We start from the raw sequence: 71,887 nt of genomic DNA on the forward strand, positions 1-71,887 counted from the left end.
GTTGTCGTGGTTGCAAACGCCCGGCACGCGTGTCCGGGGTGTGCCCCCCTCACGGACGGCGCTGCCGCCGGCACCTGGAGGGGGGAAACGGACGCGTGGGGTCTACACGGAGGGGATCTTGCTGTGGGTCTGCCCCGGATGTTGCTCCAAAGTGTTCCTATGGGCTGACCTAACACAACCGGGTGGGGAGGTCCACTGGTCAAAGCCCGTCCATGCAAAGTCAAAGGGGTAGATCCCGTGGTCAAACGCTACAGGGTTAGGCGGGACGGGGGCACTGGGGGTAGCAATGCCACCGGAGCGTCGCACCGGGCCCTCATACATGCGGGGTGGTGTGGTGGCATGTCCGAAGAGGCGGGACGCGTCTCCGGGGCGTGGCCCCCCTCACGGACGGCGATGACACGGTAGTAGACGTTCTGCGGTAACGATGCGGCGTCTATATTACTAAATACTCGGAGCGCGATAAAATCATGATTTTTTTTGCACGACGCGGGCACATGTGCTATAGGAACGATGGAATTTTTTCATAATTTTTGGTGATGGAGAAGTATCCGAAAAATTCCCACTACGCGGATTGCCCTTCGCGCGTCTATGGCTGTGGCCGGCGGCCTCCGGGGGCTAGCATGCCGCCAAGTCTTGCGCCGGCGGCCTCTCACAAGTCTGGAAGTGTTGTCGCGGTTGCAAACGCCCGGCACGCGTGTCCGGGTTGTGCCCCCCTCACGGACGGCGCTCCCGCCGGCACCTAGAGGGGGGAAACGGACGCGTGGGGTCTACACGGAGGGGATCTTGCTGTGTGTCTGCCCCGGATGTTGCTCCAAAGTGTTCCTATGGGCTGACCTAACACAACCGGGTGGGGAGGTCCACTGGTCAAAGCCCGTCCGTGCAAAGTCAAAGGGGTAGATCCCATGGTCAAACGCTACAGGGTTAGGCGGGACGGGGGCACTGGGGGTAGCAATGCCACCGGAGCGTCGCACCGGGCCCTCATACATGCGGGGTATTGTGGTGGCATGTCCGGCCGGACGCGTCTCCGGGGTGTGGCCCCCCTCACGGACGGCGATGACACGGTAGTAGACGTTCTGCGGTAACGATGCGGCGTCAATATTACTAAATACTCGGAGCGCGATAAAATCATGATTTTTTTTGCACGACGCGGGCACATGTGCTATAGGAACGATGGAATTTTTTCAAAATTTTTGGTGATGGAGAAGTATCCGAAAAATTCCCACTACGCGGATTGCCCTTCGCGCGTCTACGGCTGTGGCCGGCGGCCTCCGGGGGCTAGCATGCCGCCAAATCTTGCGCCGGCGGCCTCCCACAAGTCTGGAAGTGTTGTCGCGGTTGCAAACGCCCGGCACGCGTGTCCGGGGTGTGCCCCCCTCACGGACGGCGCTCCCGCCGGCACCTGGAGGGGGGAAACGGACGCATGGGGTCTACACGGAGGGGATCTTGCTGTGTGTCTTCCCCGGATGTTGCTCCAAAGTGTTCCTATGGGCTGACCTAACACAACCGGGTGGGGAGGTCCACTGGTCAAAGCCCGTCCATGCAAAGTCAAAGGGGTAGATCCCGTGGTCAAACGCTACAGGGTTAGGCGGGACGGGGGCACTGGGGGGTAGCAATGCCACCGGAGCATCGCACCGGGCCCTCATACATGCGGGGTGGTGTGGTGGCATGTCCGAAGAGGCGGGACGCGTCTCCAGGGCGTGGCCCCCCTCACGGACGGCGATGACACGGTAGTAGACGTTCTGCGGTAACGATGCGGCGTCTATATTACTAAATACTCGGAGCGCGATAAAATCATGATTTTTTTTGCACGACGCGGGCACATGTGCTATAGGAACGATGGAATTTTTTCATAATTTTTGGTGATGGAGAAGTATCCGAAAAATTCCCACTACGCGGATTGCCCTTCGCGCGTCTATGGCTGTGGCCGGCGGCCTCCGGGGGCTAGCATGCCGCCAAGTCTTGCGCCGGCGGCCTCTCACAAGTCTGGAAGTGTTGTCGCGGTTGCAAACGCCCGGCACGCGTGTCCGGGTTGTGCCCCCCTCACGGACGGCGCTCCCGCCGGCACCTGGAGGGGGGAAACGGACGCGTGGGGTCTACACGGAGGGGATCTTGCTGTGTGTCTACCCCGGATGTTGCTCCAAAGTGTTCCTATGGGCTGACCTAACACAACCGGGTGGGGAGGTCCACTGGTCAAAGCCGGTCCGTGCAAAGTCAAAGGGGTAGATCCCGTGGTCAAACGCTACAGGGTTAGGCGGGACGGGGGCACTGGGGGTACATATGCCACCAGAGCGTCTCACCGGGCCCTCATACATGCGGGGTATTGTGGTGGCATGTCCGGCCGGACGCGTCTCCGGGGCGTGGCCCCCCTCACGGACGGCGATGACACGATAGTAGACGTTCTGCGGTAACGATGCGGCGTCAATATTACTAAATACTCGGAGCGCGATAAAATCATGATTTTTTTTGCACGACGCGGGCACATGTGCTATAGGAACGATGGAATTTTTTCAAAATTTTTGGTGATGGAGAAGTATCCGAAAAATTCCCACCACGCGGATTGCCCTTCGCGCGTCTACGGCTGTGGCCGGCGGCCTCCGGGGGCTAGCATGCCGCCAAATCTTGCGCCGGCGGCCTCCCACAAGTCTGGAAGTGTTGTCGCGGTTGCAAACGCCCGGCACGCGTGTCCGGGGTGTGCCCCCCTCACGGACGGCGCTCCCGCCGGCACCTGGAGGGGGGAAACGGACGCATGGGGTCTACACGGAGGGGATCTTGCTGTGTGTCTTCCCCGGATGTTGCTCCAAAGTGTTCCTATGGGCTGACCTAACACAACCGGGTGGGGAGGTCCACTGGTCAAAGCCCGTCCATGCAAAGTCAAAGGGGTAGATCCCGTGGTCAAACGCTACAGGGTTAGGCGGGACGGGGGCACTGGGGGGTAGCAATGCCACCGGAGCGTCGCACCGGGCCCTCATACATGCGGGGTGGTGTGGTGGCATGTCCGAAGAGGCGGGACGCGTCTCCGGGGCGTGGCCCCCCTCACGGACGGCGATGACACGGTAGTAGACGTTCTGCGGTAACGATGCGGCGTCTATATTACTAAATACTCGGAGCGCGATAAAATCATGATTTTTTTTGCACGACGCGGGCACATGTGCTATAGGAACGATGGAATTTTTTCATAATTTTTGGTGATGGAGAAGTATCCGAAAAATTCCCACTACGCGGATTGCCCTTCGCGCGTCTATGGCTGTGGCCGGCGGCCTCCGGGGGCTAGCATGCCGCCAAGTCTTGCGCCGGCGGCCTCTCACAAGTCTGGAAGTGTTGTCGCGGTTGCAAACGCCCGGCACGCGTGTCCGGGTTGTGCCCCCCTCACGGACGGCGCTCCCGCCGGCACCTGGAGGGGGGAAACGGACGCGTGGGGTCTACACGGAGGGGATCTTGCTGTGTGTCTGCCCCGGATGTTGCTCCAAAGTGTTCCTATGGGCTGACCTAACACAACCGGGTGGGGAGGTCCACTGGTCAAAGCCGGTCCGTGCAAAGTCAAAGGGGTAGATCCCGTGGTCAAACGCTACAGGGTTAGGCAGGACGGGGGCACTGGGGGTACATATGCCACCAGAGCGTCTCACCGGGCCCTCATACATGCGGGGTATTGTGGTGGCATGTCCGGCCGGACGCGTCTCCGGGGCGTGGCCCCCCTCACGGACGGCGATGACACGGTAGTAGACGTTCTGCGGTAACGATGCGGCGTCAATATTACTAAATACTCGGAGCGCGATAAAATCATGATTTTTTTTGCACGACGCGGGCACATGTGCTATAGGAACGATGGAATTTTTTCAAAATTTTTGGTGTTGGAGAAGTATCCGAAAAATTCCCACTACGCGGATTGCCCTTCGCGCGTCTACGGCTGTGGCCGGCGGCCTCCGGGGGCTAGCATGCCGCCAAATCTTGCGCCGGCGGCCTCCCACAAGTCTGGAAGTGTTGTCGCGGTTGCAAACGCCCGGCACGCGTGTCCGGGGTGTGCCCCCCTCACGGACGGCGCTCCCGCCGGCACCTGGAGGGGGGAAACGGACGCATGGGGTCTACACGGAGGGGATCTTGCTGTGTGTCTTCCCCGGATGTTGCTCCAAAGTGTTCCTATGGGCTGACCTAACACAACCGGGTGGGGAGGTCCACTGGTCAAAGCCCGTCCATGCAAAGTCAAAGGGGTAGATCCCGTGGTCAAACGCTATAGGGTTAGGCGGGACGGGGGCACTGGGGGGGGTAGCAATGCCACCGGAGCGTCGCACCGGGCCCTCATACATGTGGGGTGGTGTGGTGGCATGTCCGAAGAGGCGGGACGCGTCTCCGGGGCGTGGCCCCCCTCACGGACGGCGATGACACGGTAGTAGACGTTCTGCGGTAACGATGCGGCGTCTATATTACTAAATACTCGGAGCGCGATAAAATCATGATTTTTTTTGCACGACGCGGGCACATGTGCTATAGGAACGATGGAATTTTTTCATAATTTTTGGTGATGGAGAAGTATCCAAAAAATTCCCACTACGCGGATTTCCCTTCGCGCGTCTATGGCTGTGGCCGGCGGCCTTCGGGGGCTAGCATGCCGCCAAGTCTTGCGCCGGCGGCCTCTCACAAGTCTGGAAGTGTTGTCGCGGTTGCAAACGCCCGGCACGCGTGTCCGGGGTGTGCCCCCCTCACGGACGGCGCTGTCGCCGGCACCAGGAGGGGGGAATCGGACGCGTGGGGTCTACACGGAGGGGATCTTGCTGTGGGTCTGCCCCGGATGTTGCTCCAAAGTGTTCCTATGGGCTAACCTAACACAACCGGGTGGGGAGGTCCACTGGTCAAAGCCCGTCCGTGCAAAGTCAAAGGGGTAGATCCCGTGGTCAAACGCTACAGCGTTAGGCGGGACGGGGGCACTGGGGGTAGCAATGCCACCAGAGCGTCGCACCGGGCCCTCATACATGCGGGGTGGTGTGGTGGCAAGTCCGAAGAGGCGGGACGCGTCTCCGGGGCGTGGCCCCTCTCACAGACGGCGATGACACGCTAGTAGACGTTCTGCGGTAACGATGCGGCGTCAATATTACTAAATACTCGGAGCACGATAAAATCGTGATTTTATTTGCACGACGCGGGCACATGTGCTATAGGAACGATGGAATTTTTTCAAAATTTTTGGTGATGGAGAAGTATCCGAAAAATTCCCACTACGCGGATTGCCCTTCGCGCGTCTACGGCTGTGGCCGGCGGCCTCCGGGGGCTAGCATGCCGCCAAATCTTGCGCCGGCGGCCTCCCACAAGTCTGGAAGTGTTGTCGCGGTTGCAAACGCCCGGCACGCGTGTCCGGGGTGTGCCCCCCTCACGGACGGCGCTCCCGCCGGCACCTGGAGGGGGGAAACGGACGCATGGGGTCTACACGGAGGGGATCTTGCTGTGTGTCTGCCCCGGATGTTGCTCCAAAGTGTTCCTATGGGCTGACCTAACACAACCGGGTGGGGAGGTCCACTGGTCAAAGCCCGTCCCTGCAAAGTCAAAGGGGTAGATCCCGTGGTCAAACGCTACAGGGTTAGGCGGGACGGGGGCACTGGGGGGTAGCAATGCAACCGGAGCGTCGCACCGGTCCCTCATACATGCGGGGTGGTGTGGTGGCATGTCCGAAGAGGCGGGACGCGTGTCCGGGGCGTGGCCCCCCTCACGGATGGCGATGACACGGTAGTAGACGTTCTGCGGTAACGATGCGGCGTCAATATTACTAAATACTCGGAGCGCGATAAAATCATGATTTTTTTTGCACGACGTGGGCACATGTGCTATAGGAAAGATGGTATTTTTTCATAATTTTTGGTGATGGAGAAGTATCCGAAAAATTCCCTCTACGCGGATTGCCCTTCGCGCGTCTACGGCTGTGGCCGGCGGCCTCCGGGGGCTAGCATGCCGCCAAATCATGCGCCGGCGGCCTCTCACAAGTCTGGAAGTGTTGTCGTGGTTGCAAACGCCCGGCACGCGTGTCCGGGGTGTGCCCCCCTCACGGACGGCGCTGCCGCCGGCACCTGGAGGGGGGAAACGGACGCGTGGGGTCTACACGGAGGGGATCTTGCTGTGGGTCTGCCCCGGATGTTGCTCCAAAGTGTTCCTATGGGCTGACCTAACACAACCGGGTGGGGAGGTCCACTGGTCAAAGCCCGTCCATGCAAAGTCAAAGGGGTAGATCCCGTGGTCAAACGCTACAGGGTTAGGCGGGACGGGGGCACTGGGGGGGTAGCAATGCCACCGGAGCGTCGCACCGGGCCCTCATACATGCGGGGTGGTGTGGTGGCATGTCCGAAGAGGCGGGACGCGTCTCCGGGGCGTGGCCCCCCTCACGGACGGCGATGACACGGTAGTAGACGTTCTGCGGTAACGATGCGGCGTCTATATTACTAAATACTCGGAGCGCGATAAAATCATGATTTTTTTTGCACGACGCGGGCACATGTGCTATAGGAACGATGGAATTTTTTCATAATTTTTGGTGATGGAGAAGTATCCGAAAAATTCCCACTACGCGGATTGCCCTTCGCGCGTCTATGGCTGTGGCCGGCGGCCTCCGGGGGCTAGCATGCCGCCAAGTCTTGCGCCGGCGGCCTCTCACAAGTCTGGAAGTGTTGTCGCGGTTGCAAACGCCCGGCACGCGTGTCCGGGTTGTGCCCCCCTCACGGACGGCGCTCCCGCCGGCACCTAGAGGGGGGAAACGGACGCGTGGGGTCTACACGGAGGGGATCTTGCTGTGTGTCTGCCCCGGATGTTGCTCCAAAGTGTTCCTATGGGCTGACCTAACACAACCGGGTGGGGAGGTCCACTGGTCAAAGCCCGTCCGTGCAAAGTCAAAGGGGTAGATCCCATGGTCAAACGCTACAGGGTTAGGCGGGACGGGGGCACTGGGGGGTAGCAATGCCACCGGAGCGTCGCACCGGGCCCTCATACATGCGGGGTATTGTGGTGGCATGTCCGGCCGGACGCGTCTCCGGGGCGTGGCCCCCCTCACGGACGGCGATGACACGGTAGTAGACGTTCTGCGGTAACGATGCGGCGTCAATATTACTAAATACTCGGAGCGCGATAAAATCATGATTTTTTTTGCACGACGCGGGCACATGTGCTATAGGAACGATGGAATTTTTTCAAAATTTTTGGTGATGGAGAAGTATCCGAAAAATTCCCACTACGCGGATTGCCCTTCGCGCGTCTACGGCTGTGGCCGGCGGCCTCCGGGGGCTAGCATGCCGCCAAATCTTGCGCCGGCGGCCTCCCACAAGTCTGGAAGTGTTGTCGCGGTTGCAAACGCCCGGCACGCGTGTCCGGGGTGTGCCCCCCTCACGGACGGCGCTCCCGCCGGCACCTGGAGGGGGGAAACGGACGCATGGGGTCTACACGGAGGGGATCTTGCTGTGTGTCTTCCCCGGATGTTGCTCCAAAGTGTTCCTATGGGCTGACCTAACACAACCGGGTGGGGAGGTCCACTGGTCAAAGCCCGTCCATGCAAAGTCAAAGGGGTAGATCCCGTGGTCAAACGCTACAGGGTTAGGCGGGACGGGGGCACTGGGGGGTAGCAATGCCACCGGAGCGTCGCACCGGGCCCTCATACATGCGGGGTGGTGTGGTGGCATGTCCGAAGAGGCGGGACGCGTCTCCGGGGCGTGGCCCCCCTCACGGACGGCGATGACACGGTAGTAGACGTTCTGCGGTAACGATGCGGCGTCTATATTACTAAATACTCGGAGCGCGATAAAATCATGATTTTTTTTGCACGACGCGGGCACATGTGCTATAGGAACGATGGAATTTTTTCATAATTTTTGGTGATGGAGAAGTATCCGAAAAATTCCCACTACGCGGATTGCCCTTCGCGCGTCTATGGCTGTGGCCGGCGGCCTCCGGGGGCTAGCATGCCGCCAAGTCTTGCGCCGGCGGCCTCTCACAAGTCTGGAAGTGTTGTCGCGGTTGCAAACGCCCGGCACGCGTGTCCGGGTTGTGCCCCCCTCACGGACGGCGCTCCCGCCGGCACCTGGAGGGGGGAAACGGACGCGTGGGGTCTACACGGAGGGGATCTTGCTGTGTGTCTACCCCGGATGTTGCTCCAAAGTGTTCCTATGGGCTGACCTAACACAACCGGGTGGGGAGGTCCACTGGTCAAAGCCGGTCCGTGCAAAGTCAAAGGGGTAGATCCCGTGGTCAAACGCTACAGGGTTAGGCGGGACGGGGGCACTGGGGGTACATATGCCACCAGAGCGTCTCACCGGGCCCTCATACATGCGGGGTATTGTGGTGGCATGTCCGGCCGGACGCGTCTCCGGGGCGTGGCCCCCCTCACGGACGGCGATGACACGGTAGTAGACGTTCTGCGGTAACGATGCGGCGTCAATATTACTAAATACTCGGAGCGCGATAAAATCATGATTTTTTTTGCACGACGCGGGCACATGTGCTATAGGAACGATGGAATTTTTTCAAAATTTTTGGTGATGGAGAAGTATCCGAAAAATTCCCACCACGCGGATTGCCCTTCGCGCGTCTACGGCTGTGGCCGGCGGCCTCCGGGGGCTAGCATGCCGCCAAATCTTGCGCCGGCGGCCTCCCACAAGTCTGGAAGTGTTGTCGCGGTTGCAAACGCCCGGCACGCGTGTCCGGGGTGTGCCTCCCTCACGGACGGCGCTCCCGCCGGCACCTGGAGGGGGGAAACGGACGCATGGGGTCTACACGGAGGGGATCTTGCTGTGTGTCTTCCCCGGATGTTGCTCCAAAGTGTTCCTATGGGCTGACCTAACACAACCGGGTGGGGAGGTCCACTGGTCAAAGCCCATCCATGCAAAGTCAAAGGGGTAGATCCCGTGGTCAAACGCTATAGGGTTAGGCGGGACGGGGGCACTGGGGGGGGGGGTAGCAATGCCACCGGAGCGTCGCACCGGGCCCTCATACATGTGGGGTGGTGTGGTGGCATGTCCGAAGAGGCGGGACGCGTCTCCGGGGCGTGGCCCCCCTCACGGACGGCGATGACACGGTAGTAGACGTTCTGCGGTAACGATGCGGCGTCTATATTACTAAATACTCGGAGCGCGATAAAATCATGATTTTTTTTGCACGACGCGGGCACATGTGCTATAGGAACGATGGAATTTTTTCATAATTTTTGGTGATGGAGAAGTATCCAAAAAATTCCCACTACGCGGATTTCCCTTCGCGCGTCTATGGCTGTGGCCGGCGGCCTTCGGGGGCTAGCATGCCGCCAAGTCTTGCGCCGGCGGCCTCTCACAAGTCTGGAAGTGTTGTCGCGGTTGCAAACGCCCGGCACGCGTGTCCGGGGTGTGCCCCCCTCACGGACGGCGCTGTCGCCGGCACCAGGAGGGGGGAATCGGACGCGTGGGGTCTACACGGAGGGGATCTTGCTGTGGGTCTGCCCCGGATGTTGCTCCAAAGTGTTCCTATGGGCTAACCTAACACAACCGGGTGGGGAGGTCCACTGGTCAAAGCCCGTCCGTGCAAAGTCAAAGGGGTAGATCCCGTGGTCAAACGCTACAGCGTTAGGCGGGACGGGGGCACTGGGGGTAGCAATGCCACCAGAGCGTCGCACCGGGCCCTCATACATGCGGGGTGGTGTGGTGGCATGTCCGAAGAGGCGGGACGCGTCTCCGGGGCGTGGCCCCTCTCACAGACGGCGATGACACGCTAGTAGACGTTCTGCGGTAACGATGCGGCGTCAATATTACTAAATACTCGGAGCACGATAAAATCGTGATTTTATTTGCACGACGCGGGCACATGTGCTATAGGAACGATGGAATTTTTTCAAAATTTTTGGTGATGGAGAAGTATCCGAAAAATTCCCACTACGCGGATTGCCCTTCGCGCGTCTACGGCTGTGGCCGGCGGCCTCCGGGGGCTAGCATGCCGCCAAATCTTGCGCCGGCGGCCTCCCACAAGTCTGGAAGTGTTGTCGCGGTTGCAAACGCCTGGCACGCGTGTCCGGGGTGTGCCCCCCTCACGGACGGCGCTCCCGCCGGCACCTGGAGGGGGGAAACGGACGCATGGGGTCTACACGGAGGGGATCTTGCTGTGTGTCTTCCCCGGATGTTGCTCCAAAGTGTTCCTATGGGCTGACCTAACACAACCGGGTGGGGAGGTCCACTGGTCAAAGCCCGTCCGTGCAAAGTCAAAGGGGTAGATCCCGTGGTGAAACGCTACAGGGTTAGGCGGGATGGGGGCACTGGGGGGTAGCAATGCCACCGGAGCGTCGCACCGGGCCCTCATACATGTGGGGTGGTGTGGTGGCATGTCCGAAGAGGCGGGACGCGTCTCTGGGGCGTGGCCCCCCTCACGGACGGCGATGACACGGTAGTAGACGTTCTGCGGTAACGATGCGGCGTCAATATTACTAAATACTCGGAGCGCGATAAAATCATGATTTTTTTTGCACGACGCGGGCACATGTGCTATAGGAACGATGGTATTTGTTCATAATTTTTGGTGATGGAGAAGTATCCGAAAAATTCCCACTACACGGATTGCCCTTCGCGCGTCTACGGCTGTGGCCGGCGGCCTCCGGGGGCTAGCATGCCGCCAAATCTTGCGCCGGCGGCCTCTCACAAGTCTGGAAGTGTTGTCGCGGTTGCAAACGCCCGGCACGCGTGTCCGGGGTGTGCCCCCCTCACGGACGGCGCTGCCGCCGGCACCTGGAGGGGGGAAACGGACGCGTGCGGTCTACACGGAGGGGATCTTGCTGTGTGTCTGCCCCAGATGTTGCTCCAAAGTGTTCCTATGGGCTGACCTAACACAACCGGGTGGGGAGGTCCACTGGTCAAAGCCCGTCCATGCAAAGTCAAAGGGGTAGATCCCGTGGTCAAACGCTACAGCGTTAGGCGGGACGGGGGCACTGGGGGTAGCAATGCCACCGGAGCGTCGCACCGGGCCCTCATACATGCAGGATGGTGTGGTGGCATGTCCGAAGAGGCGGGACGAGTCTCCGGGGCGTGGCCCCCCTCACGGACGGCGATGACACGGTAGTAGACGTTCTGCGGTAACGATGCGGCGTCAATGTTACTAAATACTCGGAGCGTGATAAAATCATGATTTTTTTGCACGACGCAGGCACATGTGCTATAGGAACGATGGTATTTTTTCATAATTTTTGGTGATGGAGAAGTATCCAAAAAAATTCCCACTACGCGGATTGCCCTTCGCGCGTCTACGACTCTGGCCGGCGGCCTCCGGGGGCTAGCATGCCGCCAAATCTTGCGCCGGCGGCCTCTCATAAGTCTGGAAGTGTTGTCGCGGTTGCAAACGCCCGGCACGCGTGTCCGGGGAGTGCCCCCCTCACGGACGGCGCTGCCGCCGGCACCTGGAGGGGGGAAACGGACGCGTGGGGTCTACACGGAGGGGATCTTGCTGTGTGTCTGCCCCGGATGTTGCTCCAAAGTGTTCCTATGGGCTGACCTAACACAACCAGGTGGGGAGGTCCACTGGTCAAAGCCCGTCCGTGCAAAGTCAAAGGGGTAGATCCCGTGGTCAAACGCTACAGGGTTAGGCAGGACGGGGGCACTAGGGGGGTAGCAATGCCACCGGAGCGTCGCATCGGGCCCTCATACATGCGGGGTGGTGTGGTGGCATGTCCGAAGAGGCGGGACGCGTCTCTGGGGCGTGGCCCCCCTCACGGACGGCGATGACACGGTAGTAGACGTTCTGCGGTAACGATGCGGCGTCAATATTACTAAATACTCGGAGCGCGATAAAATCATGATTTTTTTTGCACGACGCGGGCACATGTGCTATAGGAACGATGGTATTTGTTCATAATTTTTGGTGATGGAGAAGTATCCGAAAAATTCCCACTACACGGATTGCCCTTCGCGCGTCTACGGCTGTGGCCGGCGGCCTCCGGGGGCTAGCATGCCGCCAAATCTTGCGCCGGCGGCCTCTCACAAGTCTGGAAGTGTTGTCGCGGTTGCAAACGCCCGGCACGCGTGTCCGGGGTGTGCCCCCGTCACGAACGGCGCTGCCGCCGGCACCTGGAGGGGGGAAACGGACGCGTGGGGTCTACACGGAGGGGATCTTGCTGTGTGTCTGCCCCGGATGTTGCTCCAAAGTGTTCCTATGGGCTGACCTAACACAACCGGGTGGGGAGGTCCACTGGTCAAAGCCCGTCCGTGCAAAGTCAAAGGGGTAGATCCCGTGGTCAAACGCTACAGGGTTGGCGGGACGGGGGCACTGGGGGGGTAGCAATGCCACCGGAGCGTCGCACCGGGCCCTCATACATGCAGGATGGTGTGGTGGCATGTCCGAAGAGGCGGGACGAGTCTCCGGGGCGTGGCCCCCCTCACGGACGGCGATGACACGGTAGTAGACGTTCTGCGGTAACGATGCGGCGTCAATGTTACTAAATACTCGGAGCGTGATAAAATCATGATTTTTTTGCACGACGCGGGCACATGTGCTATAGGAACGATGGTATTTTTTCATAATTTTTGGTGATGGAGAAGTATCCAAAAAAATTCCCACTACGCGGATTGCCCTTCGCGCGTCTACGACTCTGGCCGGCGGCCTCCGGGGGCTAGCATGCCGCCAAATCTTGCGCCGGCGGCCTCTCATAAGTCTGGAAGTGTTGTCGCGGTTGCAAACGCCGGGCACGCGTGTCCGGGGTGTGCCCCCCTCATGGACGGCGCTGCAGTCGGCACCTGGAAGGGGGAAACGGACGCGTGGGGTCTACACGGAGGGGATCTTGCTGTGTGTCTGCCCCGGATGTTGCTCCAAAGTGTTCCTATGGGCTGACCTAACACAACCGGGTGGGGAGGTCCACTGGTCAAAGCCCGTCCGTGCAAAGTCAAAGGGGTAGATCCCGTGGTCAAACGCTACAGGGTTAGGCGGGACGATGGCACTGGGGGTAGCAATGCCACCGGAGCGTCGCACCGGGCCCTCATACATGCAGGATGGTGTGGTGGCATGTCCGAAGAGGCGGGACCAGTCTTCGGGGCGTGGCCCCCCTCACGGACGGCGATGACACGGTAGTAGACGTTCTGCGGTAACGATGCGGCGTCAATATTACTAAATACTCGGAGCGTGATAAAATCATGATTTTTTTGCATGACGCGGGCACATGTGCTATAGGAACGATGGTATTTTTTCATAATTTTTGGTGATGGAGAAGTATCCAAAAAAATTCCCACTACGCGGATTGCCCTTCGCGCGTCTACGGCTGTGGCCGGCGGCCTCCAGGGGCTAGCATGCCGCCAAATCTTGCGCCAGCGGCCTCTCACAAGTCTGGAAGTGTTGTCGCGGTTGCAAACGCCCGGCACGCGTGTCCGGGGTGTGCCCCCGTCACGAACGGCGCTGCCGCCGGCACCTGGAGGGGGGAAACGGACGCGTGGGGTCTACACGGAGGGGATCTTGCTGTGTGTCTGCCCCGGATGTTGCTCCAAAGTGTTCCTATGGGCTGACCTAACACAACCGGGTGGGGAGGTCCACTGGTCAAAGCCCGTCCGTGCAAAGTCAAAGGGGTAGATCCCGTGGTCAAACACTACAGGGTTGGCGGGACGGGGGCATTGGGGGGGGTAGCAATGCCACCGGAGCGTCGCACCGGGCCCTCATACATGTGGGGTGGTGTGGTGGCATGTCCGAAGAGGCGGGACGCGTCTCCGGGGCGTGGCCCCCCTCACGGACGGCAATGACAAGGTAACGTTCTGCGGTAACGATGCGGCGTCTATATTACTAAATACTCGGAGCGCGATAAAATCATGATTTTTTTTGCACGACGTGGGCACATGTGCTATAGGAACGATGGTATTTTTTCATAATTTTTGGTGATGGAGAAGTATCCGAAAAATTCCCTCTACGCGGATTGCCCTTCACGCGTCTACGGCTGTGGCCGGCGGCTTCCGGGGGCTAGCATGCCGCGAAATCTTGCGCCGGCGGCCTCTCACAAGTCTGGAAGTGTTGTCGCGGTTGCCAACGCCCGGCACGCGTGTCCGGGGTGTGCCCCCCTCACGGACGGCGCTGCCGCCGGCACCTGGAGGGGGGAAACGGACGCGTGGGGTCTACACGGAGGGGATCTTGCTGTGGGTCTGCCCCGGATGTTGCCCCAAAGTGTTCCTATGGGCTAACCTAACACAACTGGGTGGGGAGGTCCCTTGGTCAAAGACCGTCCGTGCAAAGTCAAAGGGGTAGATCCCGTGGTCAAACGCTACAGGGTTAGGCGGGACGGGGGCACTGGGGGGTACCAATGCCACCGGAGCGTCTCACCGGGCCCTCATACATGCGGGGTGGTGTGGTGGCATGTCCGAAGAGGCGGGACGCGTCTCCTGGGCGTGGCCCCCCTCACGGACGGCGATGACACGGTAGTAGACGTTCTGCGGTAACGATGCGGCGTCAATATTACTAAATACTCGGAGCGCGATAAAATCATGATTTTTTTTGCACGACGCGGGCACATGTGCTATAGGAACGATGGAATTTTTTCATAATTTTTGGTGATGGAGAAGTATCCGAAAAATTCCCACTACGCGGATTGCCCTTCGCGCGTCTACGGCTGTGGCCGGCAGCCTCCGGGGGCTAGCATGCCGCCAAATCTTGCGCCGGAGGCCTCCCACAAGTCTGGAAGTGTTGTCGCGGTTGCAAATGCCCGGCACGCGTGTCCGGGGTGTGCCCCCCTCACGGACGGCGCTCCCGCCGGCACCTGGAGGGGGGAAACGGACGCGTGGGGTCTACACGGAGGGGATCTTGCTGTGTGTCTGCCCCGGATGTTGCTCCAAAGTGTTCCTATGGGCTAACCTAACACGACCGGGTGGGGAGGTCCACTGGTCAAACCCCGTCCGTGCAAAGTCAAAGGGGTAGATCCCGTGGTCAAACGCTACAGGGTTAGGCGGGACGGGGGCACTTTGGGGGTAGCAATGCCACCGGAGCGTTGCACCGGGCCCTCATACATGCGGGGTATTGTGGTGGCATGTCCGAAGAGGCGGGACGCGTCTCCGGGGCGTGGCCCCCCTCATGGACGGCGATGACACGGTAGTAGACGTTCTGCGGTAACGATGCGGCGTCAATATTACTAAATACTCGGAGCGTGATAAAATCATGATTTTTTTGCACGACGCGGGCACATGTGCTATAGGAACGATGGTATTTTTTCATAATTTTTGGTGATGGAGAAGTATCCAAAAAAATTCCCACTACGCGGATTGCCCTTCGCGCGTCTACGGCTGTGGCCGGCGGCCTCCGGGGGCTAGCATGCCGCCAAATCTTGCGCCAGCGGCCTCTCACAAGTCTGGAAGTGTTGTCGCGGTTGCAAACGCCCGGCACGCGTGTCCGGGGTGTGCCCCCCTCACGAACGGCGCTGCCGCCGACACCTGGAGGGGGGAAACAGACGCGTGGGGTCTACACGGAGGGGATCTTGCTGTGTGTCTGCCCCGGATGTTGCTCCAAAGTGTTCCTATGGGCTGACCTAACACAACCGGGTGGGGAGGTCCACTGGTCAAAGCCCGTCCGTGCAAAGTCAAAGGGGTAGATCCCGTGGTCAAACGCTACAGGGTTAGGCGGGACGATGGCACTGGGGGTAGCAATGCCACCGGAGCGTCGCACCGGGCCCTCATACATGCAGGATGGTGTGGTGGCATGTCCGAAGAGGCGGGACTAGTCTTCGGGGCGTGGCCCCCCTCACGGACGGCGATGACACGGTAACGTTACTAAATACTCTGAGCGCGATAAAATCATGATTTTTTTTGCACGACGTGGGCACATGTGCTATAGTAACGATGGTATTTTTTCATAATTTTTGGTGATGGAGAAGTATCCGAAAAATTCCCACTACGCGGATTACCCTTCGCGCGTCTACGACTCTGGCCGGCGGCCTCCGGGGGCTAGCATGCCGCCAAATCTTGCGCCGGCGGCCTCTCATAAGTCTGGAAGTGTTGTCGCGGTTGCAAACGCCGGGCACGCGTGTCCGGGGTGTGCCCCCCTCATGGACGGCGCTGCAGTCGGCACCTGGAAGGGGGAAACGGACGCGTGGGGTCTACACGGAGGGGATCTTGCTGTGTGTCTGCCCCGGATGTTGCTCCAAAGTGTTCCTATGGGCTGACCTAACACAACCGGGTGGGGAGGTCCACTGGTCAAAGCCCGTCCGTGCAAAGTCAAAGGGGTAGATCCCGTGGTCAAACGCTACAGGGTTAGGCGGGACGATGGCACTGGGGGTAGCAATGCCACCGGAGCGTCGCACCGGGCCCTCATACATGCAGGATGGTGTGGTGGCATGTCCGAAGAGGCGGGACCAGTCTTCGGGGCGTGGCCCCCCTCACGGACGGCGATGACACGGTAGTAGACGTTCTGCGGTAACGATGCGGCGTCAATATTACTAAATACTCGGAGCGTGATAAAATCATGATTTTTTTGCATGACGCGGGCACATGTGCTATAGGAACGATGGTATTTTTTCATAATTTTTGGTGATGGAGAAGTATCCAAAAAAATTCCCACTACGCGGATTGCCCTTCGCGCGTCTACGGCTGTGGCCGGCGGCCTCCAGGGGCTAGCATGCCGCCAAATCTTGCGCCAGCGGCCTCTCACAAGTCTGGAAGTGTTGTCGCGGTTGCAAACGCCCGGCACGCGTGTCCGGGGTGTGCCCCCGTCACGAACGGCGCTGCCGCCGGCACCTGGAGGGGGGAAACGGACGCGTGGGGTCTACACGGAGGGGATCTTGCTGTGTGTCTGCCCCGGATGTTGCTCCAAAGTGTTCCTATGGGCTGACCTAACACAACCGGGTGGGGAGGTCCACTGGTCAAAGCCCGTCCGTGCAAAGTCAAAGGGGTAGATCCCGTGGTCAAACACTACAGGGTTGGCGGGACGGGGGCATTGGGGGGGGGTAGCAATGCCACCGGAGCGTCGCACCGGGCCCTCATACATGTGGGGTGGTGTGGTGGCATGTCCGAAGAGGCGGGACGCGTCTCCGGGGCGTGGCCCCCCTCACGGACGGCAATGACAAGGTAACGTTCTGCGGTAACGATGCGGCGTCTATATTACTAAATACTCGGAGCGCGATAAAATCATGATTTTTTTTGCACGACGTGGGCACATGTGCTATAGGAACGATGGTATTTTTTCATAATTTTTGGTGATGGAGAAGTATCCGAAAAATTCCCTCTACGCGGATTGCCCTTCACGCGTCTACGGCTGTGGCCGGCGGCTTCCGGGGGCTAGCATGCCGCGAAATCTTGCGCCGGCGGCCTCTCACAAGTCTGGAAGTGTTGTCGCGGTTGCCAACGCCCGGCACGCGTGTCCGGGGTGTGCCCCCCTCACGGACGGCGCTGCCGCCGGCACCTGGAGGGGGGAAACGGACGCGTGGGGTCTACACGGAGGGGATCTTGCTGTGGGTCTGCCCCGGATGTTGCCCCAAAGTGTTCCTATGGGCTAACCTAACACAACTGGGTGGGGAGGTCCCTTGGTCAAAGACCGTCCGTGCAAAGTCAAAGGGGTAGATCCCGTGGTCAAACGCTACAGGGTTAGGCGGGACGGGGGCACTGGGGGGTACCAATGCCACCGGAGCGTCTCACCGGGCCCTCATACATGCGGGGTGGTGTGGTGGCATGTCCGAAGAGGCGGGACGCGTCTCCTGGGCGTGGCCCCCCTCACGGACGGCGATGACACGGTAGTAGACGTTCTGCGGTAACGATGCGGCGTCAATATTACTAAATACTCGGAGCGCGATAAAATCATGATTTTTTTTGCACGACGCGGGCACATGTGCTATAGGAACGATGGAATTTTTTCATAATTTTTGGTGATGGAGAAGTATCCGAAAAATTCCCACTACGCGGATTGCCCTTCGCGCGTCTACGGCTGTGGCCGGCAGCCTCCGGGGGCTAGCATGCCGCCAAATCTTGCGCCGGAGGCCTCCCACAAGTCTGGAAGTGTTGTCGCGGTTGCAAATGCCCGGCACGCGTGTCCGGGGTGTGCCCCCCTCACGGACGGCGCTCCCGCCGGCACCTGGAGGGGGGAAACGGACGCGTGGGGTCTACACGGAGGGGATCTTGCTGTGTGTCTGCCCCGGATGTTGCTCCAAAGTGTTCCTATGGGCTAACCTAACACGACCGGGTGGGGAGGTCCACTGGTCAAACCCCGTCCGTGCAAAGTCAAAGGGGTAGATCCCGTGGTCAAACGCTACAGGGTTAGGCGGGACGGGGGCACTTTGGGGGTAGCAATGCCACCGGAGCGTTGCACCGGGCCCTCATACATGCGGGGTATTGTGGTGGCATGTCCGAAGAGGCGGGACGCGTCTCCGGGGCGTGGCCCCCCTCATGGACGGCGATGACACGGTAGTAGACGTTCTGCGGTAACGATGCGGCGTCAATATTACTAAATACTCGGAGCGTGATAAAATCATGATTTTTTTGCACGACGCGGGCACATGTGCTATAGGAACGATGGTATTTTTTCATAATTTTTGGTGATGGAGAAGTATCCAAAAAAATTCCCACTACGCGGATTGCCCTTCGCGCGTCTACGGCTGTGGCCGGCGGCCTCCGGGGGCTAGCATGCCGCCAAATCTTGCGCCAGCGGCCTCTCACAAGTCTGGAAGTGTTGTCGCGGTTGCAAACGCCCGGCACGCGTGTCCGGGGTGTGCCCCCCTCACGAACGGCGCTGCCGCCGACACCTGGAGGGGGGAAACAGACGCGTGGGGTCTACACGGAGGGGATCTTGCTGTGTGTCTGCCCCGGATGTTGCTCCAAAGTGTTCCTATGGGCTGACCTAACACAACCGGGTGGGGAGGTCCACTGGTCAAAGCCCGTCCGTGCAAAGTCAAAGGGGTAGATCCCGTGGTCAAACGCTACAGGGTTAGGCGGGACGATGGCACTGGGGGTAGCAATGCCACCGGAGCGTCGCACCGGGCCCTCATACATGCAGGATGGTGTGGTGGCATGTCCGAAGAGGCGGGACTAGTCTTCGGGGCGTGGCCCCCCTCACGGACGGCGATGACACGGTAACGTTACTAAATACTCTGAGCGCGATAAAATCATGATTTTTTTTGCACGACGTGGGCACATGTGCTATAGTAACGATGGTATTTTTTCATAATTTTTGGTGATGGAGAAGTATCCGAAAAATTCCCTCTACGCGGATTGCCCTTCACGCGTCTACGGCTGTGGCCGGCGGCCTTCGGGGGCTAGCATGCCGCCAAATCTTGCGCCGGCGGCCTCTCACAAGTCTGGAAGTGTTGTCGCGGTTGCAAACGCCCGGCACGCGTGTCCGGGGTGTGCCCCCCTCACGGACGGCGCTGCCGCCGGCACCTGGAGGGGGGAAACGGACGCGTGGGGTCTACACGGAGGGGATCTTGATGTGGGTCTGCCCCGGATGTTGCTCCAAAGTGTTCCTATGGGCTGACCTAACACAACCGGGTGGCGAGGTCCACTGGTTAAAGCCCGTCCGTGCAAAGTCAAAGGGGTAGATCCCGTGGTCAAACGCTACAGGGTTAGGCGGGACGGGGGCACTAGGGGGGTAGCAATGCCACCGGAGCGTCGCACCGGGCCCTCATACATGGGCGGTGGTGTGGTGGCATGTCCGAAGAGGCGGGACGCGTCTCTGGGGCGTGGCCCCCCTCACGGACGGCGATGACACGGTAGTAGACGTTCTGCGGTAACGATGCGGCATCAATATTACTAAATACTCGGAGCGCGACAAAATCATGATTTTTTTTGCACGACGCGGGCACATGTGCTATAGGAACGATGGAATGTTTTCATAATTTTTGGTGATGGAGAAGTATCCGAAAAATTCCCACTACGCGGATTGCCCTTCGCGCGTCTACGGCTGTGGCCGGCGGCCTCCGGGGGCTAGCATGCCGCCAAATCTTGCGCCGGCGGCCTCCCACAAGTCTGGAAGTGTTGTCGCGGTTGCAACCGCCCGGCACGCGTGTCCGGGGTGTGCCCGCCTCACGGACGGCGCTCCCGCCGGCACCTGGAGGGGGGAAACGGACGCGTGGGGTCTACACGGAGGGGATCTTGCTGTGTGTCTGCCCCGGATGTTGCTCCAAAGTGTTCCTATGGGCTGACCTAACACAACCGGGTGGGGAGGTACACTGGTCAAAGCCCGTCCATGCAAAGTCAAAGGGGTAGATCCCGTGGTCAAACGCTACAGGGTTAGGCGGGACGGGGGCACTGGGGGGGTAGCAATGCCACCGGAGCGTTGCACCGGGCCCTCATACATGCGGGATGGTGTGGTGGCATGTCCGAAGAGGCGGGACGCGTCTCCGGGGCGTGGCCCCCCTCACGGACGGCGATGACACGGTAGTAGACGTTCTGCGGTAACGATGCGGCGTCAATATTACTAAATACTCGGAGCGCGAAAAAATCATGATTTTTTTGCACGACGCCGGCACATGTGCTATAGGAACGATGGTATTTTTTCATAATTTTTGGTGATGGAGAAGTATCCGAAAAATTCCCACTACACGGATTGCCCTTCGCGCGTCTACGGCTGTGGCCGGCGGCCTCCGGGGGCTAGCATGCCGCCAAATCTTGCGCCGGCGGCCTCTCACAAGTCTGGAAGTGTTGTCGCGGTTGCAAACTCCCGGCACGCGTGTCCGGGGTGTGCCCCCCTCACGGACGGCGCTGCCGCCGGCACCTGGAGGGGGGAAACGGACGCGTGGGGTCTACACGGAGGGGATCTTGCTGTGGGTCTGCCCCGGATGTTGCTCCAAAGTGTTCCTATGGGCTGACCTAACACAACCGGGTGGGGAGGTCCACTGGTCAAAGCCCGTCCATGCAAAGTCAAAGGGGTAGATCCCGTGGTCAAACGCTACAGGGTTAGGCGGGACGGGGGCACTGGGGGGGTAGCAATGCCACCGGAGCGTCGCACCGGGCCCTCATACATGCGGGATGGTGTGGTGGCATGTCCGAAGAGGCGGGACGCGTCTCCGGGGCGTGGCCCCCCTCACGGACGGCGATGACACGGTAGTAGACGTTCTGCGGTAACGATGCGGCGTCAATATTACTAAATACTCGAAGCGCGAAAAAATCATGATTTTTTTGCACGACGCCGGCACATGTGCTATAGGAACGATGGTATTTTTTCATAATTTTTGGTGATGGAGAAGTATCCGAAAAATTCCCACTACACGGATTGCACTTCGCGCGTCTACGGCTGTGGCCGGAGGCCTCCGGGGGCTAGCATGCCGCCAAATCTTGCGCCGGCGGCCTCTCACAAGTCTGGAAGTGTTGTCGCGGTTGCAAACGCCCGGCACGCGTGTCCGGGGTGTGCCCCCCTCACGGACGGCGCTGCCGCCGGCACGTGCAGGGGGGAAACGGACGCGTGGGGTCTACACGGAGGGGATCTTGCTGTGTGTCTGCCCCGGATGTTGCTCCAAAGTGTTCCTATGGGCTGACCTAACACAACCAGGTGGGGAGGTCCACTGGTCAAAGCCCGTCCGTGCAAAGTCAAAGGGGTAGATCCCGTGGTCAAACGCTACAGGGTTAGGCGGGACGGGGGCACTAGGGGGGTAGCAATGCCACCGGAGCGTTGCACCGGGCCCTCATACATGCGAGGTGGTGTGGTGGCATGTCCGAAGAGGCGGGACGCGTCTCCGGGGCGTGGCACCCCTCACGGACGGCGATGACACGGTAACGTTCTGCGGTAACGATGCGGTGTCTATATTACTAAATACTCGGAGCGCGATAAAATCATGATTTTTTTTGCACGACGTGGGCACATGTGCTATAGGAACGATGGTATTTTTTCATAATTTTTGGTGATGGAGAAGTATCCGAAAAATTCCCTCTACGCGGATTGCCCTTCACGCGTCTACGGTTGTGGCCGACGGCCTCCGGGGGCTAGCATGCCGCCAAATCTTGCGCCGGCGGCCTCTCACAAGTCTGGAAGTGTTGTCGCGGTTGCAAACGCCCGGCACGCGTGTCCGGGGTGTGCCCCCCTCACGGACGGCGCTGCCGCCGGCACCTGGAGGGGGGAAACGGACGCGTGGGGTCTACACGGAGGGGATCTTGATGTGGGTCTGCCCCGGATGTTGCTCCAAAGTGTTCCTATGGGCTGACCTAACACAACCGGGTGGGGAGGTCCACTGGTCAAAGCCCGTCCGTGCAAAGTCAAAGGGGTAGATCCCGTGGTCAAACGCTACAGGGTTAGGCGGGACGGGGGCACTAGGGGGGTAGCAATGCCACCGGAGCGTCGCACCGGGCCCTCATACATGGGCGGTGGTGTGGTGGCATGTCCGAAGAGGCGGGACGCGTCTCTGGGGCGTGGCCCCCCTCACGGACGGCGATGACACGGTAGTAGACGTTCTGCGGTAACGATGCGGCGTCAATGTTACTAAATACTCGGAGCGTGATAAAATCATGATTTTTTTTGCACGACGCGGGCACATGTGCTATAGGAACGATGGTATTTTTTCATAATTTTTGGTGATGGAGAAGTATCCGAAAAATTCCCACTACGCGGATTGCCCTTCGCGCGTCTACGGCTGTGGCCGGCAGCCTCCGGTGGCTAGCATGCCGCCAAATCTTGCGCCGGCGGCCTCCCACAAGTCTGGAAGTGTTGTCGCGGTTGCAAATGCCCGGCACGTGTGTCCGGGGTGTGCCCCCCTCACGGACGGCGCTCCCGCCGGCACCTGGAGGGGGGAAACGGACGCGTGGGGTCTACACGGAGGGGATCTTGCTGTGTGTCTGCCCCGGATGTTGCTCCAAAGTGTTCCTATGGGCTGACCTAACACAACCGGGTGGGGAGGTCCACTGGTCAAACCCCGTCCGTGCAAAGTCAAAGGGGTAGATCCCGTGGTCAAATGCTACAGGGTTAGGCGGGACGGGGGCACTGGGGGGTACCAATGCCACCAGAGCGTCTCACCGGGCCCTCATACATGCGGGGTATTGTGGAGGCATGTCCGAAGAGGCCGGACGCGTCTCCGGGGCATGGCCCCCCTCACGGACGGCGATGACACGGTAGTAGACGTTCTGCGGTAACGATGCAGCGTCAATATTACTAAATACTCGGAGCGCGATAAAATCATGATTTTTTTTGCACGACGCGGGCACATGTGCTATAGGAACGATGGAATTTTTTCATAATTTTTGGTGATGGAGAAGTATCCGAAAAATTCCCACTACGTGGATTGCCCTTCGCGCGTCTACGGCTGTGGCCGGCGGCCTCCGGGGGCTAGCATGCCGCCAAATCTTGCGCCGGCGGCCTCCCACAAGTCTGGAAGTGTTGTCGCGGTTGCAAACGCCCGGCACGCGTGTCCGAGGTGTGCCCTCCTCACGGACGGCGCTCCCGCTGGCACCTGGAGGGGGGAAACGGAAGCGTGGGGTCTACACGGAGGGGATCTTGCTGTGGGTCTGCCCCGGATGTTGCTCCAAAGTGTTCCTATGGGCTGACCTAACACAACCGGGTGGGGAGGTCCACTGGTCAAAGCCCGTCCGTGCAAAGTCAAAGGGGTAGATCCCGTGGTCGAACGCTACAAGGTTAGGCGGGACGGGGGCACTTGGGGGGTAGCAATGCCACCGGAGCGTCGCACCGGGCCCTCATACATGCGGGGTGGTGTGGTGGCATGTCCGAAGAGGCGGGACGCGTCTCCGGGGCGTGGCCCCCCTCACGGACGGCGATGACACGATAGTAGACGTTATGCGGTAACGATGCGGCGTCAATATTACTAAATACTCGGAGCGCGATAAAATCATGATTTTTTTTGCACGACGCGGGCACAGGTGCTATAGGAACGATGGAATTTTTTCATAATTTTTGGTGATGGAGAAGTATCCGAAAAATTCCCACTACGCGGATTGCCCTTCGCGCGTCTACGGCTGTGGCCGGCGGCCTCCGGGGGCTAGCATGCCACCAAATCTTGCGCCGGCGGACTCTCACAAGTCTGGAAGTGTTGTCGCGGTTGCAAATGCCCGGCACGCGTGTCCGGGGTGTGCCCCCCTCACGGACGGCGCTGCCGCCGGCACCTGGAGGGGGGAAACGGACGCGTGGGGTCTACACGGAGGGGATCTTGCTGTGGATCTGCCCCGGATGTTGCTCCAAAGTGTTCCTATGGGCTGACCTAACACAACCGGGTGGGGAGGTCCACTGGTCAAAGCCCGTCCGTGCAAAGTCAAAGGGGTAGATCCCGTGGTCAAACGCTACAGCGTTAGGCGGGACGGGGGCACTGGGGGGGGTAGCAATGCCACCGGACCGTCGCACCTGGCCCTCATACATGCGGGGTGGTGTGGTGGCATGTCCGAAGAGGCGGGACGCGTCTCCGGGGCGTGGCCCCCCTCACGGACGGCGATGACACGGTAGTACACGTTCTGCGATAACGATGCGGCGTCAATATTACTAAATACTCGGAGCGCGATAAAATCATGATTTTTTTTGCACGACGTGGGCACATGTGCTATAGGAACGATGGTATTTTTTCATATTTTTTGGTGATGGAGAAGTATCCGAAAAATTCCCTCTACGCGGATTGCCCTTCGCGCGTCTACGGCTGTGGCCGGCGGCCTCCGGGGGCTAGCATGCCGCCAAATCTTGCGCCGGCGGCCTCTCACAAGTCTGGAAGTGTTGTCGCGGTGGCAAACGCCCGGCACACGTGTCCGGGGTGTGCCCCCCTCACGGACGGCGCTGCCGCCGGCACCTGGAGGGGGGAAACGGACGTCTGGGGTCTACACGGAGGGGATCTTGCTGTGTGTCTGCCCCGGATGTTGCTCCAAAGTGTTCCTATGGGCTGACCTAACACAACCGGGTGGGGAGGTCCACTGGTCAAAGCCCGTCCGTGCAAAGTCAAAGGGGTAGATCCCGTGGTCAAACGCTGCAGGGTTAGGCGGGACGGGGGCACTAGGGGGGTAGCAATGCCACCGGAGCGTCGCACCGGGCCCTCATACATGCGGGGTGGTGTGGTGGCATGTCCGAAGAGGCGGGACGCGTCTCTGGGGCGTGGCCCCCCTCACGGACGGCGATGACACGGTAGTAGACGTTCTGCGGTAACGATGCGGCGTCAATATTACTAAATACTCGGAGCGCGATAAAATCATGATTTTTTTTGCACGACGCGGGCACATGTGCTATAGGATCGATGGTATTTGTTCATAATTTTTGGTGATGGAGAAGTATCCGAAAAATTCCCACTACACGGATTGCCCTTCGCGCGTCTACGGCTGTGGCCGGCGGCCTCCGGGGGCTAGCATGCCGCCAAATCTTGCGCCGGCGGCCTCTCACAAGTCTGGAAGTGTTGTCGCGGTTGCAAACGCCCGGCACGCGTGTCCGGGGTGTGCCCCCCTCACGGACGGCGCTGCCGCCGGCACCTGGAGGGGGGAAACGGACGCGTGGGGTCTACACGGAGGGGATCTTGCTGTGGATCTGCCCCGGATGTTGCTCCAAAGTGTTCCTATGGGCTGACCTAACACAACCGGGTGGGGAGGTCCACTGGTCAAAGCCCGTCCGTGCAAAGTCAAAGGGGTAGATCCCGTGGTCAAACGCTACAGCGTTAGGCGGGACGGGGGCACTGGGGGGGGTAGCAATGCCACCGGACCGTCGCACCTGGCCCTCATACATGCGGGGTGGTGTGGTGGCATGTCCGAAGAGGCGGGACGCGTCTCCGGGGCGTGGCCCCCCTCACGGACGGCGATGACACGGTAGTAGACGTTCTGCGATAACGATGCGGCGTCAATATTACTAAATACTCGGAGCGCGATAAAATCATGATTTTTTTTGCACGACGTGGGCACATGTGCTATAGGAACGATGGTATTTTTTCATATTTTTTGGTGATGGAGAAGTATCCGAAAAATTCCCTCTACGCGGATTGCCCTTCGCGCGTCTACGGCTGTGGCCGGCGGCCTCCGGGGGCTAGCATGCCGCCAAATCTTGCGCCGGCGGCCTCTCACAAGTCTGGAAGTGTTGTCGCGGTGGCAAACGCCCGGCACACGTGTCCGGGGTGTGCCCCCCTCACGGACGGCGCTGCCGCCGGCACCTGGTGGGGGGAAACGGACGTCTGGGGTCTACACGGAGGGGATCTTGCTGTGTGTCTGCCCCGGATGTTGCTCCAAAGTGTTCCTATGGGCTGACCTAACACAACCGGGTGGGGAGGTCCACTGGTCAAAGCCCGTCCGTGCAAAGTCAAAGGGGTAGATCCCGTGGTCAAACGCTGCAGGGTTAGGCGGGACGGGGGCACTAGGGGGGTAGCAATGCCACCGGAGCGTCGCACCGGGCCCTCATACATGCGGGGTGGTGTGGTGGCATGTCCGAAGAGGCGGGACGCGTCTCTGGGGCGTGGCCCCCCTCACGGACGGCGATGACACGGTAGTAGACGTTCTGCGGTAACGATGCGGCGTCAATATTACTAAATACTCGGAGCGCGATAAAATCATGATTTTTTTTGCACGACGCGGGCACATGTGCTATAGGAACGATGGTATTTGTTCATAATTTTTGGTGATGGAGAAGTATCCGAAAAATTCCCACTACACGGATTGCCCTTCGCGCGTCTACGGCTGTGGCCGGCGGCCTCCGGGGGCTAGCATGCCGCCAAATCTTGCGCCGGCGGCCTCTCACAAGTCTGGAAGTGTTGTCGCGGTTGCAAACGCCCGGCACGCGTGTCCGGGGTGTGCCCCCCTCACGGACGGCGCTGCCGCCGGCACCTGGAGGGGGGAAACGGACGCGTGCGGTCTACACGGAGGGGATCTTGCTGTGTGTCTGCCCCAGATGTTGCTCCAAAGTGTTCCTATGGGCTGACCTAACACAACCGGGTGGGGAGGTCCACTGTTCAAAGCCCGTCCATGCAAAGTCAAAGGGGTAGATCCCGTGGTCAAACGCTACAGCGTTAGGCGGGACGGGGGCACTGGGGGTAGCAATGCCACCGGAGCGTCGCACCGGGCCCTCATACATGCAGGATGGTGTGGTGGCATGTCCGAAGAGGCGGGACGAGTCTCCGGGGCGTGGCCCCCCTCACGGACGGCGATGACACGGTAGTAGACGTTCTGCGGTAACGATGCGGCGTCAATGTTACTAAATACTCGGAGCATGATAAAATCATGATTTTTTTGCACGACGCGGGCACATGTGCTATAGGAACGATGGTATTTTTTCATAATTTTTGGTGATGGAGAAGTATCCAAAAAAATTCCCACTACGCGGATTGCCCTTCGCGCGTCTACGGCTGTGGCCGGCGGCCTCCGGGGGCTAGCATGCCGCCAAATCTTGCGCCAGCGGCCTCTCAGAAGTCTGGAAGTGTTGTCGCGGTTGCAAACGCCCGGCACGCGTGTCCGGGGTGTGCCCCCGTCACGAACGGCGCTGCCGCCGGCACCTGGAGGGGGGAAACGGAAGCGTGGGGTCTACACGGAGGGGATCTTGCTGTGTGTCTGCCCCGGATGTTGCTCCAAAGTGTTCCTATGGGCTGACCTAACACAACCGGGTGGGGAGGTCCACTGGTCAAAGCCCGTCCGTGCAAAGTCAAAGGGGTAGATCCCGTGGTCAAACGCTACAGGGTTGGCGGGACGGGGGCACTGGGGGGTAGCAATGCCACCGGAGCGTCGCACCGGGCCCTCATACATGTGGGGTGGTGTGGTGGCATGTCCGAAGAGGCGGGACGCGTCTCCGGGGCGTGGCCCCCCTCACGGACGGCGATGACACGGTAACGTTCTGCGGTAACGATGCGGCGTCAATATTACTAAATACTCGGAGCGCGATAAAATCATGATTTTTTTTGCACGACGCGGGCACATGTGCTATAGGAACGATGGAATTTTTTCATAATTTTTGGTGATGGAGAAGTATCCGAAAAATTCCCACTACGCGGATTGCCCTTCGCGCATCTACGGCTGTGGCCGGCAGCCTCCGGGGGCTAGCATGCCGCCAAATCTTGCGCCGGAGGCCTCCCACAAGTCTGGAAGTGTTGTCGTGGTTGCAAATGCCCGGCACGCGTGTCCGGGGTGTGCCCCCCTCACGGACGGCGCTCCCGCCGGCACCTGGAGGGGGGAAACGGACGCGTGGGGTCCACACGGAGGGGATCTTGCTGTGTGTCTGCCCCGGATGTTGCTCCAAAGTGTTCCTATGGGCTAACCTAACACAACCGGGTGGGGAGGTCCACTGGTCAAACCCCGTCCGTGCAAAGTCAAAGGGGTAGATCCCGTGGTCAAACGCTATAGGGTTAGGCGGGACGGGGGCACTTTGGGGGTAGCAATGCCACCGGAGCGTCGCACCGGGCCCTCATACATGCGGGGTATTGTGGTGGCATGTCCGAAGAGGCGGGACGCGTCTCCGGGGCGTGGCCCCCCTCACGGACGGCGATGACACGGTAGTAGACGTTCTGCGGTAACGATGCGGCGTCAATATTACTAAATACTCGGAGCGTGATAAAATCATGATTTTTTTGCACGACGCGGGCACATGTGCTATAGGAACGATGGTATTTTTTCATAATTTTTGGTGATGGAGAAGTATCCAAAAAAATTCCCACTACGCGGATTGCCCTTCGCGCGTCTACGGCTGTGGCCGGCGGCCTCCGGGGGCTAGCATGCCGCCAAATCTTGCGCCCGCGGCCTCTCACAAGTCTGGAAGTGTTGTCGCGGTTGCAAACGCCCGGCACGCGTGTCCGGGGTGTGCCCCCCTCACGAACGGCGCTGCCGCCGACACCTGGAGGGGGGAAACAGACGCGTGGGGTCTACACGGAGGGGATCTTGCTGTGTGTCTGCCCCGGATGTTGCTCCAAAGTGTTCCTATGGGCTGACCTAGCACAACCGGGTGGGGAGGTCCACTGGTCAAAGCCCGTCCGTGCAAAGTCAAAGGGGTAGATCCCGTGGTCAAACGCTACAGGGTTAGGCGGGACGGGGGCACTGGGGGGTAGCAATGCCACCGGAGCGTCGCACCGGGCCCTCATACATGGGCGGTGGTGTGGTGGCATGTCCGAAGAGGCGGGACGCGTCTCTGGGCGTGGCCCCCCTCACGGACGGCGATGACACGGTAGTAGACGTTCTGCGGTAACGATGCGGCATCAATATTACTAAATACTCGGAGCGCGATAAAATCATGATTTTTTTTGCACGACGCGGGCACATGTGCTATAGGAACGATGGAATGTTTTCATAATTTTTGGTGATGGAGAAGTATCCGAAAAATTCCCACTACGCGGATTGCCCTTCGCGCGTCTACGGCTGTGGCCGACGGCCTCCGGGGGCTAGCATGCCGCCAAATCTTGCGCCGGCGGCCTCCCACAAGTCTGGAAGTGTTGTCGCGGTTGCAACCGCCCGGCACGCGTGTCCGGGGTGTGCCCCCCTCACGGACGGCGCTCCCACCGGCACCTGGAGGGGGGAAACGGACGCGTGGGGTCTACACGGAGGGGATCTTGCTGTGTGTCTGCCCCGGATGTTGCTCCAAAGTGTTCCTATGGGCTGACCTAACACAACCGGGTGGGGAGGTCCACTGGTCAAAGCCCGTCCGTGCAAAGTCAAAGGGGTAGATCCCGTGGTCAAACGCTACAGGGTTAGGCGGGACGGGGGCACTGGGGGGGGGGGGGGGTAGCAATGCCACCGGAGCGTCGCACCGGGCCCTCATACATGCGGGATGGTGTGATGGCATGTCCGAAGAGGCGGGACGCGTCTCCGGGGCGTGGCCCCCCTCACGGACGGCGATGACACGGTAGTAGACGTTCTGCGGTAACGATGCGGCGTCAATATTACTAAATACTCGGAGCGCGATAAAATCATGATTTTTTTTGCACGACGCGGGCACATGTGCTATAGGAACGATGGTATTTGTTCATAATTTTTGGTGATGGAGAAGTATCCGAAAAATTCCCACTACACGGATTGCCCTTCGCGCGTCTACGGCTGTGGCCGGCGGCCTCCGGGGGCTAGCATGCCGCCAAATCTTGCGCCGGCGGCCTCTCACAAGTCTGGAAGTGTTGTCGCGGTTGCAAACGCCCGGCACGCGTGTCCGGGGTGTGCCCCCCTCACGGACGGCGCTGCCGCCGGCACCTGGAGGGGGGAAACGGACGCGTGCGGTCTACACGGAGGGGATCTTGCTGTGTGTCTGCCCCAGATGTTGCTCCAAAGTGTTCCTATGGGCTGACCTAACACAACCGGGTGGGGAGGTCCACTGTTCAAAGCCCGTCCATGCAAAGTCAAAGGGGTAGATCCCGTGGTCAAACGCTACAGCGTTAGGCGGGACGGGGGCACTGGGGGTAGCAATGCCACCGGAGCGTCGCACCGGGCCCTTATACATGCAGGATGGTGTGGTGGCATGTCCGAAGAGGCGGGACGAGTCTCCGGGGCGTGGCCCCCCTCACGGACGGCGATGACACGGTAGTAGACGTTCTGCGGTAACGATGCGGCGTCAATGTTACTAAATACTCGGAGCGTGATAAAATCATGATTTTTTTGCACGACGCGGGCACATGTGCTATAGGAACGATGGTATTTGTTCATAATTTTTGGTGATGGAGAAGTATCCAAAAAAATTCCCACTACGCGGATTACCCTTCGCGCGTCTACGACTCTGGCCGGCGGCCTCCGGGGGCTAGCATGCCGCCAAATCTTGGGCCGGCGGCCTCTCATAAGTCTGGAAGTGTTGCCGCGGTTGCAAACGCCTGGCACGCGTGTCCGGGGTGTGCCCCCCTCACGGACGGCGCTGCAGTCGGCACCTGGAAGGGGGAAACGGACGCGTGGGGTCTACACGGAGGGGATCTTGCTGTGTGTCTGCCCCGGATGTTGCTCCAAAGTGTTCCTATGGGCTGACCTAACACAACCGGGTGGGGAGGTCCACTGGTCAAAGCCCGTCTGTGCAAAGTCAAAGGGGTAGATCCCGTGGTCAAACGCTACAGGGTTAGGCGGGACGATGGCACTGGGGGTAGCAATGCCACCGGAGCGTCGCACCGGGCCCTCATACATGCGGGATGGTGTGGTGGCATGTCCGAAGAGGCGGGACGAGTCTTCGGGGCGTGGCCCCCCTCACGGACGGCGATGACACGGTAGTAGACGTTCTGCGGTAACGATGCGGCGTCAATATTACTAAATACTCGGAGCGTGATAAAATCATGATTTTTTTGCATGACGCGGGCACATGTGCTATAGGAACGATGGTATTTTTTCATAATTTTTGGTGATGGAGAAGTATCCAAAAAAATTCCCACTACGCGGATTGCCCTTCGCGCGTCTACGGCTGTGGCCGGCGGCCTCCGGGGGCTAGCATGCCGCCAAATCTTGCGCCAGCGGCCTCTCACAAGTCTGGAAGTGTTGTCGCGGTTGCAAACGCCCGGCACGCGTGTCCGGGGTGTGCCCCCGTCACGAACGGCGCTGCCGCCGGCACCTGGAGGGGGGAAACGGACGCGTGGGGTCTACACGGAGGGGATCTTGCTGTGTGTCTGCCCCGGATGTTGCTCCAAAGTGTTCCTATGGGCTGACCTAACACAACCGGGTGGGGAGGTCCACTGGTCAAAGCCCGTCCGTGCAAAGTCAAAGGGGTAGATCCCGTGGTCAAACGCTACAGGGTTGGCGGGACGGGGGCACTGGGGGGGTAGCAATGCCACCGGAGCGTCGCACCGGGCCCTCATACATGTGGGGTGGTGTGGTGGCATGTCCGAAGAGGCGGGACGCGTCTCCGGGGCGTGGCCCCCCTCACGGACGGCGATGACACGGTAACGTTCTGCGGTAACGATGCGGCGTCAATATTACTAAATACTCGGAGCGCGATAAAATCATGATTTTTTTTGCACGACGCGGGCACATGTGCTATAGGAACGATGGAATTTTTTCATAATTTTTGGTGATGGAGAAGTATCCGAAAAATTCCCACTACGCGGATTGCCCTTCGCGCATCTACGGCTGTGGCCGGCAGCCTCCGGGGGCTAGCATGCCGCCAAATCTTGCGCCGGAGGCCTCCCACAAGTCTGGAAGTGTTGTCGCGGTTGCAAATGCCCGGCACGCGTGTCCGGGGTGTGCCCCCCTCACGGACGGCGCTCCCGCCGGCACCTGGAGGGGGGAAACGGACGCGTGGGGTCTACACGGAGGGGATCTTGCTGTGTGTCTGCCCCGGATGTTGCTCCAAAGTGTTCCTATGGGCTAACCTAACACAACCGGGTGGGGAGGTCCACTGGTCAAACCCCGTCCGTGCAAAGTCAAAGGGGTAGATCCCGTGGTCAAACGCTATAGGGTTAGGCGGGACGGGGGCACTTTGGGGGTAGCAATGCCACCGGAGCGTCGCACCGGGCCCTCATACATGCGGGGTATTGTGGTGGCATGTCCGAAGAGGCGGGACGCGTCTCCGGGGCGTGGCCCCCCTCACGGACGGCGATGACACGGTAGTAGACGTTCTGCGGTAACGATGCGGCGTCAATATTACTAAATACTCGGAGCGTGATAAAATCATGATTTTTTTGCACGACGCGGGCACATGTGCTATAGGAACGATGGTATTTTTTCATAATTTTTGGTGATGGAGAAGTATCCAAAAAAATTCCCACTACGCGGATTGCCCTTCGCGCGTCTACGGCTGTGGCCGGCGGCCTCCGGGGGCTAGCATGCCGCCAAATCTTGCGCCAGCGGCCTCTCACAAGTCTGGAAGTGTTGTCGCTGTTGCAAACGCCCGGCACGCGTGTCCGGGGTGTGCCCCCCTAACGAACGGCGCTGCCGCCGACACCTGGAGGGGGGAAACAGACGCGTGGGGTCTACACGGAGGGGATCTTGCTGTGTGTCTGCCCCGGATGTTGCTCCAAAGTGTTCCTATGGGCTGACCTAACACAACCGGGTGGGGATGTCCACTGGTCAAAGCCCGTCCGTGCAAAGTCAAAGGGGTAGATCCCGTGGTCAAACACTACAGGGTTAGGCGGGACGGGGGCACTGGGGGGTAGCAATGCCACCGGAGCGTCGCACCGGGCCCTCATACATGCGGGGTGGTGTGGTGGCATGTCCAAAGAGGCGGGACGCGTCTCCGGGGCGTGGCCCCCCTCACGGACGGCGATGACACGGTAGTAGACGTTCTGCGGTAACGATGCGGCATCAATATTACTAAATACTCGGAGCGCGATAAAATCATGATTTTTTTTGCACGACGCGGGCACATGTGCTATAGGAACGATGGAATGTTTTCATAATTTTTGGTGATGGAGAAGTATCCGAAAAATTCCCACTACGCGGATTGCCCTTCGCGCGTCTACGGCTGTGGCCGGCGGCCTCCGGGGGCTAGCATGCCGCCAAATCTTGCGCCGGCGGCCTCCCACAAGTCTGGAAGTGTTGTCGCGGTTGCAACCGCCCGGCACGCGTGTCCGGGGTGTGCCCCCCTCACGGACGGCGCTGCCGCCGGCACCTGGAGGGGGGAAACGGACGCGTGGGGTCTACACGGAGGGGATCTTGATGTGGGTCTGCCCCGGATGTTGCTCCAAAGTGTTCCTATGGGCTGACCTAACACAACCGGGTGGGGAGGTCCACTGGTTAAAGCCCGTCCGTGCAAAGTCAAAGGGGTAGATCCCGTGGTCAAACGCTACAGGGTTAGGCGGGACGGGGGCACTAGGGGGGTAGCAATGCCACCGGAGCGTCGCACCGGGCCCTCATACATGGGCTGTGGTGTGGTGGCATGTCCGAAGAGGCGGGACGCGTCTCTGGGGCGTGGCCCCCCTCACGGACGGCGATGACACGGTAGTAGACGTTCTGCGGTAACGATGCGGCATCAATATTACTAAATACTCGGAGCGCGATAAAATCATGATTTTTTTTGCACGACGCGGGCACATGTGCTATAGGAACGATGGAATGTTTTCATAATTTTTGGTGATGGAGAAGTATCCGAAAAATTCCCACTACGCGGATTGCCCTTCGCGCGTCTACGGCTGTGGCCGGCGGCCTCCGGGGGCTAGCATGCCGCCAAATCTTGCGCCGGCGGCCTCCCACAAGTCTGGAAGTGTTGTCGCGGTTGCAACCGCCCGGCACGCGTGTCCGGGGTGTGCCCCCCTCACGGACGGCGCTCCCGCCGGCACCTGGAGGGGGGAAACGGACGCGTGGGGTCTACACGGAGGGGATCTTGCTGTGTGTCTGCCCCGGATGTTGCTCCAAAGTGTTCCTATGGGCTGACCTAACACAACCGGGTGGGGAGGTCCACTGGTCAAAGCCCGTCCGTGCAAAGTCAAAGGGGTAGATCCCGTGGTCAAACGCTACAGGGATAGGCGGGACGGGGGCACTGGGGGGGGGGTAGCAATGCCACCGGAGCGTCGCACCGGGCCCTCATACATGCGGGATGGTGTGATGGCATGTCCGAAGAGGCGGGACGCGTCTCTGGGGCGTGGCCCCCCTCACGGACGGCGATGACACGGTAGTAGACGTTCTGCGGTAACGATGCGGCGTCAATATTACTAAATACTCGGAGCGCGAAAAAATCATGATTTTTTTTGCACGACGCCGGCACATGTGCTATAGGAACGATGGTATTTTTTCATAATTTTTGGTGATGGAGAAGTATCCGAAAAATTCCCACTACACGGATTGCCCTTCGCGCGTCTACGGCTGTGGCCGGCGGCCTCCGGGGGCTAGCATGCCGCCAAATCTTGCGCCGGCGGCCTCTCACAAGTCTGGAAGTGTTGTCGCGGTTGGAAACGCCCGGCACGCGTGTCCGGGGTGTGCCCCCCTCACGGACGGCGCTGCCGCCGGCACGTGGAGGGGGGAAACGGACGCGTGGGGTCTACACGGAGGGGATCTTGCTGTGTGTCTGCCCCGGATGTTGCTCCAAAGTGTTCCTATGGGCTGACCTAACACAACCAGGTGGGGAGGTCCACTGGTCAAAGCCCGTCCGTGCAAAGTCAAAGGGGTAGATCCCGTGGTCAAACGCTACAGGGTTAGGCGGGACGGGGGCACTAGGGGGGTAGCAATGCCACCGGAGCGTTGCACCGGGCCCTCATACATGCGAGGTGGTGTGGTGGCATGTCCGAAGAGGCGGGACGCGTCTCCGGGGCGTGGCACCCCTCACGGACGGCGATGACACGGTAACGTTCTGCGGTAACGATGCGGTGTCTATATTACTAAATACTCGGAGCGCGATAAAATCATGATTTTTTTTGCACGACGTGGGCACATGTGCTATAGGAACGATGGTATTTTTTCATAATTTTTGGTGATGGAGAAGTATCCGAAAAATTCCATCTACGCGGATTGCCCTTCACGCGTCTACGGTTGTGGCCGACGGCCTCCGGGGGCTAGCATGCCGCAAAATCTTGCGCCGGCGGCCTCTCACAAGTCTGGAAGTGTTTTCGCGGTTGCAAACGCCCGGCACGCGTGTCCGGGGTGTGCCCCCCTCACGGACGGCGCTGCCGCCGGCACCTGGAGGGGGGAAACGGACGCGTGGGGTCTACACGGAGGGGATCTTGCTGTGGGTCTGCCCCGGATGTTGCTCCAAAGTGTTCCTATGGGCTGACCTAACACAACCGGGTTGGGAGGTCCACTGGTCAAAGCCCGTCCGTGCAAAGTCAAAGGGGTAGATCCCGTTGTCAAACGCTACAGGGTTAGGCGGGATGGGGGCACTGGGGGGTACCGATGCCACCGGAGCGTCTCACCGGGCCCTCATACATGCGGGGTGGTGTGGTGGCATGTCCGAAGAGGCGGGACACGTCTCCTGGGCGTGGCCCCCCTCACGGACGGCGATGACACGGTAGTAGACGTTCTGCGGTAACGATGCGGCGTCAATATTACTAAATACTCGGAGCGCGATAAAATCATGATTTTCTTTGCACGACGTGGGCACATGTGCTATAGGAACGATGGAATGTTTTCATAATTTTTGGTGATGGAGAAGTATCCGAAAAATTCCCACTACGCAGATTGCCCTTCGCGCGTCTACGGCTGTGGCCGGCAGCCTCCGGTGGCTAGCATGCCGCCAAATCTTGCGCCGGCGGCCTCCCACAAGTCTGGAAGTGTTGTCGCGGTTGCAAACGCCCGGCATGCGTGTCCGAGGTGTGCCCTCCTCACGGACGGCGCTCCCGCCGGCACCTGGAAGGGGGAAACGGACGCGTGGGGTCTACACGGAGGGGATCTTGCTGTGGGTCTGCCCCGGATGTTGCTCCAAAGTGTTCCTATGGGCTGACCTAACACAACCGGGTGTGGAGGTCCACTGGTCAAAGCCCGTCCGTGCAAAGTCAAAGGGGTAGATCCCGTGGTCAAACGCTACAGGGTTAGGCGGGACGGGGGCACTGGGGGGTAGCAATGCCACCGGAGCGTCGCACCGGGCCCTCATACATGCGGGGTGGTGTGGTGGCATGTCCAAAGAGGCGGGACGCGTCTCCGGGGCGTGGCCCCCCTCACGGACGGCGATGACACGGTAGTAGACGTTCTGCGGTAACGATGCAGCGTCAATATTACTAAATACTCGGAGCGCGATAAAATCATGATTTTTTTTGCACGACGTGGGCACATGTGCTATAGGAACGATGGTATTTTTTCATAATTTTTGGTGATGGAGAAGTATCCGAAAAATTCCCTCTACGCGGATTGCCTTCGCGCGTCTACGACTGTGGCCGGCGGCCTCCGGGGGCTAGCATGCCGCCAAATCTTGCGTCGGCGGCCTCTCACAAGTCTGGAAGTGTTGTCACGGTTGCAAACGCCTGGCACGCGTGTCCGGGGTGTGCCTCCCTCACGGACGGCGCTGCCGCCGGCACCTGGAGGGGGGAAACGGACGCGTGGGGTCTACACGGAGGGGATCTTGCTGTGGGTCTGCCCCGGATGTTGCTCCAAAGTGTTCCTATGGGCTGACCTAACACAACCGGGTGGGGAGGTCCACTGGTCAAAGCCCGTCCGTGCAAAGTCAAAGGGGTAGATCCCGTGGTCAAACGCTACAGCGTTAGGCGGGACGGGGGCACTGGGGAGGGGTAGCAATGCCACCGGACCGTCGCACCTGGCCCTCATACATGCGGGGTGGTGTGGTGGCATGTCCGAAGAGGCGGGACGCGTCTCCGGGGCGTGGCCCCCCTCACGGACGGCGATGACACGGTAGTAGACGTTCTGCGATAACGATGCGGCGTCAATATTACTAAATACTCGGACCGCGATAAAATCATGATTTTTTTTGCACGACGTGGGCACATGTGCTATAGGAACGATGGTATTTTTTCATATTTTTTGGTGATGGAGAAGTATCCGAAAAATTCCCTCTACGCGGATTGCCCTTCGCGCGTCTACGGCTGTGGCCGGCGGCCTCCGGGGGCTAGCATGCCGCCAAATCTTGCGCGGGCGGCCTCTCACAAGTCTGGAAGTGTTGTCGCGGTGGCAAACGCCCGGCACACGTGTCCGGGGTGTGCCCCCCTCACGGACGGCGCTGCCGCCGGCACCTGGAGGGGGGAAACGGACGTGTGGGGTCTACACGGAGGGGATCTTGCTGTGTGTCTGCCCCGGATGTTGCTCCAAAGTGTTCCTATGGGCTGACCTAACACAACCGGGTGGGGAGGTCCACTGGTCAAAGCCCGTCCGTGCAAAGTCAAAGGGGTAGATCCCGTGGTCAAACGCTACAGGGTTAGGCGGGACGGGGGCACTGGGGGTAGCAATGCCACCGAAGCGTCGCACCGGGCCATCATACATGCGGGGTGGTGTGGTGGCATGTCCGAAGAGGCGGGACGCGTCTCCGGGGCGTGGCCCCCCTCACAGACGGCGATGACACGGTAGTAGACGTTCTGCGGAAACGATGCGGCGTCAATATTACTAAATACTCGGAGCGCGATAAAATCATGATTTTCTTTTGCACGACGGGGGCACATGTGCTATAGGAATGATGGTATTTTTTCATAATTTTTGGTGATGGAGAAGTATCCGAAAAATTCCCTCTACGCGGATTGCCCTTCGCGCGTCTACGACTGTGGCCGGCGGCCTCCGGGGGCTAGCATGCCGCCAAATCTTGCGCCGGCGGCCTCTCACAAGTCTGGAAGTGTTGTCGCGGTTGCAAACGCCCGGCACGCGTGTCCGGGGTCTGCTCCCCTCACGGACGGCGCTGCCGCCGGCACCTGGAGGGGGGAAACGGACACGTGGGGTCTACACGGAGGGGATCTTGCTGTGGGTCTGCCCCGGATGTTGCTCCAAAGTGTTCCTATGGGCTGACCTAACACAACCGGGTGGGGAGGTCCACTGGTCAAAGCCCGTCCGTGCAAAGTCAAAGGGGTAGATCCCGTGGTCAAACGCTACAGGGTTAGGCGGGACGGGGGCACTGGGGGGGTAGCAATGCCACCGGAGCGTCGCATCGGGCCCTCATACATGCGGGGTGGTGTGGTGGCATGTCCGAAGAGGCGGGACGCGTCTCCGGGGCGTGGCCCCCCTCACGGACGGCGATGACACGGTGGTAGACGTTCTGCGGTAACGATGCGGCGTCAATATTACTAAATACTCGGAGCGCGATAAAATCATGATGTTTTTTGCACGACGCGGGCACATGTGCTATAGGAACGATGGAATTTTTTCATAATTTTTGGTGATGGAGAAGTATCCGAAAAATTCCCTCTACGCGGATTGCCCTTCGCGCGTCTACGGCTATGGCCGGCGGCCTCCGGGGGCTAGCATGCTGCCAAATCTTGCGCCGGCGGCCTCTCACAAGTCTGGAAGTGTTGTCGCGGTTGCAAACGCCCGGCACGCGTGTCCGGGGTGTGCCCCCCTCACGGACGGCGCTGCCGCCGGCACCTGGAGGGGGGAAACGGACGCGTGGGGTCTACACGGAGTGGATCTTGCTGTGTGTCTGCCCCGGATGTTGCTCCAAAGTGTTCCTATGGGCTGACCTAACACAACCGGGTGGGGAGGTCCACTGGTCAAAGCCCGTCCGTGCAAAGTCAAAGGGGTAGATCCCGTGGTCAAACGCTACAGGGTTAGGCGGGACGGGGGCACTGGGGGTAGCAATGCCACCGGAGCGTCGCACCGGGCCCTCATACATGCGGGGTGGTGTGGTGGCATGTCCGAAGAGGCGGGACGCGTCTCCGCGGCGTGGCCCCCCTCATGGACGGCAATGACACGGTAGTAGACGTTCTGCCGTAACGATGCGGCGTCAATATTACTAAATACTAGGAGCGCGATAAAATCATGATTTTTTTTGCACAACGCGGGCACATGTGCTATAGGAACGATGGAATTTTTTCATAATTTTTGGTGATGGAGAAGTATCCGAAAAATTCCCACTACGTGGATTGCCCTTCGCGCGTCTACGGCTATGGCCGGCGGCCTCCGGGGGCTAGCATGCCGCCAAATCTTGCGCCGGCGGCCTCTCACAAGTCTGGAAGTGTTGTCGCGGTTGCAAACGCCCGGCACGCGTGACCGGGGTGTGCCCCCCTCACGGATGGCGCTGCCGTCGGCACCTGGAGGGGGGAAACGGACGCGTGGGGTCTACACGGAGGGGATCTTGCTGTGTGTCTGCCCCGGATGTTGCTCCAAAGTCTTCCTATGGGCTGACCTAACACAACCGGGTGGGGAGGTCCACTGGTCAAAGCCCGTCCGTGCAAAGTCAAAGGGGTAGATCCCGTGGTCAAACACTACAGGGTTAGGCGGGACGGGGGCACTGGGGGTAGCAATGCCACCGGAGCATCGCACCGGGACCTCATACATGCGGGGTGGTGTGGTGGCATGTCCGAAGAGGCGGGACGCGTCTCCGGGGCGTGGCCCCCCTCACGGACGGCGATGACACGGTAGTAGACGTTCTGCGGTAACGATGCGGCGTCAATATTACTAAATACTCGGAGCACGATAAAATCATGATTTTTTTTGCACGACGTGGGCACATGTGCTATAGGAACGATGGTATTTTTTCATAATTTTTGGTGGTGGAGAAGTATCCGAAAAATTCCCTCTACGCGGATTGCCCTTCGCGCGTCTACGGCTGTGGCCGGCGGCCTCCGGGGGCTGGCATGCCGCCAAATCTTGCGCCGGCGGCCTCTCACAAGTCTGGAAGTGTTGTCGCGGTTGCAAACGCCCGGCACGCGTGTCCGGGGTGTGCCTCCCTCACGGACGGCGTTGCCGCCGGCACCTGGAGGGGGGAAACGGACGCGTGGGGTCTACACGGAGGGGATCTTGCTGTGGGTCTGCCCCGGATGTTGCTCCAAAGTGTTCCTATGGGCTGACCTAACACAACCGGGTGGGGAGGTCCACTGGTCAAAGCCCGTCCGTGCAAAGTCAAAGGGGTAGATCCCGTGGTCAAACGCTACAGGGTTAGGCGGGACGGGGGCACTGGGGGTAGCAATGCCACCGGAGCGTCGCACCGGGCCGTCATACATGCGGGGTGGTGTGGTGGCATGTCCGAAGAGGCGGGACGCGTCTCCGGGGCGTGGCCCCCCTCACGGACGGCGATGACACGGTAGTAGACGTTCTGTGGTAATGATGCGGCGTCAATATTACTAAATACTCGGAGCGCGATAAAATCATGATTTTTTTTGCACGACGTGGGCACATGTGCTATAGGAACGATGGTATTTTTTCAGAATTTTGTGTGATGGAGAAGTATCCGAAAAATTCCCTCTACGCGGATTGCCCTTCACGTGTCTACGGCTGTGGCCGGCGGCCTCCGGGGGCTAGCATGCTGCCAAATCTTGCCCCGGTGGCCTCTCACAAGTCTGGAAGTGTTGTCGCGGTTGCAAACGCCCGGCACGCGTGTCGGGGGTGTGCCCCCCTCACGGACGGCGCTGCCGCCGGCACCTGGATGGGGGAAACGGACGCGTGGGTCTACACGGAGGTGATCTTGCTGTGGGTCTGCCCCGGATGTTGCTCCAAAGTGTTCCTATGGGCTGACCTAACACAACCGGGTGGGGAGGTCCACTGGTCAAAGCCCGTCCGTGCAAAGTGAAAGGGGTAGATCCCGTGGTCAAACGCAACAGGGTTAGGCGGGACAGGGGCACTGGGGGGGGAGCAATGCCACCGGAGCATCGCACCGGGCCCACATACATGCGGGGTGGTGTGGTGGCATGTCCGAAGAGGCGGGACGCGTCTCCGGGGCGTGGCCCCCCTCACGGACGGCGATGACACGGTAGTAGACGTTCTGCGGTAACGATGCGGCGTCAATATTACTAAATACTCGGAGCGCGATAAAATCATGATTTTTTTTTGCACGACGCGGGCACATGTGCTATAGGAAAGATGGAATTTTTTCATAATTTTTGGTGATGGAGAAGTATCCGAAAAATTCCCACTACGCGGATTGCCCTTCGCGCGTCTACGGCTATTGCCGGCGGCCTCCAGGGGCTAGCATGCCGCCAAATCTTGCGCCGGCGGCCTCTCACAAGTCTGGAAGTCTTGTCGCGATTGCAAACGCCTGGCACGTGTGTCCGGGGTGTGCCCCCTCACGGACGGCGCTGCCGCCGGCACCTGGAAGGGGGAAACGGACGCGTGGGGTCTACACGGAGGGGATCTTGCTGTGGGTCTGCCCCGGATGTTGCTCCAAAGTGTTCCTATGGGCTGACCTAACACAACCGGGTGTGGAGGTCCACTGGTTAAAGCCCGTCCGTGCAAAGTCAAAGGGGTAGATCCCGTGGTCAAACGCTACAGGGTTAGGCGGGACGGGGGCACTGGGGGGTAGCAATGTCACCGGAGCATCGCACCGGGCCCTCATACATGCGGGGGGGTGTGGTGGCATGTCCTAAGAGGCGGGACGCGTCTCCGGGGCGTGGCCCCCCTCACGGACGGCGATGACACGGTAGTAGACGTTCTGCGGTAACGATGCGGCGTCAATATTACTAAATACTCGGAGCGCGATAAAATCATGATTTTTTTTGCACGACGTGGGCACATGTGCTATAGGAACGATGGTATTTTTTCATAATTTTTGGTGATGGAGAAGTATCCGAAAAATTCCCTCTACGCGGATTGCCCTTCGCGCGTCTACGACTGTGGCCGGCGGCCTCCGGGGGCTAGCATGCCGCCAAATCTTGCGCCGGCGGCCTCTCACAAGTCTGGAAGTGTTGTCGCGGTTGCAAACGCCTGGCACGCGTGTCCGGGGTGTGCCTCCCTCACGGACGGCGCTGCCGCCGGCACCTGGAGGGGGGAAACGGACGCGTGGGGTCTACACGGAGGGGATCTTGCTGTGGGTCTGCCCCGGATGTTGCTCCAAAGTGTTCCTATGGGCTGACCTAACACAACCGGGTGGGGAGGTCCACTGGTCAAAGCCCGTCCGTGCAAAGTAAAAGGGGTAGATCCCGTTGTCAAACGCTACAGGGTTAGGCGGGACGGGGGCACTGGGGGTAGCAATGCCACCGGAGCGTCGCACCGGGCCCTCATACATGCGGGGTGGTGTGGTGGCATGTCCGAAGAGGCGGGACGCGTCTCCGGGGCGTGGCCCCCCTCACGGACGGCGATGACACGGTAGTAGAAGTTCTGCGGTAACGATGCGGCGTCAATATTACTAAATACTCGGAGCGTGATAAAATCATGATTTTTTTGCACGACGCGGGCACATGTGCTATAGGAAAGATGGAATTTTTTCATAATTTTTGGTGATGGAGAAGTATCCGAAAAATTCCCACTACGTGGATTGCCCTTCGCGCGTCTACGGCTCTGGCCGGCGGCCTCCGGGGGCTAGCATGCCGCCAAATCTTGCGCCAGAGGCCTCTCACAAGTCTGGAAGTGTTGTCGCGGTTGCAAACGCCCGGCACGCGTGTCCGGGGTGTGCCCCCCTCACGGACGGCGCTGCCGCCGGCACCTGGAGGGGGAAACGGACGCGTGGGGTCTACACGGAGGTGAACTTGCTGTGGGTCTGCCCCGGATGTTGCTCCAAAGTGTTCCTATGGGCTGACCTAACACAACCGGGTGGGGAGGTCCACTGGTCAAAGCCCGTCCGTGCAAAGTGAAAGGGGTAGATCCCGTGGTCAAACGCTACAGGGTTAGGCGGGACAGGGGCACTGGGGGTAGCAATGCCACCGGAGCATCGCACCGGGCCCACATACATGCGGGGTGGTGTGGTGGCATGTCCGAAGAGGCGGGACGCGTCTCCGGGGCGTGGCCCCCCTCACGGACGGCGATGACACGGTAGTAGACGTTCTGCGGTAACGATGCGGCGTCAATATTACTAAATACTCAGAGCGCGATAAAATCATGATTTTTTTTTTGCACGACGCGGGCACATGTGCTATAGGAACGATGGAATTTTTTCATAATTTTTGGTGATGGAGAAGTATCCAAAAAATTCCCACTACGCGGATTGCCCTTCGCGCGTCTACGGCTGTGGCCGGCGGCCTCCAGGGGCTAGCATGCCGCCAAATCTTGCGTCGGCGGCCTCTCACAAGTCTGGAAGTCTTGTCGCGATTGCAAACGCCTGGCACGTGTGTCCGGGGTGTGCCCCCTCACGGACGGCGCTGCCGCCGGCACCTGGAAGGGGGAAACGGACGCGTGGGGTCTACACGGAGGGGATCTTGCTGTGGGTCTACCCCGGATGTTGCTCCAAAGTGTTCCTATGGGCTGACCTAACACAACCGGGTGTGGAGGTCCACTGGTCAAAGCCCGTCCGTGCAAAGTCAAAGGGGTAGATCCCGTGGTCAAACGCTACAGGGTTAGGCGAGACGGGGGCACTGGGGGTAGCAATGCCACCGGAGCGTCGCACCGGGCCCTCATACATGCGGGGTGGTGTGGTGGCATGTCCGAAGAGGCGGGATGCGTCTCCGGGGCGTGGCCCTCCTCACGGACGGCGATGACACGGTAGTAGACGTTCTACGGTAACGATGCGGCGTCAATATTACTAAATACTCGGAGCGCGATAAAATCATGATTTTTTTTGCACGACGCGGGCACATGTGCTATAGGAAAGATGGAATTTTTTCATAATTTTTGGTGATGGAGAAGTATCCGAAAAATTCCCACTACGTGGATTGCCCTTCGCGCGTCTACGGCTCTGGCCGGCGGCCTCCGGGGGCTAGCATGCCACCAAATCTTGCGCCAGAGGCCTCTCACAAGTCTGGAAGTGTTGTCGCGGTTGCAAACGCCCGGCACGCGTGTCCGGGGTGTGCCCCCCTCACGGACGGCGCTGCCGCCGGCACCTGGAGGGGGAAACGGACGCGTGGGGTCTACACGGAGGTGATCTTGCTGTGGGTCTGCCCCGGATGTTGCTCCAAAGTGTTCCTATGGGCTGACCTAACACAACCGGGTGGGGAGGTCCACTGGTCAAAGCCCGTCCGTGCAAAGTGAAAGGGGTAGATCCCGTGGTCAAACGCAACAGGGTTAGGCGGGACAGGGGCACTGGGGGGTAGCAATGCCACCGGAGCATCGCACCGGGCCCACATACATGCGGGGTGGTGTGGTGGCATGTCCGAAGAGGCGGGACGCGTCTCCGGGGCGTGGCCCCCCTCACGGACGGCGATGACACGGTAGTAGACGTTCTGCGGTAACGATGCGGCGTCAATATTACTAAATACTCGGAGCGTGATAAAATCATGATTTTTTTTTGCACGACGCGGGCACATGTGCTATAGGAAAGATGGAATTTTTTATAATTTTTGGTGATGGAGAAGTATCCGAAAAATTCCCACTACGTGGATTGCCCTTCGCGCGTCTACGGCTCTGGCCGGCGGCCTCCGGGGGCTAGCATGCCGCCAAATCTTGCGCCGGAGGCCTCTCACAAGTCTGGAAGTGTTGTCGCGGTTGCAAACGCCCGGCACGCGTGTCCGGGGTGTGCCCCCCTCACGGACGGCGCTGCCGCCGGCACCTGGAGGGGGAAACGGACGCGTGGGGTCTACATGGAGGGGATCTTGCTGTGCGTCTGCCCCGGATGTTGCTCCAAAGTGTTCCTATGGGCTGACCTAACACAACCAGGTGGGGAGGTCCACTGGTCAAAGCCCGTCCGTGCAAAGTCAAAGGGGTAGATCCCGTGGTCAAACGCTGCAGGGTTAGGCGGGACAGGGGCACTGGGGGGTAGCAATGCCACCGGAGCATCGCACCGGGCCCACATACATGCGGGGTGGTGTGGTGGCATGTCCGAAGAGGCGGGACGCGTCTCCGGGGCGTGGCCCCCCTCACGGACGGCGATGACACGGTAGTAGACGTTCTGCGGTAACGATGCGGCGTCAATATTACTAAATACTCGGAGCGCGATAAAATCATGATTTTTTTTTGCACGACGCGGGCACATGTGCTATAGGAACGATGGAATTTTTTCATAATTTTTGGTGATGGAGAAGTATCCGAAAAATTCCCACTACGCGGATTGCCCTTCGCGCGTCTACGGCTATGGCCGGCGGCCTCCAGGGGCTAGCATGCCGCCAAATCTTGCGCCGGCGGCCTCTCACAAGTCTGGAAGTCTTGTCGCGATTGCAAACGCCTGGCACGTGTGTCCGGGGTGTGCCCCCTCACGGACGGCGCTGCCGCCGGCACCTGGAAGGGGGAAACGGACGCGTGGGGTCTACACGGAGGGGATCTTCTGTGGGTCTGCCCCGGATGTTGCTCCAAAGTGTTCCTATGGGCTGACCTAACACAACCGGGTGTGGAGGTCCACTGGTCAAAGCCCGTCCGTGCAAAGTCAAAGGGGTAGATCCCGTGGTCAAACGCTACAGGGTTAGGCGGGACGGGGGCACTGGGGGTAGCAATGTCACCGGAGCGTCGCACCGGGCCCTCATACATGCGGGGGGGTGTGGTGGCATGTCCTAAGAGGCGGGACGCGTCTCCGGGGCGTGGCCCCCCTCACGGACGGCGATGACACGGTAGTAGACGTTCTGCGGTAACGATGCGGCGTCAATATTACTAAATACTCGGAGCGCGATAAAATCATGATTTTTTTTGCACGACGTGGGCACATGTGCTATAGGAACGATGGTATTTTTTCATAATTTTTGGTGATGGAGAAGTATCCGAAAAATTCCCTCTACGCGGATTGCCCTTCACGCGTCTACGACTGTGGCCGGCGGCCTCCGGGGGCTAGCATGCCGCCAAATCTTGCGCCGGCGGCCTCTCACAAGTCTGGAAGTGTTGTCGCGGTTGCAAACGCCTGGCACGCGTGTCCTCGGTGTGCCTCCCTCACGGACGGCGCTGCCGCCGGCACCTGGAGGGGGGAAACGGACGCGTGGGGTCTACACGGAGGGGATCTTGCTGTGGGTCTGCCCCGGATGTTGCTCCAAAGTGTTCCTATGGGCTGACCTAACACAACCGGGTGGGGAGGTCCACTAGTCAAAGCCCGTCCGTGCAAAGTAAAAGGGGTAGATCCCGTTGTCAAACGCTACAGGGTTAGGCGGGACGGGGGCACTGGGGGTAGCAATGCCACCGGAGCGTCGCACCGGGCCCTCATACATGCGGGGTGGTGTGGTGGCATGTCCGAAGAGGCGGGACGCGTCTCCGGGGCGTGGCCCCCCTCACGGACGGCGATGACACGGTAGTAGAAGTTCTGCGGTAACTATGCGGCGTCAATATTACTAAATACTCGGAGCGTGATAAAATCATGATTTTTTTGCACGACGCGGGCACATGTGCTATAGGAAAGATGGAATTTTTTCATAATTTTTGGTGATGGAGAAGTATCCGAAAAATTCCCACTACGTGGATTGCCCTTCGCGCGTCTACGGCTCTGGCCGGCGGCCTCCGGGGGCTAGCATGCCGCCAAATCTTGCGCCAGAGGCCTCTCACAAGTCTGGAAGTGTTGTCGCGGTTGCAAACGCCCGGCACGCGTGTCCGGGGTGTGCCCCCCTCACGGACGGCGCTGCCGCCGGCACCTGGAGGGGGAAACGGACGCGTGGGGTCTACACGGAGGTGATCTTGCTGTGGGTCTGCCCCGGATGTTGCTCCAAAGTGTTCCTATGGGCTGACCTAACACAACCGGGTGGAGAGGTCCACTGGTCAAAGCCCGTCCGTGCAAAGTCAAAGGGGTAGATCCCGTGGTCAAACGCTACAGGGTTAGGCGGGACAGGGGCACTGGGGGTACCAATGCCACCGGAGCATCGCACCGGGCCCACATACATGCGGGGTGGTGTGGTGGCATGTCCGAAGAGGCGGGACGCGTCTCCGGGGCGTGGCCCCCCTCACGGACGGCGATGACACGGTAGTAGACGTTCTGCGGTAACGATGCGGCGTCAATATTACTAAATACTCGGAGCGCGATAAAATCATGATTTTTTTTTTGCACGACGCGGGCACATGTGCTATAGGAACGATGGAATTTTTTCATAATTTTTGGTGATGGAGAAGTATCCAAAAAATTCCCACTACGCGGATTGCCCTTCGCGCGTCTACGGCTGTGGCCGGCGGCCTCCAGGGGCTAGCATGCCGCCAAATCTTGCGTCGGCGGCCTCTCACAAGTCTGGAAGTCTTGTCGCGATTGCAAACGCCTGGCACGTGTGTCCGGGGTGTGCCCCCTCACGGACGGCGCTGCCGCCGGCACCTGGAAGGGGGAAACGGACGCGTGGGGTCTACACGGAGGGGATCTTGCTGTGGGTCTGCCCCGGATGTTGCTCCAAAGTGTTCCTATGGGCTGACCTAACACAACCGGGTGTGGAGGTCCACTGGTCAAAGCCCGTCCGTGCAAAGTCAAAGGGGTAGATCCCGTGGTCAAACGCTACAGGGTTAGGCGGGACGGGGGCACTGGGGGGTAGCAATGCCACCGGAGCGTCGCACCGGGCCCTCATACATGCGGGGTGGTGTGGTGGCATGTCCGAAGAGGCGGGACGCGTCTCCGGGGCGTGGCCCCCCTCACGGACGGCGATGACACGGTAGTAGACGTTCTGCGGTAACGATGCGGCGTCAATATTACTAAATACTCGGAGCGCGATAAAATCATGATTTTTTTTGCACGACGTGGGCACATGTGCTATAGGAACGATGGTATTTTTTCATAATTTTTGGTGATGGAGAAGTATCCGAAAAATTCCCTCTACGCGGATTGCCCTTCGCGCGTCTACGACTGTGGCCGGCGGCCTCCGGGGGCTAGCATGCCGCCAAATCTTGCGTCGGCGGCCTCTCACAAGTCTGGAAGTGTTGTCACGGTTGCAAACGCCTGGCACGCGTGTCCGGGGTGTGCCTCCCTCACGGACGGCGCTGCCGCCGGCACCTGGAAGGGGGAAACGGACGCGTGGGGTCTACACGGAGGGGATCTTGCTGTGGGTCTGCCCCGGATGTTGCTCCAAAGTGTTCCTATGGGCTGACCTAACACAACCGGGTGGGGAGGTCCACTGGTCAAAGCCCGTCCGTGCAAAGTAAAAGGGGTAGATCCCGTTGTCAAACGCTACAGGGTTAGGCGGGACGGGGGCACTGGGGGTAGCAATGCCACCGGAGCGTCGCACCGGGCCCTCATACATGCGGGGTGGTGTGGTGGCATGTCCGAAGAGGCGGGACGCGTCTCCGGGGCGTGGCCCCCCTCACGGACGGCGATGACACGGTAGTAGAAGTTCTGCGGTAACGATGCGGCGTCAATATTACTAAATACTCGGAGCGTGATAAAATCATGATTTTTTTGCACGACGTGGGCACATGTACTATAGGAACGATGGTATTTTTTCAGAATTTTTGGTGATGGAGAATTATCCGAAAAATTCCCTCTAAGCGGATTGCCCTTCACGCGTCTATGGCTGTGGCCGGCGGCCTCCGGGGGCTAGCATGCTGCCAAATCTTGCGCCGGCGGCCTCTCACAAGTCTGGAAGTGTTGTCGCGGTTGCAAACGCCCGGCACGCGTGTCTGGGGTGTGCCCCCCTAACAGACGGCGCTGCCGCCGGCACCTGGAGGGGGGAAACGGATGCGTGGGGTCTACACGGAGGGGATCTTGCTGTGTGTCTGCCCCGGATGTTGCTCCAAAGTTTTCCTATGGGCTGACCTAACACAACCGGGTGGGGAGGTCCACTGGTCAAAGCCCGTCCGTGCAAAGTCAAAGGGGTAGATCCCGTGGTCAAACACTACAGGGTTAGGCGGGACGGGGGCACTGGGGGGGTAGCAATGCCACCGGAGCATCGCACCGGGCCCTCATACATGCGGGGTGGTGTGGTGGCATGTCCGAAGAGGCGGGACGCGTCTCCGGGGCGTGGCCCCCCTCACGGACGGCGATGACACGGTAGTAGACGTTCTGTGGTAACGATGCGGCGTCTATATTACTAAATACTCGGAGCGCGATAAAATCATGATTTTTTTTGCACGACGTGGGCACATGTGCTATAGGAACGATGGTATTTTTTCATAATTTTTGGTGATGGAGAAGTATCCGAAAAATTCCCTCTACGCGGATTGCCCTTCGCGCGTCTACGGCTGTGGCCGGCGGCCTCCGGGGGCTAGCATGCCGCCAAATCTTGTGCCGGCGGCCTATCACAAGTCTGGAAGTGTTGTCGCGGTTGCAAACGCCCGGCATGCGTGTCCGGGGTGTGCCCCCCTCACGGACGGCGCTGCCGCCGGCACCTGGAGGGGGGAAACGGACGCGTGGGGTCTACACGGAGGGGATCTTGCTGTGTGTCTGCCACGGATGTTGCTCCAAAGTGTTCCTATGGGCTGACCTAACACAACCGGGTGGGGAGGTCCACTGGTCAAAGCCCGTCCGTGCAAAGTCAAAGGGGTAGATCCCGTGGTCAAACGCTACAGGGTTAGGCGGGACGGGGGCACTGGGGGGTAGCAATGCCACCGGAGCGTCGCACCGGGCCCTCATACATGCGGGGCGGTGTGGTGGCATGTCCGAAGAGGCGGGATGCGTCTCCGGGGCGTGGCCCCCCTCACGGACGGCGATGACACGGTAGTAGACGTTCTGCCATAACGATGCGGCGTCAATATTACTAAATACTCGGAGCACGATAAAATCATGATTTTTTTTGTACGATGTGGGCACATGTGCTATAGGAACGATGGAATTTTTTCATAATTTTTGGTGATGGAGAAGTATCCGAAAAATTCCCACTACGCGGATTGCCCTTCGCGCGTCTACGGCTGTGGCCGGCGGCCTCCAGGGGCTAGCATGCCGCCAAATCTTGCGCCGGCGGCCTCTCACAAGTCTGGCAGTCTTGTCGCGATTACAAACGCCTGGCACGCGTGTCCGGGGTGTGCCCCCTCACGGACGGCGCTGCCGCCGGCACCTGGAAGGGGGAAACGGACGCGTGGGGTCTACACGGAGGGGATCTTGCTGTGGGTCTGCCCCGGATGTTGCTCCAAAGTTTTCCTATGGGCTGACCTAACACAACCGGGTGGGGAGGTCCACTGGTCAAAGCCCGTCCGTGCAAAGTCAAAGGGGTAGATCCCGTGGTCAAACACTACAGGGTTAGGCGGGACGGGGGCACTGGGGGGGTAGCAATGCCACCGGAGCATCGCACCGGGCCCTCATACATGCGGGGTGGTGTGGTGGCATGTCCGAAGAGGCGGGACGCGTCTCCGGGGCGTGGCCCCCCTCACGGACGGCGATGACACGGTAGTAGACGTTCTGTGGTAACGATGCGGCGTCTATATTACTAAATACTCGGAGCGCGATAAAATCATGATTTTTTTTGCACGACGTGGGCACATGTGCTATAGGAACGATGGTATTTTTTCATAATTTTTGGTGATGGAGAAGTATCCGAAAAATTCCCTCTACGCGGATTGCCCTTCGCGCGTCTACGGCTGTGGCCGGCGGCCTCCGGGGGCTAGCATGCCGCCAAATCTTGCGCCGGCGGCCTCTCACAAGTCTGGAAGTGTTGTCGTGGTTGCAAACGCCCGGCATGCGTGTCCGGGGTGTGCCCCCCTCACGGACGGCGCTGCCGCCGGCACCTGGAGGGGGGAAACGGACGCGTGGTGTCTACACGGAGGGGATCTTGCTGTGTGTCTACCACGGATGTTGCTCCAAAGTGTTCCTATGGGCTGACCTAACACAACCGGGTGGGGAGGTCCACTGGTCAAAGCCCGTCCGTGCAAAGTCAAAGGGGTAGATCCCGTGGTCAAACGCTACAGGGTTAGGCGGGACGGGGGCACTGGGGGTAGCAATGCCACCGGAGCGTCGCACCGGGCCCTCATACATGCGGGGCGGTGTGGTGGCATGTCCGAAGAGGCGGGATGCGTCTCCGGGGCGTGTCCCCCCTCACGGACGGCGATGACACGGTAGTAGACGTTCTGCCGTAACAATGCGGCGTCAATATTACTAAATACTCGGAGCACGATAAAATCATGATTTTTTTTGTACGATGTGGGCACATGTGCTATAGGAACGATGGAATTTTTTCATAATTTTTGGTGATGGAGAAGTATCCGAAAAATTCCCACTACGCGGATTGCCCTTCGCGCGTCTACGGCTGTGGCCGGCGGCCTCCAGGGGCTAGCATGCCGCCAAATCTTGCGCCGGCGGCCTCTCACAAGTCTGGCAGTCTTGTCGCGATTGCAAACGCCTGGCACGCGTGTCCGGGGTGTGCCCCCTCACGGACGGCGCTGCCGCCGGCACCTGGAAGGGGGAAACGGACGCGTGGGGTCTACACGGAGAGGATCTTGCTGTGGGTCTGCCCCGGATGTTGCTCCAAAGTGTTCCTATGGGCTGACCTAACACAACCGGGTGTGGAGGTCCACTGGTCAAAGCCCGTCCGTGCAAAGTCAAAGGGGTAGATCCCGTGGTCAAACGCTAAAGGGTTAGGCGGGACGGGGGCACTGGGGGTAGCAATGCCACCGGAGCGTCGCACCGGGCCCTCATACATGCGGGGTGGTGTGGTGGCATGTCCGAAGAGGCGGGACGCGTCTCCGGGGCGTGGCCCCCCTCACGGACGGCGATGACACGGTAGTAGAAGTTCTGCGGTAACGATGCGGCGTCAATATTACTAAATACTCGAAGCGTGATAAAATCATGATTTTTTTGCACGACGTCGGCACATGTACTATAGGAACGATGGTATTTTTTCAGAATTTTTGGTGATGGAGAAGTATCCGAAAAATTCCCTCTAAGCGGATTGCCCTTCACGCGTCTACGGCTGTGGCCGGCGGCCTCCGGGGGCTAGCATGCTGCCAAATCTTGCGTCGGCGGCCTCTCACAAGTCTGGAAGTGTTGTCGCGGTTGCAAACGCCCGGCACGCGTGTCTGGGGTGTGCCCCCCTAACAGACGGCGCTGCCGCCGGCACCTGGAGGGGGGAAACGGATGCGTGGGGTCTACACGGAGGGGATCTTGCTGTGTGTCTGCCCCGGATGTTGCTCCAAAGTTTTCCTATGGGCTGACCTAACACAACCGGGTGGGGAGGTCCACTGGTCAAAGCCCGTCCGTGCAAAGTCAAAGGGGTAGATCCCGTGGTCAAACACTACAGGGTTAGGCGGGACGGGGGCACTGGGGGGTAGCAATGCCACCGGAGCATCGCACCGGGACCTCATACATGCGGGGTGGTGTGGTGGCATGTCCGAAGAGGCGGGATGCGTCTCCGGGGCGTGGCCCCCCTCACGGACGGCGATGACACGGTAGTAGACGTTCTGTGGTAACGATGCGGCGTATATATTACTAAATACTCGGAGCGCGATAAAATCATGATTTTTTTTGCACGACGTGGGCACATGTGCTATAGGAACGATGGTATTTTTTCAGAATTTTTGGTGATGGAGAAGTATCCGAAAAATTCCCTCTACGCGGATTGCCCTTCGCGCGTCTACGGCTGTGGCCGGCGGCCTCCGGGGGCTAGCATGCCGCCAAATCTTGCGCCGGCGGCCTCTCACAAGTCTGGAAGTGTTGTCGCGGTTGCAAACGCCCGGCACGCGTGTCCGGGGTGTGCCCCCCTCACGGACGGCGCTGCCGCCGGCACCTGGAGGGGGGAAACGGACGCGTGGGGTCTACACGGAGGGGATCTTGCTGTGTGTCTGCCACGGATGTTGCTCCAAAGTGTTCCTATGGGCTGACCTAACACAACCGGGTGGGGAGGTCCACTGGTCAAAGCCCGTCCGTGCAAAGTCAAAGGGGTAGATCCCGTGGTCAAACGCTACAGGGTTAGGCGGGACGGGGGCACTGGGGGGTAGCAAAGCCACCGGAGCGTCGCACCGGGCCCTCATACATGCGGGGCGGTGTGGTGGCATGTCCGAAGAGGCGGGATGCGTCTCCGGGGCGTGGCCCCCCTCACGGACGGCGATGACACGGTAGTAGACGTTCTGCCGTAACGATGCGGCGTCAACATTACTAAATACTCGGAGCACGATAAAATCATGATTTTTTTTGTACGAGGTGGGCACATGTGCTATAGGAACGATGGAATTTTTTCATAATTTTGGTGATGGAGAAGTATCCGAAAAATTCCCACTACGTGGATTGCCCTTCGCGCGTCTACGGCTCTGGCCGGCGGCCTCCGGGGGCTAGCATGCCGCCAAATCTTGCGCCGGCGGCCTCTCACAAGTCTGGAAGTGTTGTCGCGGTTGCAAACGCCCGTCATGCGTGTCCGGGGTGTGCCCCCCTCACGGACGGCGCTGCCGCCGGCACCTGGAGGGGGAAACGGACGCGTGGGGTCTACACGGAGGGGATCTTGCTGTGGGTCTGCCCCGGATGTTGCTCCAAAGTGTTCCTATGGGCTGACCTAACACAACCGGGTGGGGAGGTCCACTGGTCAAAGCCCGTCCGTGCAAAGTCAAAGGGGTAGATCCCGTGGTCAAACGCTACAGGGTTAGGCGGGACGGGGGCACTGGGGGTAGCAATGCCACCGGAGCATCGCACTGGGCCCACATACATGCGGGGTGGTGTGGTGGCATGTCCGAAGAGGCGGGACGCGTCTCCGGGGCGTGGCCCCCCTCACGGACGGCGATGACACGGTAGTAGACGTTCTGCGGTAACGATGCGGCGTCAATATTACTAAATACTCGGAGCGCGATAAAATCATGATTTTTTTTGCACGACGTGGGCACATGTGCTATAGGAACGGTGGTATATTTTCATAATTTTTGGTGATGGAGAAGTATCCAAAAAATTCCCTCTACGCGGATTGCCCTTCGCGCGTCTACGGCTGTGGCCGGCGGCCTCCGGGGGCTACCATGCCGCCAAATCTTGCGCTGCCGGCCTCTCACAAGTCTGGAAGTGTTGTCGCGCTTGCAAAAGCCCGGCACGCGTGTCCGGGGTGTGCCCCCCTCATGGACGGCGCTGCCGCCGGCACCTGGAGGGGGGAAACGGACACGTGGGGTCTACACAGAGGGGATCTTGCTGTGGGTCTGCCTCGGATGTTGCTCCAAAGTGTTCCAATGGGCTGACCTAACACAACCGGGTGGGGAGGTCCACTGGTCAAAGCCCGTCCGTGCAAAGTCAAAGGGGTAGATCCCGTGGTCAAACGCTACAGGGTTAGGCGGGACGGGGACACTGGGGGGTAGCAATGCCACCGGAGCGTCACACCGGGCCCTCATCCATGCGGGGTGGTGTGGTGGCATGTCCGAAGAGGCGGGACGTGTCTCCGGGGCGTGGCCCCCCTCACGGACGGCGATGACACGGTAGTAGACGTTCTGCGGTAACGATGCGGCGTCAATATTACTAAATACTCGGAGCGCGATAAAATCATGATTTTTTTGCACGACGTGGGAACATGTGCTATAGGAACGATGGTATTTTTTCATAATTTTTGGTGATGGAGAAGTGTCCGAAAAATTCCCTCTACGCGGATTGCCCTTCGCGCGTCTACGGCTGTGGCCGACGGCCTCCAGGGGCTAGCATGCCGCCAAATCTTGCGCCGGCGGCCTCTCACAAGTCTGGAAGTGTTGTCGCGGTTGCAAACGCCCGGCACGCGTGTCCGGGGTGTGCCCCCCTCATGGACGGCGCTGCCGCCGGCACCTGGAGGGGGGAAACGGACGCGTGGGGTCTACACGGAGGGGATCTTGCTGTGTGTCTGCACCGGATGTTGCTCCAAAGTGTTCCTATGGGCTGACCTAACAAAACCGGGTGGGGAGGTCCACTTGTCAAAGCCCGTCCGTGTAAAGTCAAAGGGGTAGATCCCGTGGTCAAACGCTACAGGGTTAGGCGGGACGGGGGCACTGGGGGTAGCAATGCCACCGGAGCATCGCACCGGGCCCTCATACATGCGGCGTGGTGTGGTGGCATGTCCGAAGAGGCGGGACGCGTCTCCGGGGCGTGGCCCCCCTCACGGACGGCCATGACACGGTAGTAGACGTTCTGCCGTAATGATGCGGCGTCAATATTACTAAATACTAGGAGCGCGATAAAATCATGATTTTTTTTTTGCACGACGCGGGCACATGTGCTATAGGAACGATGGAATTTTTTCATAATTTTTGGTGATGGAGAAGTATCCGAAAAATTCCCACTACGCGGATTGCCCTTCGCGCGTCTACGGCTGTGGCCGGCGGCCTCCAGGGGCTAGCATGCCGCCAAATCTTGCGCCGGCGGCCTCTCACAAGTCTGGCAGTCTTGTCGCGATTGCAAACGCCTGGCACGCGTGTCCGGGGTGTGCCCCCTCACGGACGGCGCTGCCGCCGGCACCTGGAAGGGGGAAACGGACGCGTGGGGTCTACACGGAGGGGATCTTGCTGTGGGTCTGCCCCGGATGTTGCTCCAAAGTGTTCCTATGGGCTGACCTAACACAACCGGGTGTGGAGGTCCACTGGTCAAAGCCCGTCCGTGCAAAGTCAAAGGGGTAGATCCCGTGGTCAAACGCTAAAGGGTTAGGCGGGACGGGGGCACTGGGGGTACCAATGCCACCGGAGCGTCGCACCGGGCCCTCATCCATGCGGGGTGGTGTGGTGGCATGTCCGAAGAGGCGGGACGCGTCTCCGGGGCGCGGCCCCCCTCACGGACGGCGATGACACGGTACTAGACGTTCTGCGGTAACGATGCGGCGTCAATATTACTAAATACTCGGAGCGCGATAAAATCATGATTTTTTTTGCACGACGTGGGCACATGTGCTATAGGAACGATGGTATTTTTTCATAATTTTTGGTGATGGAGAAGTATCCGAAAAATTCCCTCTACGCGGATAGCCCTTCGCGCGTCTACGGCTGTGGCCGGCGGCCTCCGGGGGCTAGCATGCCGCCAAATCGTGCGCCGGCGGCCTCTCACAAGTCTGGAAGTGTTGTCGCGGTTGCAAACGCCTGAAACGCATGTCCGGGGTGTGCCTCCCTCACGGACGGCGCTGCCGCCGGCACCTGGAGGGGGGAAACGGACGCGTGGGGTCTACACGGAGGGGATCTTGCTGTGGGTCTGCCCCGGATGTTGCTCCAAAGTGTTCCTATGGGCTGACCTAACACAACCGGGTGGGGAGGTCCACTGGTCAAAGCCCGTCCGTGCAAAGTCAAAGGGGTAGATCCCGTGGTCAAACGCTACAGGGTTAGGCGGGACGGGGGCACTGGGGGTAGCAATGCCACCGGAGCGTCGCACCGGGCCCTCATACATGCGGGGTGGTGTGGTGGCATGTCCGAAGAGGCGGGATGCGTCTCCGGGGCGTGGCCCCCCTCACGGACGGCGATGACACGGTAGTAGACGTTCTGCCGTAACGATGCGGCGTCAATGTTACTAAATACTCGGAGCACAATAAAATCATGATTTTTTTTGTACGATGTGGGCACATGTGCTATAGGAACGATGGTATTTTTTCATAATTTTTGGTGATGGAGAAGTATCCAAAAAATTCCCTCTACGCGGATTGCCCTTTGCGCGTCTACGGCTGTGGCCGGCGGCCTCCGGGTGCTAGCATGCCACCAAATCTTGCGCCGGCGGCCTCTCACAAGTCTGGAAGTGTTGTCGCGGTTGCAAACGCCCGGCACGCGTGTCCGGGGTGTGCCCCCCTCACGGATGGCGCTGCCGCCGGCACCTGGAGGGGGGAAACGGACGCGTGGGGTCTACACGGAGGGGATCTTGCTGTGTGTCTGCCCCGGATGTTGCTCCAAAGTGTTCCTATGGGCTGACCTAACACAACCAGGTGGGGAGGTCCACTGGTCAAAGCCCGTCCGTGCAAAGTCAAAGGGGTAGATCCCGTGGTCAAACACTACAGGGTTAGGCGGGACGGGGGCACTGGGGGGGTAGCAATGCCACCGGAGCATCGCACCGGGCCCTCATACATGCGGGGTGGTGTGGTGGCATGTCCGAAGAGGCGGGACGCGTCTCCGGGGTGTGGCCCCCCTCACGGACGGCGATGACACGGTAGTAGACGTTCTGCGGTAACGATGTGGCGTCTATATTACTAAATACTCGGAGCGCGATAAAATCATGATTTTTTTTGCACGACGTGGGCACATGTGCTATAGGAACGATGGTATTTTTTCATAATTTTTGGTGATGGAGAAGTATCCAAAAAATTCCCTCTACGCGGATTGCCCTTCGCGCGTCTACGGCTCTGGCCGGCGGCCTCCGGGGGCTAGCATGCCGCCAAATCTTGCGCCGGCGGCCTCTCACAAGTCTGGAAGTGTTGTCGCGGTTGCAAACGCCCGGCACGCGTGTCCGGGGTGTGCCCCCCTCACGGACGGCGCTACCGCCGGCACCTGGAGGGGGGAAACGGACGCGTGGGGTCTACACGGAGGGGATCTTGCTGTGTGTCTGCCACGGATGTTGCTCCAAAGTGTTCCTATGGGCTGACCTAACACAACCGGGTGGGGAGGTCCACTGGTCAAAGCCCGTCCGTGCAAAGTCAAAGGGGTAGATCCCGTGGTCAAACGCTACAGGGTTAGGCGGGACGGGGGCACTAGGGGGTAGCAATGCCACCGGAGCGTCGCACCGGGCCCTCATACATGCGGGGTGGTGTGGTGGCATGTCCGAAGAGGCGGGATGCGTCTCCGGGGCGTGGCCCCCCTCACGGACGGCGATGACACGGTAGTAGACGTTCTGCCGTAACGATGCGGCGTCAATATTACTAAATACTCGGAGCACGATAAAATCATGATTTTTTTTGTACGACGTGGGCACATGTGCTATAGGAACGATGGAATTTTTTCATAATTTTTGGTGATGGAGAAGTATCCGAAAAATTCCCACTACGTGGATTGCCCTTTGCGCGTCTACGGCTGTGGCCGGCGGCCTCCGGGGGCTAGCATGCCGCCAAATCTTGCACCGGCGGCCTCTCACAAGTCTGGAAGTGTTGTCGCGGTTGCAAACGCCCGGCACGCGTGTCCGGGGTGTAACCCCCTCACGGACGGCGCTGCCGCCGGCACCTGGAGGGGGAAACGGACGCGTGGGGTCTACACGGAGGGGATCTTGCTGTGGGTCTGCCCCGGATGTTGCTCCAAAGTGTTCCTATGGGCTGACCTAACACAACCGGGTGGGGAGGTCCACTGGTCAAAGCCCGTCCGTGCAAAGTCAAAGGGGTAGATCCCGTGGTCAAACGCTACAAGGTTAGGCGGGACGGGGGCACTGGGGGGTAGCAATGCCACCGGAGCGTCGCACCGGGCCCTCATCCATGCGGGGTGGTGTGGTGGCATGTTCGAAGAGGCGGGACACGTCTCCGGGGAGTGGCCCCCCTCACGGACGGCGATGACACGGTAGTAGACGTTCTGCGGTAACGATGCGGCGTCAATATTACTAAATACTCGGAGCGCGATAAAATCATGATTTTTTTTGCACGACGTGGGCACATGTGCTATAGGAACGATGGTATTTTTTCATAATTTTTGGTGATGGAGAAGTATCCAAAAAATTCCCTCTACGCGGATTGCCCTTTGCGCGTCTACGGCTGTGGCCGGCGGCCTCCGGGGGCTAGCATGCCACCAAATCTTGCGCCGGCGGCCTCTCACAAGTCTGGAAGTGTTGTCGCGGTTGCAAACGCCCGGCACGCGTGTCCGGGGTGTGCCCCCCTCACGGATGGCGCTGCCGCCGGCACCTGGAGGGGGGAAACGGACGCGTGGGGTCTACACGGAGGGGATCTTGCTGTGTGTCTGCCCCGGATGTTGCTCCAAAGTGTTCTTATGGGCTGACCTAACACAACCGGGTGGGGAGGTCCACTGGTCAAAGCCCGTCCGTGTAAAGTCAAAGGGGTAGATCCCGTGGTCAAACGCTACAGGGTTAGGCGGGACGGGGGCACTGGGGGGTAGCAATGCCACCGGAGCATCGCACCGGGCCCTCATACATGCGGCGTGGTGTGTTGGCATGTCCGAAGAGGCGGGACGCGTCTCCGGGGCGTGGCCCCCCTCACGGACGGCCATGACACGGTAGTAGACGTTCTGCCGTAAGGATGCGGCGTCAATATTACTAAATACTAGGAGCGCGATAAAATCATGATTTTTTTTTGCACGACGCGGGCACATGTGCTATAGGAACGATGGAATTTTTTCATAATTTTTGGTGATGGAGAAGTATCCGAAAAATTCCCAGTACGCGGATTGCCCTTCGCGCGTCTACGGCTGTGGCCGGCGGCCTCCAGGGGCTAGCATGCCGCCAAATCTTGCGCCGGCGGCCTCTCACAAGTCTGGAAGTCTTGTCGCGATTGCAAACGCCTGGCACGCGTGTTCGGGGTGTGCCCCCTCACGGACGGCGCTCCCGCCGGCACCTGGAAGGGGGAAACGGACGCGTGGGGTCTACACGGAGGGGATCTTGCTGTGGGTCTGCCCCGGATGTTGCTCCAAAGTGTTCCTATGGGCTGACCTAACACAACCGGGTGGGGAGGTCCACTGGTCAAAGCCCGTCCGTGCAAAGTCAAAGGGGTAGATCCCGTGGTCAAACGCTACAGGGTTAGGCGGGACGGGGGCACTGGGGGTAGCAATGCCACCGGAGCGTCGCACCGGGCCCTCATACATGCGGGGTGGTGTGGTGGCATGTCCGAAGAGGCGGGATGCGTCTCCGGGGCGTGGCCCCCCTCACGGACGGCGATGACACGGTAGTAGACGTTCTGCCGTAACGATGCGGCGTCAATGTTACTAAATACTCGGAGCACAATAAAATCATGATTTTTTTTGTACGATGTGGGCACATGTGCTATAGGAACGATGGTATTTTTTCATAATTTTTGGTGATGGAGAAGTATCCAAAAAATTCCCTCTACGCGGATTGCCCTTTGCGCGTCTACGGCTGTGGCCGGCGGCCTCCGGGGGCTAGCATGCCACCAAATCTTGCGCCGGCGGCCTCTCACAAGTCTGGAAGTGTTGTCGCGGTTGCAAACGCCCGGCACGCGTGTCCGGGGTGTGCCCCCCTCACGGATGGCGCTGCCGCCGGCACCTGGAGGGGGGAAACGGACGCGTGGGGTCTACACGGAGGGGATCTTGCTGTGTGTCTGCCCCGGATGTTGCTCCAAAGTGTTCCTATGGGCTGACCTAACACAACCAGGTGGGGAGGTCCACTGGTCAAAGCCCGTCCGTGCAAAGTCAAAGGGGTAGATCCCGTGGTCAAACACTACAGGGTTAGGCGGGACGGGGGCACTGGGGGGGTAGCAATGCCACCGGAGCATCGCACCGGGCCCTCATACATGCGGGGTGGTGTGGTGGCATGTCCGAAGAGGCGGGACGCGTCTCCGGGGTGTGGCCCCCCTCACGGACGGCGATGACACGGTAGTAGACGTTCTGCGGTAACGATGTGGCGTCTATATTACTAAATACTCGGAGCGCGATAAAATCATGATTTTTTTTGCACGACGTGGGCACATGTGCTATAGGAACGATGGTATTTTTTCATAATTTTTGGTGATGGAGAAGTATCCAAAAAATTCCCTCTACGCGGATTGCCCTTCGCGCGTCTACGGCTCTGGCCGGCGGCCTCCGGGGGCTAGCATGCCGCCAAATCTTGCGCCGGCGGCCTCTCACAAGTCTGGAAGTGTTGTCGCGGTTGCAAACGCCCGGCACGCGTGTCCGGGGTGTGCCCCCCTCACGGACGGCGCTACCGCCGGCACCTGGAGGGGGAAACGGACGCGTGGGGTCTACACGGAGGGGATCTTGCTGTGGGTCTGCCCCGGATGTTGCTCCAAAGTGTTCCTATGGGCTGACCTAACACAACCGGGTGGGAAGGTCCACTGGTCAAAGCCCGTCCGTGCAAAGTCAAAGGGGTAGATCCCGTGGTCAAACGCTACAAGGTTAGGCGGGACGGGGGCACTGGGGGGGAGCAATGCCACCGGAGCGTCGCACCGGGCCCTCATCCATGCGGGGTGGTGTGGTGGCATGTCCGAAGAGGCGGGACACGTCTCCGGGGAGTGGCCCCCCTCACGGACGGCGATGACACGGTAGTAGACGTTCTGCGGTAACGATGCGGCGTCAATATTACTAAATACTCGGAGCGCGATAAAATCATGATTTTTTTTGCACGACGTGGGCACATGTGCTATAGGAACGATGGTATTTTTTCATAATTTTTGGTGATGGAGAAGTATCCAAAAAATTCCCTCTACGCGGATTGCCCTTTGCGCGTCTACGGCTGTGGCCGGCGGCCTCCGGGGGCTAGCATGCCACCAAATCTTGCGCCGGCGGCCTCTCACAAGTCTGGAAGTGTTGTCGCGGTTGCAAACGCCCGGCACGCGTGTCCGGGGTGTGCCCCCCTCACGGATGGCGCTGCCGCCGGCACCTGGAGGGGGGAAACGGACGCGTGGGGTCTACACGGAGGGGATCTTGCTGTGTGTCTGCCCCGGATGTTGCTCCAAAGTGTTCCTATGGGCTGACCTAACACAACCGGGTGGGGAGGTCCACTGGTCAAAGCCCGTCCGTGTAAAGTCAAAGGGGTAGATCACGTGGTCAAACGCTACAGGGTTAGGCGGGACGGGGGCACTGGGGGTAGCAATGCCACCGGAGCATCGCACCGGGCCCTCATACATGCGGCGTGGTGTGTTGGCATGTCCGAAGAGGCGGGACGCGTCTCCGGGGCGTGGCCCCCCTCACGGACGGCCATGACACGGTAGTAGACGTTCTGCCGTAAGGATGCGGCGTCAATATTACTAAATACTAGGAGCGCGATAAAATCATGATTTTTTTTTGCACGACGCGGGCACATGTGCTATAGGAACGATGGAATTTTTTCATAATTTTTGGTGATGGAGAAGTATCCGAAAAATTCCCACTACGCGGATTGCCCTTCGCGCGTCTACGGCTGTGGCCGGCGGCCTCCAGGGGCTAGCATGCCGCCAAATCTTGCGCCGGCGGCCTCTCACAAGTCTGGAAGTCTTGTCGCGATTGCAAACGCCTGGCACGCGTGTTCGGGGTGTGCCCCCTCACGGACGGCGCTCCCGCCGGCACCTGGAAGGGGGAAACGGACGCGTGGGGTCTACACGGAGGGGATCTTGCTGTGGGTCTGCCCCGGATGTTGCTCCAAAGTGTTCCTATGGGCTGACCTAACACAACCGGGTGGGGAGGTCCACTGGTCAAAGCCCGTCCGTGCAAAGTCAAAGGGGTAGATCCCGTGGTCAAACGCTACAGGGTTAGGCGGGACGGGGGCACTGGGGGTAGCAATGCCACCGGAGCGTCGCACCGGGCCCTCATACATGCGGGGTGGTGTGGTGGCATGTCCGAAGAGGCGGGATGCGTCTCCGGGGCGTGGCCCCCCTCACGGACGGCGATGACACGGTAGTAGACGTTCTGCCGTAACGATGCGGCGTCAATGTTACTAAATACTCGGAGCACAATAAAATCATGATTTTTTTTGTACGATGTGGGCACATGTGCTATAGGAACGATGGTATTTTTTCATAATTTTTGGTGATGGAGAAGTATCCAAAAAATTCCCTCTACGCGGATTGCCCTTTGCGCGTCTACGGCTGTGGCCGGCGGCCTCCGGGGGCTAGCATGCCACCAAATCTTGCGCCGGCGGCCTCTCACAAGTCTGGAAGTGTTGTCGCGGTTGCAAACGCCCGGCACGCGTGTCCGGGGTGTGCCCCCCTCACGGATGGCGCTGCCGCCGGCACCTGGAGGGGGGAAACGGACGCGTGGGGTCTACACGGAGGGGATCTTGCTGTGTGTCTGCCCCGGATGTTGCTCCAAAGTGTTCCTATGGGCTGACCTAACACAACCAGGTGGGGAGGTCCACTGGTCAAAGCCCGTCCGTGCAAAGTCAAAGGGGTAGATCCCGTGGTCAAACACTACAGGGTTAGGCGGGACGGGGGCACTGGGGGGTAGCAATGCCACCGGAGCATCGCACCGGGCCCTCATACATGCGGGGTGGTGTGGTGGCATGTCCGAAGAGGCGGGACGCGTCTCCGGGGTGTGGCCCCCCTCACGGACGGCGATGACACGGTAGTAGACGTTCTGCGGTAACGATGTGGCGTCTATATTACTAAATACTCGGAGCGCGATAAAATCATGATTTTTTTTGCACGACGTGGGCACATGTGCTATAGGAACGATGGTATTTTTTCATAATTTTTGGTGATGGAGAAGTATCCAAAAAATTCCCTCTACGCGGATTGCCCTTCGCGCGTCTACGGCTCTGGCCGGCGGCCTCCGGGGGCTAGCATGCCGCCAAATCTTGCGCCGGCGGCCTCTCACAAGTCTGGAAGTGTTGTCGCGGTTGCAAACGCCCGGCACGCGTGTCCGGGGTGTGCCCCCCTCACGGACGGCGCTACCGCCGGCACCTGGAGGGGGGAAACGGACGCGTGGGGTCTACACGGAGGGGATCTTGCTGTGTGTCTGCCACGGATGTTGCTCCAAAGTGTTCCTATGGGCTGACCTAACACAACCGGGTGGGGAGGTCCACTGGTCAAAGCCCGTCCGTGCAAAGTCAAAGGGGTAGATCCCGTGGTCAAACGCTACAGGGTTAGGCGGGACGGGGGCACTAGGGGGTAGCAATGCCACCGGAGCGTCGCACCGGGCCCTCATACATGCGGGGTGGTGTGGTGGCATGTCCGAAGAGGCGGGATGCGTCTCCGGGGCGTGGCCCCCCTCACGGACGGCGATGACACGGTAGTAGACGTTCTGCCGTAACGATGCGGCATCAATATTACTAAATACTCGGAGCACGATAAAATCATGATTTTTTTTGTACGACGTGGGCACATGTGCTATAGGAACGATGGAATTTTTTCATAATTTTTGGTGATGGAGAAGTATCCGAAAAATTCCCACTACGTGGATTGCCCTTTGCGCGTCTACGGCTGTGGCCGGCGGCCTCCGGGGGCTAGCATGCCGCCAAATCTTGCACCGGCGGCCTCTCACAAGTCTGGAAGTGTTGTCGCGGTTGCAAACGCCCGGCACGCGTGTCCGGGGTGTAACCCCCTCACGGACGGCGCTGCCGCCGGCACCTGGAGGGGGAAACGGACGCGTGGGGTCTACACGGAGGGGATCTTGCTGTGGGTCTGCCCCGGATGTTGCTCCAAAGTGTTCCTATGGGCTGACCTAACACAACCGGGTGGGGAGGTCCACTGGTCAAAACCCGTCCGTGCAAAGTCAAAGGGGTAGATCCCATGGTCAAACACTACAAGGTTAGGCGGGACGGGGGCACTGGGGGGTAGCAATGCCACCGGAGCGTCGCACCGGGCCCTCATCCATGCGGGGTGGTGTGGTGGCATGTCCGAAGAGGCAGGACACGTCTCCGGGGAGTGGCCCCCCTCACGGACGGCGATGACACGGTAGTAGACGTTCTGTCGTAATGATGCGGCGTCAATATTACTAAATACTCGGAGCGCGATAAAATCATGATTTTTTTTGCACGACGTGGGCACATGTGCTATAGGAACGATGGTATTTTTTCATAATTTTTGGTGATGGAGAAGTATCCAAAAAATTCCCTCTACGCGGATTGCCCTTTGCGCGTCTACGGCTGTGGCCGGCGGCCTCCGGGGGCTAGCATGCCACCAAATCTTGCGCCGGCGGCCTCTCACAAGTCTGGAAGTGTTGTCGCGGTTGCAAACGCCCGGCACGCGTGTCCGAGGTGTGCCCCCCTCACGGATGGCGCTGCCGCCGGCACCTGGAGGGGGGAAACGGACGCGTGGGGTCTACACGGAGGGGATCTTGCTGTGTGTCTGCCCCGGATGTTGCTCCAAAGTGTTCCTATGGGCTGACCTAACACAACCGGGTGGGGAGGTCCACTGGTCAAAGCCCGTCCGTGTAAAGTCAAAGGGGTAGATCCCGTGGTCAAACGCTACAGGGTTAGGCGGGACGGGGGCACTGGGGGGTAGCAATGCCACCGGAGCATCGCACCGGGCCCTCATACATGCGGCGTGGTGTGTTGGCATGTCCGAAGAGGCGGGACGCGTCTCCGGGGCGTGGCCCCCCTCACGGACGGCCATGACACGGTAGTAGACGTTCTGCCGTAATGATGCGGCGTCAATATTACTAAATACTAGGAGCGCGATAAAATCATGATTTTTTTTTGCACGACGCGGGCACATGTGCTATAGGAACGATGGAATTTTTTCATAATTTTTGGTGATGGAGAAGTATCCGAAAAATTCCCACTACGCGGATTGCCCTTCGCGCGTCTACGGCTGTGGCCGGCGGCCTCCAGGGGCTAGCATGCCGCCAAATCTTGCGCCGGCGGCCTCTCACAAGTCTGGAAGTCTTGTCGCGATTGCAAACGCCTGGCACGCGTGTTCGGGGTGTGCCCCCTCACGGACGGCGCTCCCGCCGGCACCTGGAAGGGGGAAACGGACGCGTGGGGTCTACACGGAGGGGATCTTGCTGTCGGTCTGCCCCGGATGTTGCTCCAAAGTGTTCCTATGGGCTGACCTAACACAACCGGGTGTGGAGGTCCACTGGTCAAAGCCCGTCCGTGCAAAGTCAAAGGGGTAGATCCCGTGGTCAAACGCTACAGGGTTAGGCGGGACGGGGGCACTGGGGGTAGCAATGCCACCGGAGCGTCGCACCGGGCCCTCATACATGCGGGGTGGTGTGGTGGCATGTCCGAAGAGGCCGGACGCGTCTCCGGGGCGTGGCCCCCCTCACGGACGGCGATGACACGGTAGTAGACGTTCTGCGGTAACGATGCGGAGTCAATATTACTAAATACTCGGAGCGCGATAAAATCATGATTTTTTTTTGCACGACGTGGGCACATGTGCTATAGGAACGATGGTATTTTTTCATAATTTTTGGTGACGGAGAAGTATCCGAAAAATTCCCTCTACGCGGATTGCCCTTCGCGCGTCTACGGCTGTGGCCGGCGGCCTCCGGGGGCTAGCATGCCGCCAAATCTTGCGCCGGTGGCCTCTCACAAGTCTGGAAGTGTTGTCGCGGTTGCAAACGCCCGGCACGCGTGTCTGGGGTGTGCCTCCCTCACGGACGGCGCTGCCGCCGGCACCTGGAGGGGGGAAACGGACGCGTGGGGTCTACACGGAGGGGATCTTGCTGTGGGTCTGCCCCGGATGTTGCTCCAAAGTGTTCCTATGGGCTGACCTAACACAACCAGGTGGGGAGGTCCACTGGTCAAAGCCCGTCCGTGCAAAGTCAAAGGGGTAGATCCCGTGGTCAAACGCTACAGGGTTAGGCGGGACGGGGGCACTGGGGGTAGCAATGCCACCGGAGCGTCGCACCGGGCCCTCATACATGCGGGGTGGTGTGGTGGCATGTCTGAAGAGGCGGGACGCGTCTCCGGGGCGTGGCCCCCCTCACGGACGGCGATGACACGGTAGTAGAAGTTCTGCGGTAACGATGCGGCGTCAATATTACTAAATACTCAGAGCGCGATAAAATCATGATTTTTTTGCACGACGTGGGCACATGTACTATAGGAACGATGGTATTTTTTCAGAATTTTTGGTGATGGATAAGTATCCGAAAAATTCCCTCTACGCGGATTGCCCTTCGCGCGTCTACGGCTGTGGCCGGCGGCCTCCGGGGGCTAGCATGCTGCCAAATCTTGCGCCGGCGGCCTCTCACAAGTCTGGAAGTGTTGCCGCGGTTGCAAACGCCCGGCACGCATGTCTGGGGTGTGCCCCCCTAACGTACGGCGCTGCCGCCGGCACCTGGAGGGGGGAAACGGACGCGTGGGGTCTACACGGAGGGGATCTTGCTGTGTGTCTGCCCCGGATGTTGCTCCAAAGTGTTCCTATGGGCTGACCTAACACAACCGGGTGGGGAGGTCCACTGGTCAAAGCCCGTCCGTGCAAAGTCAAAGGGGTAGATCCCGTGGTCAAACACTACAGGGTTTGGCGGGACGGGGGCACTGGGGGGTAGCAATGCCACCGGAGCATCGCACCGGGCCCTCATACATGCGGGGTGGTGTGGTGGCATGTCCGAAGAGGCGGGACGCGTCTCCGGGGCGTGGCCCCCCTCACGGACGGCGATGACACGGTAGTAGACGTTCGGCGGTAACGATGCGGCGTCTATATTACTAAATACTCGGAGCGCGATAAAATCATGATTTTTTTTGCACGACGTGGGCACATGTGCTATAGGAACGATGGTATTTTTTCATAATTTTTGGTGATGGAGAAGTATCCGAAAAATTGCCTCTACGCGGATTGCCCTTCGCGCGTCTACGGCTGTGGCCGGCGGCCTCCGGGGGCTAGCATGCCACCAAATCTTGCGCCGGCGGCCTCTCACAAGTCTGGAAGTGTTGTCGCGGTTGCAAACGCCCAGCACGCGTGTCCGGGGTGTGCACCCCTCACGGACGGCGCTGCCGCTGGCACCTGGAGGGGGGAAACGGACGCGTGGGGTCTACACGGAGGGGATCTTGCTGTGTGTCTGCCCCGGATGTTGCTCCAAAGTGTTCCTATGGGCTGACCTAACACAACCGGGTGGGGAGGTCCACTGGTCAAAGCCCGTCCGTGCAAAGTCAAAGGGGTAGATCCCGTGGTCAAACGCTACAGTGTTAGGCGGGACGGGGGCACTGTGGGGTAGCAATACCACCGGAGCGTCGCACCGGGCCCTCATACATGCGGGGTGGTGTGGTGGCATGTCCGAAGAGGCGGGACGCGTCTCCGGGGCGTGGCCCCCCTCACGGACGGCGATGACACGGTAGTAGACGTTCTGCGGTAACGATGCGACGTCAATATTACTAAGTACTCGGAGCGGGATAAAATCATGATTTTTTTTGCACGACGTGGGCACATGTACTATAGGAACGATGGTATTTTTTCTGAATTTTTGGTGATGGAGAAGTATCCGAAAAATTCCCTCTACGCGGATTGCCCTTCGCGCGTCTACGGCTGTGGCCGGCGGCCTCCGGGGGCTAGCATGCCGCCAAATCTTGCGCCGGCGGCCTCTCACAAGTCTGGAAGTGTTGTCGCGGTTGCAAACGCCCGGCACGCGTGTCCGGGGTGTGCCCCCCTCACGGACGGCGCTGTCGCCGGCACCTGGAGGGGGGAAACGGACGTGTGGGGTCTACACGGAGGGGATCTTGCTGTGGGTCTGCCCCTGATGTTGCTCCAAAGTGTTCCTATGGGCTGACCTAACACAACCGGGTGGGGAGGTCCACTGGTCAATGCCCATCTGTGCAAAGTCAAAGGGGTAGATCCCGTGGTCAAACGCTACAGGGTTAGGCGGGACGGGGGCACTGGGGGGTAGCAATGCCACCGGAGCATCGCACCGGGCCCTCATACATGCGGCGTGGTGTGTTGGCATGTCCGAAGAGGCGGGACGCGTCTCCGGGGCGTGGCCCCCCTCACGGACGGCGATGACAAGGTAGTAGACGTTCTGCCGTAATGATGCGGCGTCAATATTACTAAATAATCGGAGCGTGATAAAATCGTGATTTTTTTGCACGACGCGGGCACATGTGCTATAGGAACGATGGAATTTTTTCATAATTTTTGGTGATGGAGAAGTATCCGCAAAATTCCCTCTATGCGGATTGCCCTTCGCGCGTCTACGGCTGTGGCCGGCGGCCTCCGGGGGCTAGCATGCCGCCAAATCTTGCGCCGGCGGCCTCTCACAAGTCTGGAAGTGTTGTCGCGGTTGCAAACGCCCGGCACGCGTGTCCGGGGTGTGCCCCCGTCACGGACGGCGCTGCCGCCGGCACCTGGAGGGGGGAAACGGACGCGTGGGGTCTACACGGAGGGGATCTTGCTGTCGGTCTGCCCCGGATGTTGCTCCAAAGTGTTCCTATGGGCTGACCTAACACAACCGGGTGTGGAGGTCCACTGGTCAAAGCCCGTCCGTGCAAAGTCAAAGGGGTAGATCCCGTGGACAAACGCTACAGGGTTAGGCGGGACGGGGGCACTGGGGGGTAGCAATGCCACCGGAGCATCGCACCGGGCCCTCATACATGCGGGGTGGTGTGGTGGCATGTCCGAAGAGGCCGGACGCGTCTCCGGGGCGTGGCCCCCCTCACGGACGGCGATGACACGGTAGTAGACGTGCTGCGGTAACGATGCGGCGTCAATATTACTAAATACTCAGAGCGCGATAAAATCATGATTTTTTTTGCACGACGTGGGCACATGTGCTATAGGAACGATGGTATTTTTTCATAATTTTTGGTGATGGAGAAGTATCCGAAAAATTCCCTCTACGCGGATTGCCCTTCGCGCCTCTACGGCTGTGGCCGGCGGCCTCCGGGGGCTAGCATGCCGCCAAATCTTGCGCCGGCGGCCTCTCACAAGTCTGGAAGTGTTGTCGCGGTTGCGAACGCCCGGCACGGGTGTCCGGGGTGTGCCCCCCTCACGGACGGCGCTGCCGCCGGCACCTAGAGGGGGGAAACGGACGCGTGGGGTCTACACGGAGGGGATCTTGCTGTGGGTCTGCCCCGGATGTTGCTCCAAAGTGTTCCTATGGGCTGACCTAACACAACCGGGTGGGGAGGACCACTGGTCAAAGCCCGTCCATGCAAAGTCAAAGGGGTAGATCCCGTGGTCAAACGCTACAGGGTTAGGCGGGACGGGGGCACTGGGGGTAGCAATGCCACCGGAGCGTCGCACCGGGCCCTCATACATGCGGGGTGGTGTGGTGGCATGTCCGAAGAGGCGGGACGCGTCTCCGGGGCGTGGCCCCCCTCACGGACGGCGATGACACGGTAGTAGACGTTCTGCGGTAACGATGCGGCGTCAATATTACTAAATACTCGGAGCGCGATAAAATCATGATTTTTTTTTGCACGACGCGGGCACATGTGCTATAGGAACGATGGAATTTTTTCATAATTTTTGGTGATGGATAAGTATCCGAAAAATTCCCACTACGCGGATTGCCCTTCGCGCGTCTACGGCTGTGGGCGGCGGCCTCCGGGGGCTAGCATGCGGCCAAATCTTGCGCCGGCGGCCTCTCACAAGTCTGGAAGTGTTGTCGCGGTTGCAAACGCCCGGCACGCGTGTCCGGGTTGTGCCCCCCTCACGGACGGCGCTGCCGCCGGCACCTGGAGGGGGGAAACGGACGCGTGGGGTCTACACGGAGGGGATCTTGTGGGTCTGCCCCGGATGTTGCTCCAAAGTGTTCCTATGGGCTGACCTAACACAACCGGGTGGGGAGGTCCACTGGTCAAAGCCCGTCCGTGCAAAGTCAAAGGGGTAGATCCCGTGGTCAAACGCTACAGGGTTAGGCGGGACGGGGGCACTGGGGGTAGCAAAGCCACCGGAGCGTCGCACCGGGCCCTCATACATGCGGGGTGGTGTGGTGGCATGTCCGAAGAGGCGGGACACGTCTCCAGGGCATGGCCCCCCTCACGGACGGCGATGACACGGTAGTAGACGTGCTGCGGTAACGATGCGGCGTCAATATTACTAAATACTCGGAGCGCGATAAAATCATGATTTTTTTTGCACGACGTGGGCACATGTGCTATAGGAACGATGGTATTTTTTCATAATTTTTGGTGATGGAGAAGTATCCGAAAAATTCCCTCTACACGGATTGCCCTTCGCGCCTCTACGGCTGTGGCCGGCGGCCTCCGGGGGCTAGCATGCCGCCAAATCTTGCGCCGGTGGCCTCTCACAAGTCTGGAAGTGTTGTCGCGGTTGCAAACGCCCGGCACGGGTGTCCGGGGTGTGCCCCCCTCACGGACGTCGCTGCCGCCGGCACCTGGAGGGGGGAAACGGACGCGTGGGGTCTACACGGAGGGGATCTTGCTGTGGGTCTGCCCCGGATGTTGCTCCAAAGTGTTCCTATGGGCTGACCTAACACAACCGGGTGGGGAGGACCACTGGTCAAAGCCCGTCCATGCAAAGTCAAAGGGGTAGATCCCGTGGTCAAACGCTACAGGGTTAGGCGGGACGGGGGCACTGGGGGGCAGCAATGCCACCGGAGCGTCGCACCGGGCCCTCATGCATGCGGGGTGGTGTGGTGGCATGTCCGAAGAGGCGGGACGCGTCTCCGGGGCGTGGCCCCCCTCACGGACGGTGATGACACGGTAGTAGACGTTCTGCGGTAACGATGCGGCGTCAATATTACTAAATACTCGGAGCGTGATAAAATCATGATTTTTTTTGCACGACGCGGGCACATGTGCTATAGGAACGATGTAATTTTTTCATAATTTTTGGTGATGGAGAAGTATTCGAAAAATTCCCACTACGCGGATTGCCCTTCGCGCGTCTACGGCTGTGGCCGGCGGCCTCTGGGGCTAGCATGCCGCCAAATCTTGCGCCGGCGGCCTCTCACAAGTCTGGAAGTGTTGTCGCGGTTGCAAACGGCCGGCACGCGTGTCCGGGGTGTGCCCCCCTCAAGGACGGCGCTGCCGCCGGCTCCTGGAGGGGGGAAACGGACGCGCGGGGTCTACACGGAGGGGATCTTGCTGTGGGTCTGCCCCGGATGTTGCTCCAAAGTGTTCCTATGGGCTGACCTAACACAACCGGGTGGGGAGCTCCACTGGTCAAAGCCCGTCCGTGCAAAGTCAAAGGGGTAGATCCCGTGGTCAAACGCTACAGGGTTAGGCAGGACGGGGGCACTGGGGGTAGCAATGCCACCGGAGCGTCGCACCGGCCCTCATACATGCGGGGTGGTGTGGTGGCATGTCCGAAGAGGCGGGACGCGTCTCCGGGGCGTGGCCCCCATCACGGACGGCGATGACACGGTAGTAGACGTTCTGCGGTAACGATGCGGCGTCAATATTATTAAATACTCGGAGCGCGATAAAATCGTGATTTTTTTGCACGACGCGGGCACATGTGCTATAGGAACGGTGGAATTTTTTCATAATTTTTGGTGATGGAGAAGTATCCAAAAAATTCCCACTACGCGGATTGCCCTTCGCGCGTCTACGGCTGTGGCCGGCAGCCTCCGGGGGCTAGCATGCTGCCAAATCTTGCGCCGGCGGCCTCTCACAAGTCTGGAAGTGTTGTCGCGGTTGCAAACGCCCGGCATGCATGTCTGGGGTGTGCCCCCCTAACGTACGGCGCTGCCGCCGGCACCTGGAGGGG

The sequence above is a fragment of the Triticum urartu genome, chromosome 6A (assembly GCF_056163025.1).
Source record: "Triticum urartu cultivar PI428250 chromosome 6A, HENAU_Tu73, whole genome shotgun sequence".
In the NCBI taxonomy this organism is placed as follows: domain Eukaryota; kingdom Viridiplantae; phylum Streptophyta; class Magnoliopsida; order Poales; family Poaceae; genus Triticum; species Triticum urartu.